At 46.6% G+C, this 72,089-nt stretch overlaps 2 protein-coding genes across 2 annotated transcripts; one reads left to right on the top strand and one right to left on the bottom strand.

The window, feature by feature from the left end:
* Positions 1-24,597: 24,597 nt before the first annotated feature.
* Positions 24,598-28,371, top strand: LOC127334504 (ultraviolet-B receptor UVR8). Its single transcript, XM_051360970.2, has 12 exons — positions 24,598-24,807; positions 24,893-25,079; positions 25,155-25,301; positions 25,422-25,503; positions 25,608-25,763; positions 25,841-26,014; positions 26,159-26,230; positions 27,202-27,273; positions 27,464-27,582; positions 27,678-27,763; positions 27,861-27,913; positions 28,024-28,371. Exons 1-12 carry the CDS (start codon positions 24,702-24,704, stop codon positions 28,090-28,092), a joined length of 1,323 nt encoding a protein of 440 aa, XP_051216930.1. The 5' UTR covers positions 24,598-24,701; the 3' UTR covers positions 28,093-28,371.
* A 242-nt stretch (positions 28,372-28,613) lies between these two features.
* Positions 28,614-29,695, bottom strand: LOC127329065 (uncharacterized). The gene has a single exon (XM_051355611.2). It carries the CDS (start codon positions 29,578-29,580, stop codon positions 28,942-28,944), a length of 639 nt encoding a protein of 212 aa, XP_051211571.1. The 5' UTR covers positions 29,581-29,695; the 3' UTR covers positions 28,614-28,941.
* Positions 29,696-72,089: the final 42,394 nt, after the last annotated feature.

Raw genomic sequence — 72,089 nt, forward strand, 5'->3', positions numbered from 1 at the left:
TGCTTCTTGATTTCCATTGCGTGACTTGTTCTGTGCACAAAGTTGAGCTCAGAAAACTTGCGCATGGAGTAACTATGAGTACCACTTTGTGTTGCAGAACTAGGGGGATATGTCGGGACCGGTAGGTGAGGAGAGTGAAGCGCAGCGTATGGAGCGCGAGGCTAAGCAGAAGGAAGAGGCTGATGAAGCAGCCAGAAATCAGTTTCCACCACCACCACCACCCATACGCAGCAGAACTTCCTCCAATACATGCAAATGTTGGAGGAAAGGCAACGGATAACATTGGAGCAGCAAAACAAGTTCTTCCAGGAGCTGCTTCAACAAAACAGGGTGGAGAGGCCCGAGAACCAGGGAGTCACCTTGTCTGACTTCCAGAATACAAAACCTATATCCTTTGCATACGCGCCCGAACCAATGGACGCGGAGGATTGGTTGATGGACACGGAGCGAAAGCTCAACACCGTTGGATGCAATGACCTGGAGAAGGTTAGATATGCAACACACTTGTTGTGTGGACCGGCCGCATCGTGGTGGGACAATATAGTAGCCATTTATCCGGCTGAGAAGGTATTCACTTGGGAGGAGTTCAAAAGGAAGTTCAGGGAATCCAATGTCCCTGAGAGCATAGTGGAACTGAAGCGTCGAGAATTTGAGAGTCTCGAGCAGAAAGATAAGGCCATCCTGACTTATGTCAGGGAGTTTTCAAAGTTGTCCCGGTACGCTGTTGAGGAGGTCAACACCGAGGACAAGAAGAAGAAGAGGTTCTTGCGGGGATTAAGTCCCCAGTTCAAAGTTCAGCTTAGGATGATGAGAGCGACTGAGTTCCAAGAGTTGGTGGATGCAGCCATCACTCTTGAAGATGACTTTAAGCAGCTGCAAGAGGAGAAGAGGAAGAAGGCCAAGTTTGAGCCTAAGAGATATATCAGCAACCAACCCAATACCAGCTTGAGTTTCAAGCCGAGGTATAATAACAACAGCAACAACAACAACAACCGGAGGAGCCAGGGATCCCAGCCTGCAAACCTGGTATTGTGCCGAAGCTGTGGTAAATCAGGACACCTTTCCAAGGATTGCAGGAGGCCAAGGATAATATGCTTTGGTTGTCGTGAGGAGGGGCACATGCTTAGGGATTGCCCTAACAACAAGTCAGGAGGAGGAGGAAGTCGTGGAGGAAACACCGGAGGGAGCTGGAAGAACAAGAAACCCTTCGGCAAGTTGAACTGCACCAGCTTGGAGGAGGTGGTGAACTCCGATCAGGCAGTGATAGGTACACTTCAGATACTTACTCATCCTGGCAAAGTACTTTTTGATACTGGTGCAACTACATCATTCATTTCTCAACAATTCATCATCAAACATGGGATTAGTTGCACTAAGTTAGATAAAACTATCACCATACTTTCTGCGGGGGGAACGATAGTAGTAACCCATACCAAACAAGGACAAGTCATTATGATCAATAAATGCGCATTTTACGTAGACCTGTTCATTTTACCGATGAAGGACATTGATGTCATTCTTGGTATGAACTGGTTAGAGGCTAACGGAGCATTGATCGACTGTGTGAACAAGACTGTGTATTTGAAAAGCCCCGATGGAAGTAGAATGATCTACCAAGAAGACAAGCATACACAGATCGAAGTTGAGCTACAACTGAACAACATGAAGGAAGTAAAGTTGGAAGATATACCTGTAGTAAATGAGTTCCAGGATGTTTTTCCTAAGGAATTACCTGGAATGCCACTAGATAGGGAGATAGAGTTTACTATCGACCTAATCCCAGGAACCGCTCCGATTGCTAAAGCACCATATAAGATGGGGCCTAAAGAATTGAAAGAACTTAAGGAGAAATTGGATGACTTGGAACAGAAAGGATTCATACAGGAAAGTATCTCACCATGGGGATCACCTGTTATCTTCGTGGATAAAAGAGATGGAGGCAGAAGGATGTGCGGAGACTACAGGAATCTGAACAATGTTACTATCAAGAACAAGTACCCACTTCCTAGAATACAAGATCTATTTGATCAAGTTAGAGGCGCGGGAGTCTTTTCCAAGATTGATCTAAGATCCGGTTATCATCAGATAAAGATCAAGAAGGAAGACGTTCCGAAAACAGCCTTTGTTTCGAGGTACGGACATCATGAATACTTAGTAGTACCTTTTGGATTAACCAATGCCCCAGCAATTTTCATGAATCTTATGAATAAGATCTTCATGCCATATCTAGACAAGTTTGTCATCGTATTCATCGATGATATCTTGATATACTCCAAGAATAAAGCTGAACATGCTGAACATCTGAGGTTAGTGTTGCAAACACTCAGAGAACATCAACTCTATGCCAAATTCAGCAAGTGTGATTTTTGGCTAGATCAAGTAGAATTTCCTGGTCATGTTATTAGCAAAGAAGGAATAGCTGTTAACCCGAGAAAGGTAGCAGCAGTTTTAGACTGGGAAGCACCAAAGACTGTCAAAGAAATCCGAGGATTCCTAGGAATGGCAGGATACTACCGGAGGTTCATTGAAGGATTCTCCAAGATAGCAGGACCAATGACGAAGCTGTTAAGGAAGAACACACCATTTGTGTGGACTGAGGAGTGTGAGAAGAGTTTTCAAACTCTGAAAGAGAAACTCACCACAACACCGGTGTTAGCAGTTCCGGAAGTTGGCAAGGATTACACCGTGTACTGTGACGCATCCAAACATGGATTGGGTTGCGTACTCATGCAGGATCGGAAGGTGATATCTTATGGATCGAGGCAACTCAGACCTCATGAAGTTAACTATCCAACACATGATTTAGAATTAGCAGCAGTCGTTTTTGCACTTAAAACTTGGAGACATTTTCTCTATGGAGCCAAGTGTGAGCTCTATACGGATCATAAGAGTCTCAAGTACTTCTTTACTCAGAAAGAGCTCAATATGAGGCAGAAAAGATGGCTAGAACTAATCAAGGATTATGATTTGACCATCAATTATACTCCAGGAAAGGCTAATGTAGTAGCAGATGCTTTGAGTAGGAAAAGTACGGGAGAAGTGGAACAAGAGTTATCACCGGAGTTGAGGAAGGAAATAAGCCAAGCCCAAATACAACTTTGGGAGAAAGAAGCTCATGAGGGACTATCAGCCTTACAAGTGGCTGATGAATTAAATGTTAACCTAAAGAATGAGATAATGATGGGTCAATTGGACGATCCATTCATCGTGGAGGAGATGAGAAGGATTGATGAAGGAAGACCATCAGAATTCCACCGAGGAGAATCAGGATCATTATGGTTTCAGAAGAGGATTTGTGTTCCGGATATTGCTGAGATCAAGGAAGTAATACTCCGGGAAGCCCATCAAACACCATACTCTATACATCCGGGAAGTACAAAGATGTACATGGATCTCAAGGAATTATTCTGGTGGAATAATATGAAAAGGGAAATAGCACAATACGTGGCGGAATGCCATACCTGCCAAAGAGTGAAGGCTGAACATCAGAGTCCGGCAGGAAAGTTACAACCTTTACCCATCCCAGAATGGAAATGGGAGGAGATAGGAATGGATTTCATCACCGGACTACCCATGTGTTGCCTACCAAAACCCACCGGCGAGCAGCGACGGGCAACATGGTAGAGCCGGGAGGCTCCCAGGACTGCGGTGGGCCCTGGTCCCTCGGGCGACGGCCCGCAATGCTCCGGCACACGTCCAAGCTGGTGCGAGGGCGTGCCACCTGACCTATACCTGGTCAGGAAGGTGTTGGATTGCTTCAATTAGTTTCCTGCATGGCAAACTGTTATCACCAGAATTTGACCGAGTCAGAGGTGGGCCGCGATCAAGATGGACTTGAAGATATACATATAGAAGAAATACGTGAATCGGCCTGTTATGCTGAGTTTGGGCTAGTTTGCCCTTGTATCTGTAACATATTAGGATATGTGTCGATTAGTTAGAGTTTTGCCCGTGCACGGTTAGGTGCACGCCTAAATTAGAAAGTCCCCTGGACTATAAATATGTATCTAGGGTTTATGGAATAAACAACAACCAACGTTCACCCAAACAAATCAATCTCGGCGCATCGCCAACTCCTTCGTCTCGAGGGTTTCTACCGGTAAGCGACATGCTGCCTAGATCGCATCTTGCGATCTAGGCAGCACAAGCTCCACGTTGTTCATGCGTTGCTCGTACTGAAGCCTTGTTGATGGCGAGCAACGTAGTTATCATAGATGTGTTAGGGTTAGCATAGTTCTTCGCGTAACATGCTATCGTAGTGCAACCCTTGCATGTCTAGCCGCCCTCACACCTATCTTAGGTGTGGGGGCGGCACCCCGCTTGATCATTATTTAGTAGATCTGGTCCGTTACGATTGCTCCTTGTTCTACAAGGATTAGTTTAATATCTGCAATAGTTAGGCCTTACAAAGGGGGGGAGGATCCAGCGGCACGTAGGGTGTCGTTTGCTAGTCCTAAACAGGATGTTCCGGGGATCAACTTCGTGTTGGTTTTTAGGCCTTGTTTAGGATCGGCTTACGATCACCGTGCGTGGCCGCGAGGCCCAACCTGGAGTAGGATGATCCGATTATGCGGTGAAAACCCTAAATCGTCGTAGAGCTAATTAGCTTTATCTTGATCAAGCAGGACCACCATATATTCGTGCACCCCGTACGAATCATGGGTGGATCGGCTCCTTGAGCCGATTCACAGGATAACCTGAGAGCCGATCGAGGCTCGTATTTAATGTTTACGTGTATGCCATGCAGGAAACTAAGCGAGGCATCTCCATCACCTTCCTGACCAGGTATAGGTCAGGTGGCACGCCCTTGCAATCAGCATCGGACGTGTGACCAGAAAGCTTTGCGGGCCGTCGCTCGGAGGGACCTCAGCCAGCCGCAGCTCTAGGTTGTTCCCGGCTCTACGGTGTTGCCCGTCGCTGCCCGTCGGTGGGTTTTTGACAGTCAACACAAACACGTAAACATTAAATACGAGCCCCGATCGGCTCTTAGGTTACTCTGTGAATCGGCTCTAAGAGCCGATTGACCCATGGAACACGTTGGATTTTACGTTAACATGGGGGTCCTGCTTAATCAATACCAAGATAAATCAATCTACGACAGCTTAGGGTTTTCACCGCATAACCGGAACATCCTACACGTAGATGAGCCTGGCAGACACGTAAGATGATAGAAAACTAGTCCTAAAGAGGCCTAAAAACCAACATAACGTCGATTCCCGGAACAATCCCTCTAGGATCAGCAAACCATGCCTCACGCACTACTGGATCGTTCAACCCGTTTGCAAGGCCTAATCATGCGGATATCAAACTAATCCTTGTAGAACAAGGAGCAACTATAACAGATCGGTTCTACCAAACAGAGATTAAGCAAGGCGCTGCCCTTACACCCGAGATAGGCGTAAAGGCAGCTAGATGATGAGGGGCAGCATAGCTAAGAAAGTATACCAGAAAAGTATCCACGTCAGCCCCAAAACATCTACGATAACAGTGTTGCTCGCCATCAACAAGGCTTCAGTACGAACAACACTAAGCAACGAATAAACAGATACTGCCTAGATCGCAAGATGCGATCTAGGCAGCATGACGCTTACCCGGAAGAAACCCTCGAAACAAGGGGTGGCGATGCGCCTAGATTGGTTTGTCGTGAACGTGATTGTCCTCCTTTCTCAATAACCCTAGATACATATTTATAGTCCGTAGACTTTCTAACTTGGGAATAAATCCCAACCGTGTACGAGCTAAACTCTATCTCTTAATTCTAACCGACACATAATCTACCATAATTTACAGATACACGGGCCATCTAGCCCAAATTCTCGCCCAAAGCCGGTTCCGAAACTCTTTAAGTATATATCCTCTAAGCCCATCTCAATCACGGCCCATCTCCTGCTCTGGCTAAATTCTGGTGATAACACATGCCCCCCTGGTTTTGGCAATGATAATTCCAAAACCACTCCATTTTTTCTTCGTTGGGTCATGTCGTGGCAGAGGAGAACCGTCACAGTATCCTTCATCACGATTTGACAGTTTTTTGGCACCACTTCCTCGGAAACCGCTATAGCATTAAATCTCCACTATATCCCCTTTTATTTAACCGCGCCGAGCAGTTCGCCTCTTCATCCCCTTGCTCAGTACTAGCCATCGGCAAAAAAACCCCTCCTCTGCAACCATGTCTTCTTCCTCCTCCTCTGCCTCATCGGGTCTCTCCTTCCAGTCCTCTTCCTCGAGCGAGCCGATGCCGGAGTACGACCAGATGGCGTTGTACGAGAAGCGCGCTCCCGAGCATTGGGACGAGAGGGAGTGGGTCGTCAGCTCTGATGACGACTTACCCCTGACCGACGGGGAGAACGACCACCGGTTCCTCGTCGATGGGGAATTGGAGGCGGAGAGTGAGGACGACCTCTTCTCCTGGGCCAGCTTTACCTCCTCCGACGAGGAGGAGGAAGAGGAGGATGACGCCTCCTCCGACGAGTACCCGCCGGCGAAACGCTTCCGCGCCGGGTCGGAGGATGACGACGACGACGACGATGATGAGGACGAAGCTCCTGCCGAGGGCTACGGCAGCAGCGACAAGGACTTCGCCGGCAGCAGCGCCGACGACAGCTACGACGGCGACGACGAAGGCGGCGATGGCGGCGACGACGCCGACATCTAGACTAGGACTAGTAGTAGTAGCCTAGGCAGTAGACTCTCCTTTTGTAAGCAATCGGTTCTTGTAAAAATTCCCCTTTAATCAATGAAGAATGCTTTTGGTTTGATCTTCCCAATTGTCACAATAGATCAATGCTTACGGAGCCGATGGCAACACATCGGTCTTTCACCAAAAAATGCCAGCAAGGCCAGCCTCTGTTCATGACAGTTTTTTTCCTCTAGAGTCGATGGCTACGCATCGGCTTTCCAGTCCTAAAGTTGATGTCAATGCATCGGCTGTACTTTGCATACATATTTTTTTTACCGGCCGATTTCATGCATCGGCCCTCCATACTGTACTGTCCATCATCCCACATACTCGGGAAATATTTCTTGAGATGCTGACCATTGACAGCCACTGGGAACTTCGTCCCGCTCAACTCCTCGAGCATGTATGCGTTAACTTTTAGAACTTGGTCGACCCTGTACGGCCCGTGCCAATTTGGAGACCATTTACCATACACTTTATCCTTAGTCCCTAATGGCAACACAGCTTCCCATACCAAATCACCAACATGGAACTCCTTTGGTCTCACCTTCTTATTATATGCGCGAGCTACCTTGGCTTTGTTCTCTTTAATCTTCTCAAGCGACCAAAGTCTAAGTTCCGTCAGATCCTCGATGCTATCACTCATCAGGGCTGCATATTCTTCAGTTGTCAAGTCATTCTGAAACGTAACACGTCTCGACCCAGCCGTGATTTCCCAGGGCAACACGGCTTCTTGTCCATAGACCAGATGGTATGGCGAGGTTTTTATTGCTCCATGACATGACATGAGATAAGCCCACAAAGCCTCTGACAATACTTCGTGCCAATGTTTAGGGTGCTCGTCGACCTTCCTCTTAATCAATTTGATAAGGCTCTAGTTGGATGCTTCAGCTTGCCCATTTGCTTGAGCATAGTATGGAGACGATCGGATCAACTTAATTCCCATGACCTCGCAAAACTCTCTAAACTCATGAGAAATGAAGACCGAACCTCCATCGGTCGTGATAGTCTGAGGAATCCTGAATCTATGAATGACATGTTCTTTCACGAAATTGATAACATCGGACAATTTCACTGACTTCATAGGGACGGCCTCCACCCATTTAGTAAAATAGTCTGTGATGGCCAAAATCCACTCATGGCCTTTGCTCGATGGAGGATTGATTTTGCCGATCATATCCATACCCCACCCTCGAAACGGCCAAGGCTTGATGATGGGGTTCATTGCTGATGCAGGTGCCATCTGAATTTTCCCAAATTTCTGACACGCTTGACACCCTTTATAGTACGTAAAACAATCCTCAAGCATGGTGGGCCAATAAAACCCCGATCGCCTGATCAACCATTTCATCTTATGAGCCGATTGGTGAGTTCCACAGGCGCCTTCGTGTACCTTGTGTAAGAGCTGATTTGACTCAGCTGGTCCCAAACATTTGAGAAGTAACCCTTCCAAAGTCCTGTAGAACATGTCATCCCCAATAAGGACGTACTTCATGGCCCTGTATCTTATCCGTTTAGGTGCCCCCCGAGCCGAATCTTTCAAGTAATTGAAGATATCGGCTCTCCAGTCATCCGGTGCCAGGAACTGTATCTGAACATCGGCTCCAACTGCCGCGTCCTTGTAGCCTGACGCCATCTGTGCAAGATCGTTTGCCTCGGTATTCTGCGACCTCGGGATCCAGTTGAAGTTTATGTACCTAAATTGTGTCATCAGCTCACGGCATTGCATCCATAATGGGAAGAGCGACTCGCTCTCACATCTATATTCCTCCGTGAGTTGGGAAATCACCAATTTTGAGTCTCCAAACAGTTCCACCGCTTCTGCCCCGGCTTCCACAAGCAACTCCATCCCCTTGCGTATTGCCTCGTACTCAGCGACATTGTTTGTGCAAGGGGTAGCCAATCTGATGGAGAAGGAATATGTTGCCCCCCGGGGCGACACGAGCAGAATGCCGATGCCGCAACCATCCTCACAAGCCGATCCATCGAAAAACATGGCCCATGCACGTACAGACAATGCTGCTATATCGGTGTTGATTCGCTCAGCAATAAGATCGGCTAACGCTTGTCCCTTGACTACTTTCGCAGGTTGATACCGGAGATCAAATTCCGATAATGCAAACATCCACTTACCGAGTCGGCCTTTCAACACAGGAGCCGACAACATGTGTTTGACAATGTCTGATTTGCATATGATGATAATTTCCGCGTTCAGCAAAATGTAACGAAGCTTGGTGCAGGTAAAGAACAAGCAGAGGCACAACTTCTCGATCTCAGGGTACCTAGTTTCTGCATCCAACATCCTTCTGCTGAGGTAGAACGCGACTTTTTCCAGACCATCATAGACTTGCACCACTACTGAGGCGATGGAAGTGTCAGCTACGGACAGATAAATAAAGAATGGTCTGTCCTGCTGGGGCGGAATCAACACAGGTGGCTTCGTTAGATACTCTTTAATCTCGTCGAAGGATTGCTGTTGCTCTGCCCCCCAGTGAAATTCCTCATCGGCTTTGATTTTTACCAATCCCATGAACGGCTCGATCCGCCCTGATAGGTTGGAGATGAACCTTCTGACGAAATTGATTTTGCCGATGAGACACTGTAGTTCCTTCTTCGTGGTAGGCGGCTTCATTGTTCGCACGGCCTCCTGACTTTTTAGGCCGATCTCAATTCCGCGTTCATGAACCTAGAAGCCCAAGAATTGACCGGCCGTCACACCAAAGGCACACTTCTTTGGATTCATTCTTAGTCCGAATTTCCTAGTTCGGTTCAGGATGCGTCGTACATCCTCCAAGTGCCCTTCTACTGAGACAGACTTGACTACCACGTCGTCAATGTAGATCTCCACCAACTTGCCGATCAGATCATGAAATATGTAATTCATGGCTCTTTGGTACGTTGCGCCGGCATTCTTCAATCCAAATGTCATGACTACATATTCAAACAAGCCCACTGCACCTGGTACTCTGAACGCGGTCTTGTGTATATCTTCTGGAGCCATAAAAATTTGGTTGTAACCAGCATTGCCATCCATGAAGCTTAAAACCTTATGACCAGCAGCTGCATTGATCAATGTCTCTGCTACTGGCATTGGATACTCATCCTTTGGAGTAGCTCTGTTGAGATCTCGAAAATCTATGGCGACGTGCCATCGGCCGTCCTTCTTCTCTACCGATACGATATTAGAAATCCACTCGGCGTACCTGCATGGCCTGATGAATCCGGCGGTCAACATTTTCTCGATCTCTTTCTTGACTTCTTCTAGTATTTTGGCCTTCATCTGTCGTACTCGCTGCTGGAACGGCCGAAATCCTTTCTTGAGAGGGAGCCGATGCTCAATGATGCTCCTGTCTAGCCCGGGCATCTCTGTATAATCCCAGGCAAAGCAGTCTGGGTATTCTTTCAATAAAGCTATCATCAGGCTCCTCAGATGCGGATCCAACTTCTTGCTGATAAATGTTGGTCGTGGCTTATCCCCAGGACCAATGTCAATCTCTTCTAGCTCATCAGCCGATGTAAACCCATATCCTAGTTTTCCGTCGCCTGCTAGATTGATGCTGAACACAGGCAAAACGTATGTTAAGGATAATTTGGGCCGATTGCTGGAATCGGCCCCCATTTTGGTTGCATTGCTCAATGAAGGTTTACAACTTATTTGCTCAATAAAGGTTCGTGCCCTCCTTCTAGCGCCAGTCTCACGTGACATGCTCGAGGTAAAATCATCGCTTTTTATTTTTTGGGGCCGATCGCAGGGATCGGCCTTGCCACGTACGTCCATCGACTTTGCTCTTGCTACTCCGCCAGGCCGGTGGATAAGACCAGCCTCACCCCGTTTTTTGTAACCTCGATGCGCTCGCAGCCGTCTAAACTGATTCCAGAGAGCGGCTCTTGGCCGTCTGCATCCCAAATGTTCATGCCAGCTATTGAGATCTTGACTGAATCATCTGCATGGACGACCTCCACTTCATCTCCATCCCACTGTATCAGGCATTGGTGCATTGTGGATGGAATGCAGCAGTTGGCGTGAATCCAATCCCTCCCTAGCAGGACAACGTAAGTGCTTTTGCTGTCGACGATGAAGAATGATGTAGGGATGGTTTTTCGGCCTACGGTTAGGTCCACGTTCAAAACGCCTTGCGTCTCTGATGCTTGGCCGTTAAAATCGCTTAGTGTGACGTTGGTTTTGATCAGATCTGAGTTGGAGCGTCCCAAACGCCGTAGCATGGAGTATGGCATTATATTGACTGCCGCTCCCGTGTCAACCAGCATCTTGCCGACAGGCTGCCCATTGATGTAACCTTTTAGGTACAGGGCTTTTAGATGTTTGTAGCTTTTCTCTCGTGGCTTTTCAAAGATAACTGGCCGTGGGCCGCAGTCAAACTGCGCTATCGGCACTTCTTCAGCTCTTGGAGCACAAAACTCCGAAGGGAGTATGAACACCATGTTTGTGCCAGCCGATGCCTCCGCATCGGCTTTTACTTGCTTGGGGCGCCATTCTTTCTTCTGTGGACGACTCTCCGCGTCCAACGTTTGCTGAATTTTCACGGCCAGATCGGGCCGCGCTTTCCTCAAAGTGTGCAGGTATTGTGCCTCGGCTTGCTCCAAGCTACGTAGTCGCTGCACCCTACGCTTTTGGGAGTGACTGAGTCCATCAGGGCACCACCTTGGTCGGTGGTATCTATCCTCTTCTTCATCTTCTGACTCCTCAAAATCTTCCTCCTGGGAGGACTCAGCTCGCCTGCTCTGAGATGGGAGAGGCCCTAGACGCTTGAAAACTAACACCTCTCCTGCGTCCTTCTTCTGCTGTCCACACTCCGGGAAATTGTCGATTGTAGGCAATCGGCTCATTCCTGAATCCCAGCAGTGCTTAAAGAAAGGACAGTCCCAGTGTCGATCCACGTCTTCCTGCTCCCGTGATTTCCCTTCCGCGCGGTGCTCATATCTTTCGTCGTTTTTGTTATACCGACGATATCTTCCATTGTCTACGTCAGACCGACGATATCTTTCGTCGTCTCTGTCGTACCGCCGACGTCGGTCGTACTGACGTTCATACTTGTTAAGGAGATGCGCGGAGAGAGGACGTTGGTACCGCACGCTTCTCACCTGTTCCTCGGTGAGGTAACGTCTGTCGTCATATCGGGACCGGTCGCGTGGGCCAGCCTCCTCCTTTTCCTTGCTACGGGCATGACTGTTTTCTTCTTTATCCTTGCCATGGTGGTATACAAGCCCTGCCATGTTAACGTCGAATGCCAAATCTAGCCGACGCCCTGCGGAGTGACTGAGTTCCACCATGTTGACGCCAGGGAACGGGTTTGTGTCCACTTTCATGGCAAACTGCCCAAAGATCAAACGGCCTTGTTCTATTGCCGATTGGATCTGCTGACGCAATACTTTGCAGTCATTGGTGATATGGGTGAACGAGTGATGCCACTTGCGGTACGGTCTCCCGTTCAGTTCTTGCATCGTAGGGATCTTATGGCCTTCGGGTAACTTCAGCTGTTTTTCCTTAAGCAATAAATCGAATATCTGCTCAGCTTTGCTTACATCAAAGTCAAACCCTTTTGCAGGCCCTTGTGGTTTCACCCATTTGCAGGACACGGGGGATGCCCCCCGAGCCCATTCAGCCACGGCTACTTCCTGGTTTTCTGTAGAATCCTCGACTTCTTCTGTCTCGACCAGGCTGACCGGACGCTTGAACTTGTCTTGGTACAATTCTGGGTGGCGCTGTTCATACAAAGTTAACTTCTGGACCATGTGCGCCAGTGAACTGTAGTCTACTTGGAAAGCCAGATCCTTGATCGGCGTTGCGAGGTTCAATGCTGCCAGATCGACTGCTTCTTTCTCAGATAAACGAGCCGAATAACATCGGTTCATGACAGTCCTGAAACGCTGAATGTATTCTGACACCGTTTCTCCCCGCTTCTGCCTCACCTGTGCCAGATCGGCAATGCCAGCTTCGGTAGCGTCTGAGTGATATTGAGTATGAAACTGTTCCTCCAGCTGCTTCCACGTCCGGATTGAATTTGGTGGCAACGAGGTATACCACCCAAAAGCCGATCCCGTGAGAGATTGTGCGAAAAACCTCACACGTAGCGGGTCTGATGCTGATATCATACCCAACTGTGCCAAGTATCGGCTCACGTGCTCAATTGAGCTAGACCCCTCTGATCCATTGAATTATGAGAATTCAGGGAGCCGATACTTGGGCGGTAGTGGGATCACATCATACTCGTCAGGGTACGGCTTGGAATAGCCGATTGTTTTTCTCTTTGGCAGGATGCCGAACTGGTCTCTCAAGATTGTACTGATTTGTTCCATGGTATGAGCTGCAGGGCCCGAGCTCTCATGACTCATTCCGGTGGCATATTTAGCTAACCATGCCTGTTTATCGGCGTCTGCTCCAGAAATCGTTCCTGTCGAGATCTGGTTCGTGCGCGCCAAGTTATTGCAGTCCGGCACGTACGTGCACACGTATCCATGTGGGACCTCTTTAGGCGGCTCACACAGGAACTGGCAATCGCCAGGATCGCCTCCAACCTTGTAGACGACGTACGCCGGTGAACCCTGTGGCTCTGGAGCTGCAAGCGCGAATGGCAGCGGCGGTCTGGTCTGGAATGGTAGTTCTCCCTGGTGAGTCCCTAGGACAGGCCCTGACGGAGAATATTGGTGCTTCATGATTTCCTGAACCACGCGGACCGCAATGCGCTCGAAAGCGTTCACCAGGCTCTCAGAATGACGGTGTAGAGAATGAGCCGCCATGTAATTAACTTCCTGGCGCAGAGCTCTGGTGCGTTCTTCTGAAGGGGTAGACAGATCTATTCCATCGATAGCACCCTCGGGTGAGAACCCTTTCCACCTGATGCCATGTGAACGGGTCTTCGTGAAAGAGCCGATGAGATCGGATTCGAAGACGGCTTTAATCTCATCATATTTCCTCTTGTGCTCTTCAGGCAGCTCTTCGTACTTGACTGGTTCGTCCGCCATCTCAGAGGCGGATGTCGATGCCGTTGTTGTAGAGAGTCCCACCGGGCGTGCCAGAATGTGTTGCCTACCAAAACCCACCGGCGAGCAGCGACGGGCAACACGGTAGAGCCGGGAGGCTCCCAGGACTGCGGTGGGCCCTGGTCCCTCGGGCGACGGCCCGCAATGCTCCGGCACACGTCCAAGCTGGTGCGAGGGCGTGTGACAAGGTATCAACTTGTCAATGCCTACAAGTAGTAGACTAGGGTTTCGTTGGATGTAGAGGGCAAGTAGATCTCGAAGGTTTCAGCCGAAAAGTACTCGACGAAGTAAAAACTAGGGTTTGCTAAAACAATGATTCGATCCTTTCTTCGTCCCTCGACTCCCCCTTATATAGGAGGCGGAGCCGAGGGATTCGTGTTTGTACAAGTTACAGAGTCCGGGAAGGTTTCTAACTCATCCCGCAAGATTACAAATAACACTTCCTATTACAACTCTAGCTTTCCTTAATAATATCTTGGGCTTCCGAATCTTCTTATTCTTCGGGTAGTGGGCCTTCAGTAAACCCCGGGTACTATCTTTGGCAGGCCCATTGGGGATGCCTATGTCAGTAGCCCCCGAGATTTTGCTTGAATCGTAGAGTCAGGGAAAATCTCCACTGTTTATTTTTATTCGACAACTTTAACTTCTCTATATTTCTTCACATAAATTTCTATATTGCACAGGGATAATGGTAGTTGGGGCTAGTTCATCTGACGGATCAGGTACTAGTTAACTGCTCTAGTGGCAATCCGTAAAAACCTACTTCAAGATCACGTCCCTGGACATGATCTCGGGATACTGGTGTAAACTTCGATAGGTGCCGCTTAAGGTCTTACCATTCTGTCGAGTCCCAGTCAAATTTATCGGGTACCTAACGCGTCCGTTAGGATTTTTCTTCGTATCTGTTGATACGGATAAAAGTAGCAAACCGACGTCAGAGACGGCGCCACGCCACACAGAACGGATCTGGGGTCTTACCTTCGCAAATTTGCGGCATTCAGAAATTGATCGCAACTTTTGGCGTTCTGAGAATATATTGTCGAGTGCTTATTCGGCTGTTGGAATGGCACATTTTATTGAGTCAAGGATGACTTATATTGCTCTCCCGATGGGAGTATATGCAGAGTTATTTATAACTCGAAATATACTCTTTTGCCCTGCTATCTTTCTTTTTCTCTTTCTTTCTTTCTTTTTTATGATTTCATCGGGTACGCGAGCAGCGTTCCCGATGGGAGTAGCCCCCGAGGCTACAGCCAAGGACTTGTACTTGGTTGTAGGCTCCACGCCTTATGCCGCTATATTTTCTTTTATCTCCCGAAGTTTTCATAATTTCTCGGGTGCGCGAACAGCGCTCCCGATGGGAGTAGCCCCCGAGGCTACAGCCAAGGACTTGTGCTTGGTTGTAGGCTCAACACTTTATTGCATCGTGTCGCTATATTGTCATTTCTTCTCGAATTTTTCTTCTTCTTCTTCTTCTTTTTTTATATATATCGGGTGCGCGAACAGCGCTCCCGATGGGAGTAGCCCCCGAGGCTATGAACAAACGCTTGCGTTTGATCATAGGCTCCCACAAATTCTATATTGTCAAACTCGAAATTTACTTCTTTCAAAGTAGCCCCCGAGCATTTGATCAAAAACTTGTATTTGATCAAAGGCTCATCAATATTTTCCATGTCGCCTTTTTTATGAAACTGTTGAGGCGAATTTTTCCCTGCAAAGGTGACGTTATTGCTGACGATAGCCACGATTTCGAGTCCGAAAATTGCGAGAAGTTTTCTCCCGCTGCCTTGCGGGCCCAAAGTAACCATTATCTTAACACGTCGTGCAGGTGGGGGACACACGTCCTCCGCTTTTCCAGGCGCACGTACCGTAACTTCTCAATGTTAAAATACTGTTTTACCCTTGTCTTCCACGTGGTGATCATCTGCCGCACACTTTTTCCATCCAACGGTCCGCCGCTTCACCGCACCTCTATATAAGATCTCCTTCTTCTTCCTCGAACACTTCCGCTCACGCCGTTCCCCTGCTTTCATCTGCAAAACTTCCTCCTGCGCCCCACAACTCCCAGAGCTCATCCCTTCCTAGCTGTATTCCCGCGCCATTGTTGATGCCACCTCGTCGGTTGATCAGACACAGCACGCCGGAGTCGTCAATGGCTGCCGTAGATCTGGGAAGCGCGGAGTGGGAAAGGTCCAAAATTTCCACCCAGGACATCAATCTCCTGAAGAAGCTGGGGATCAGCAAGAAACCGAAGGCGCTGTGCTTTCCCAGTGAAGAAAGCTACCCAACCCCTCCAATGGGGTATCGGGTAAGTTTCATCGACCATCTCATCCGCGGTCTCTCCGCCCCCATTCATCCTTTCCTCTGCGGACTGCTTTTCGTTTACGGTCTGCAACTTCACCACCTGACGCCCAATTCCATCCTCCATATTTCTATTTTCATCTCCCTCTGCGAAGCCTTCCTTGGCGTCCAGCCTAACTGGGCGCTCTGGAAGCGCATTTTCTTCTGTCGCCGCAATGGCTCTCCAAATGTCGCCTATAATATAGGCGGCGTTGTAATTTCCGTTCGCCCCACCGTCGATTACTTCGACGTCAAACTCCCTGACTCAGTTCAAGGGTGGCGCAAGAAGTGGTTGTACATTCAGGAGGAGAACCATGGATGTGCTGAAGATAACATCCCTCCTTTTGATGGTGCCGAGAAAATTCTTCGCCGCCGCTCCTGGGACGCAGAGGCTACCGAAGAAGAAAAAATAGCGACAAAAGCCCTGATGACTCGCATCCATGAGTTGCAAAATACTCGCGGCAGAGAGTTATCAGGTATCCAAATCACGGCATACTTTCTCCATGCCTATGTCAGCGTGCCACCTGACCTATACCTGGTCAGGAAGGTGTTGGATTGCTTCAATTAGTTTCCTGCATGGCAAACACGTAAACATTAAATACGAGCCCCTATCGGCTCTTAGGTTACTCTGTGAATCGGCTCTAAGAGCCGATTGACCCATGGAACACGTTGGATTTTACGTTAACATGGGGGTCCTGCTTAATCAATACCAAGATAAATCAATCTACGACAGCTTAGGGTTTTCACCGCATAACCGGAACATCCTACACGTAGATGAGCCTGGCAGACACGTAAGATGATAGAAAACTAGTCCTAAAGAGGCCTAAAAACCAACATAACGTCGATTCCCGGAACAATCCCTCTAGGATCAGCAAACCATGCCTCACGCACTACTGGATCGTTCAACCCGTTTGCAAGGCCTAATCATGCGGATATCAAACTAATCCTTGTAGAACAAGGAGCAACTATAACAGATCGGTTCTACTAAATAGAGATTAAGCAAGGCGCTGCCCTTACACCCGAGATAGGCGTAAAGGCAGCTAGATGATGAGGGGCAGCATAGCTAAGCAAGTATACCAGAAAAGTTTCCACGTCAGCCCCAAAACATCTACGATAACAGTGTTGCTCGCCATCAACAAGGCTTCAGTACGAACAACACTAAGCAACGAATAAACAGATACTGCCTAGATCGCAAGATGTGATCTAGGCAGCATGATGCTTACCCGGAAGAAACCCTCGAAACAAGGGGTGGCGATGCGCCTAGATTGGTTTGTCGTGAACGTCATTGTCCTCCTTTCTCAATAACCCTAGATACATATTTATAGTCCGTAGACTTTCTAACTTTGGAATAATCCCAACCGTGTACGAGCTAAACTCTATCTCTTAATTCTAACCGACACATAATCTACCATAATTTACAGATACACGGGCCATCTAGCCCAAATTCTCGCCTAAAGCCGGTTCCGAAACTCTTTAAGTATATATCCTCTAAGCCCATCTCAATCACGGCCCATCTCCTGCTCTGGCTAAATTCTGGTGATAACACCATGACCAATAAAAAGAAGGATATGATATGGGTAATCATGGACCGGTTGACGAAAAGCGCACACTTCTTAGCGGTAAATCAGCAGGATAAAGGAGAGAAACTCATCGATCTTTACATCAAAGAGATCGTGAGTAAACATGGAGTGCCCAAGAAGATCGTATCAGATCGAGGATCAGTGTTCACATCCGCATTTTGGAAGCAACTACATGAAGCTTTAGGATCCAAGTTGGATTATAGTACCGCCTATCATCCTCAGACAGGTGGACCAACAGAGAGGACTAATCAAATCCTAGAGGATATGCTTAGGGCTTGTGCCCTAGACTTCGGAGGATCATGGGAGGAGCACTTGCCACTAGCAGAGTTTTCATACAACAATAGCTATCAAAGCAGCATCAAGATGGCACCGTTCGAAGCCCTATATGGAAGGAAGTGTAGATCACCCATATGCTGGTATGAAGCTGGAGCAAGCAAAGAGTTCAATCCTGATTATGTCAAGGAAAAGCAACAAATAATTGACATTATAAGAGATAGGTTGAAGATAGCCCAAAGTCGACAGAAGAGTTATGCCGATCAGAAGAGAAGGACATGGGAGCCACAAGTTGGAGACATGGTATATCTTAAGGTAAGTCCGATGAAAGGTCTTCAGAGATTTGGAGTAAAGGGAAAGTTAAGCCCTAGATACATCGGACCTTTCAAGATTTTGAGTCAGAACCGAGGGTTAGCCTTTGAATTGGAACTACCGGGAAGGTTAGCTCAAGTGCACAATGTGTTCCATGTGTCGCAACTCAGGAAATGCTTAAAGACCCCAGATGAGCCAGTATCACATGATGATCTCGAGTTACAACCAGATTTGACATACATCGAGAAGCCAGCAAAGATTCTTGAGGAGAACTGGAAACAACTCAGGAATCGAGCTATTAAGTACTGCAAGATACAATGGAAACATCACCCCGAGAGGGAAGCCACCTGGGAAAAAGAGGAAGACCTGAGGAAAACATACCCCGAACTCTTCAGGTATTACAACCACAACTTTGGGACGAAGTTTTCTTTAAGGGGGAAAGGCTGTAATGTCCCAGGTTTAGAGACGATCGAGGGGTAGATTTTAGAAAGGGATGTGCACTGCATTGTAAATTCTGGGGAAATTTCGCGTTTTTAAAACAAAACTGCATCGAAGGGGGACAAGTTTCTCTCTCGACACCTTACAGGGTTAGGGTTTCGAGAGTGCGACAAACTTGCTCTTATTCATCTAAACTAGGGTTTTGGAGAAGAGAGAAGGGGTATTGCATCACAAACTTAAGTTGCATGATTGAATTCAAATTTAAGTTACATGATTGAATTCAAACCTAAGTTGAATTTAAATTTCAAATTCAAACATTAAATAAATACCCTATATGTCAATTGTGAGGAGATTCAATAAGTAAATCACAAATAATACTCATTACAAACAATACAAACAATAAGTAAAGCTCATTAGAGAAAACCTTGAGCTTTATTGATTATCACACAATATACATTGTCTTTACATTATTCACAATTGAAAAAAGGAATTATACAACACATTACAAGAATTGGAAAAATAGAAAAAGAAAAGAAAAAGAAAGTACAATATTTTGATCTATCCTAAAACTACAAACTAATCTCCATTTAGTCTTGAGCTTGATGATCTTCATTTCCATTTGATCATCAATTTGAAACCTGCACACAAACACAACAAAACAATTATTATGCCAAGTGGCAAGATTAGAAAAGAATGGTGAAAGGAGAGGATATGATCAGCTCTGCCGAGCTGATCCACTCTCAGCCAAGAACCAAGCCTGGTACCAAGCATCTATACACACACACACACACACACACACACACACACACACACACACACACACACAGGCAGCTCACACTGCATGTGTGCATGCTGAACAACACACAAGCACAGGGAGGAGTCACCAACTGCATTCAACACTGCTGTCGACCAGGAAGAGCAAGAGAGAATCATATATAAGCTTTTCAGAGCCAAAACCTAGCTCATTCATCGACAAGCAGCAGGGGTAAGTCACCAAGAACAGCAAGAACATCTCAAGAACACCAAGAACAGGTGAACAGCCAGAGCTGTCTCACCTATTCCACAATCACCAAAAGTTAATCAAGCATCACCAGCAAGCCAGGAGGAGCAGGGCAAGCTCATAAATCCAACCAGAAGCAAATCCTCCACACCAACACCAAATTTCTAGGAGCTGGAGTGAGGTATACCAAGAACAACATGAGCAAGCAACTGTTTTGCTCATAAATAAGCATATGCATCAAACACAGAAGCAAGAAAGGGTAGAAACCCTGGTTTGTATCATCATCTGGCTACTAAGCCATTTGGTGCAAGCAAACTAAAGATCAGCCAGAAGGGAATCACCAACGGAACATTGGTATGTCAGCATGGTGACACTACCAGAGAAATCCAACATGGATTAATCCCTAACTAGCTATCCCAACTCACCTAGCACCTATAGCTAGTAAAACCATCAGACAGATAGGCAATCTATGCCTATTCTTGTTTGTCAACAGTAAAGCTCACTGGAAATCCAACAAGGGATTGTCCAGTGATGCATTCATCAAGCCACAGCTAGCCAACAGGTGTGGGAGCATCCTGAACAGCAAGAATTGCTGTCCAGGCCACCTCAACCACTTAACCAATTCAAACAAATAAGCCATGCACAGTTATCATCACCCAGTAGGGTTCAAAAGGAGGGCTAGGGTACACAACCAAGTGTTGGCATCCATCTAGCCCTGCCAAACTCAATGAAATGATCATTACTGCAGATCAGTTCACATCAATTATCCATATGATCAAGCCAAACTAGATAGATAATTGAAATACACAAGCAACCAGTGGTATAGACACTTGCAAATAACCCAGAGGATCACTGCAAGCAACAGCAGACACTTGATCAGGCAAGACCTGCACCAGCAGAAGGCATGGTGTTACACAATCACCAGGACAAACACCAGACAGTCACAGGCAGTAAGTTCAGCAAGCAATAAACCAGCAGCTGATGATCACTTGATCACCAGAGCTTGCTACAGCATGCTAGAATTACGTCTAGCATCAACACATGAACCAGATAATTAAACTGGCCACAGGACATGAAAAATTGTATCACAGATAGTCATATAAACCATTTTATGATTGTATCCAGAAGCACATCAAATAGTTGATGAACCACTGGATCATAATACACAAGCAAGCACATATCAATTCATCACTGAGTAACCATGATAAGACCACAGTAATGCTCAATAGAGCATGATCATGAATTGAGCACAAGTATTAGTACACAATGGCACTGGCACTTGCTTCAAGCCAGAAATACACACAGTAGTGAGCCAGAGAAGCCTGGGCATAGCATAGCACAAGCAAGCAAGTCACAGCAGTGGCTAGGGATGTCCAGATGAGCATCCAGATAGACAATAGCATGCACCACCACAAGAGTGAACCGAGATAGTAAGCAAAGCAGGAATAAAGAACAGCAGGGTGAGCACACGCGCATTAGCTAGGAAGAATAGAGTAGCAGCACAAGCATGGGTATGGTCACAGCAGCAATGACCATGGCCAGAAGAGCACAACACAGCAGCTCCATGGGGAGAGGCAGTCGCAGCACAGCCAGGAGGAGGAGGTAGAACAGGTAGAAGAAGGGAAGGTGGCGCACATACCTGGAGCAGGAGTACCACGGCGTGCCATGGCGGCACGGCGGCACATGCCGACCACGGCAGCACCAAGCCGCGGCCAAGCCTGGCGACGCCGAGCACTAGCGCTCCAACACCACCACGGCGTAGCTCACGGCCACATCACCGCGTCTGGTTCGCCGGTGAGCGACTAATCGCCGCGGAAACCCCTCAGCCGTGCGGGCGAACGCTTTGGGGGCGAGCTAAGGGGGTGGTGAAGACCAGATCGAGACGGTGGATCTGGTGCACCGTCGAGAGGCGGTCCAGATCCGCACCACCTCGTCGCCGGGGAGGGCCGGAGACGGCCGGAATAAAGCGGCGACGGCGGAGGCGATTTCGGCGTCGCAGGAGCTGAGAGAGGATTAGGGTTAGGGCGACGCGGGGGAGACGACGCGACTGGGTCGGTTGGACCGAGCCCAGTGGGCTGGTCCAACCTAACCAGCTCGGTCGCCTGACAGGTGGACCCGAGGGGTACTTTGGTCATTTCCAAAAATACCCATTTAAATGAATATTTCAAAGAATTTTATAAAATAGAATCTCACTCTAAAAAAATAATTAAAAATATGAAAAATGCTCAGCATAAAATTCTCTATCATAATAAAATATGAAATAGAAAATTTGAAATTAAACAAGAATAAGTCAAATTTGATGATTTAAATAATCATTTAATTCACACATTTTATTTTCAATAATGAAAATAAGTCCATAAATTCTTTTGGACTCTAAAAACACCTTGACAACATTTCAAGGTTGTATTTTACCCTAAATAGAGTATCCCTAAGTTATTCTTAGTATCAACCTCTCACATGAAATAATAATGACATCGGAAGGGGGAATAAACCCTAAAACTGGAATCATGCATCAATGCTTCTTTAACCATTGCCCTTATCGGACAATGATGCTATTTTTCAGCAGCAGAGGACAAGAGTCAGTTCACACCATCCAACTACAAAACTTTGCAGTGTTCAGGCAGGTTCATCGCTTGCTCATGTCATTTGAGTATTTTTACCAAATTAATTGCAAAGTACTATGTTTATCACTATTGCATAAAAAGCAAAACCACTATTTTCATAACTATGAATATGACTATGTGGTGGGCAATGGAACCATGGATTGTGTTGATATGGTGGAGGTTCCATTGCAAGGGTTTATATCCATCTAGGATTAAACAACAAATGTCGTCCAGTGATTCTTGTGCCGTAATACCCGTGTTAACCATAAGATCTGGAGGAGGACAACGACAACCCTGAAGGAGCCGACATCATCGGCTATGAAGAACCAGACTTCTCTGGAGGTGTTGAAGGCGTAGACTACCTTATAGTCTACGGAACCGGGGAGGGTTCCGGAGGAGATCAAGTTTAGACTAACCGAGTAGTAGTAGTATCCGAGCAGTACGAACCATTAGTACTCAACTACTCGAGGAAATAAATGTACCACCTAGTAAAACTTCTATATTGTAAGTTAAGATGGGTTCGCCTCGAACCCAGGAGTATCCCTCTTAGGACTCAAGAGGAGCTCCAAGACGATATGTATACTATGCTTGTAATAATAAATGAATGAGTTATGGACCTGCTATGTTCTGTTGTACTACTCTGAGGGATGTAATATTTACAGATTGGTACTTCGTGAATGTTATGTCAACGACTGGCATACTACAACATGCAGTGATATGCAGGGTCACCACATTGTTTGTATACAGTGGAGTGAAGCCACGAAGGTACCTACCCCCTTGAAATCCTACGGCTGGTGATGCATTCGCTCTGCGGAACTAAAAATCTAAAGTTCACGTTTACTTTTATTTATGCCAATGAGTACTAAAATTGGATGAGTATTAAAATCTTTCTTAAATTGTGGTAGGCACGTAGATATCTACCCTAAAAGATATCATCGATGACCCATCTGCAGTGACGCATGCATGAAGACCAGAAGAGAGTCGCATGCAGGTGTAGTTGTAGGCAATGCAGGTACGACCAACAAATCGATGCGGCATCGACGCTATTGATGCGCACGCCCAAACAAAATAAACCGAGCGAGGAGCAAGTTAATAAGGCACGTCGTATATATAGTGGAGTGAAACCACACGAAGGTATCTACCTTAATGAAGTACTCCCTCCGTTCTCAAATAAGTGGACATCTAGCCTCAAACTTTGTCCATGAAAGAGTGTACTTCTATGTTTCCAATGCACTTTAAATTAGCAAAAGTTATTTCTCTTTCATCGCATGGAAATCAAACCCAATAATATTCAACACATGTTATCTTAATTTTGTACATGCACTTACCCTATTGGAGATGAAATAATTAAAGAGGAGGGAGATGTTGGTTGCATCTTCCTAATGCAATTTTTTTCTCTTTTACTAATTTACCTTGAAAAATCCGCACGTCCACTTATTTGTGAACGGAGGGAGTACTACAGATGTCCGCTCTACGGAATTAAAAGTCTAACCTTCACATTTTCCTTTTATTTATGCCAATTGGGTATTAAAATTTAATAAGTATTAAAACCTTTCTTAACCAGTGGTAGGCACGTAGATCTCTACCCGAGAAGATATCATCGATGTGACGCATGCAGGAAGTCCCGAGGAGAGTCGCATTGAGGTGTAGTTGTAGTTCATACATGTACGACCAGCAAATGCGGCGCAGACGCTATTGATGCGCACGTACAAAATAAATCGAGCGAGGGGCAAGTTAATAAAGCGTGTCGTATGTATGTACTGGAGTGAAGCCACAAAGGTACCTCCCTTAATGAAATCCTACGGCTGGTGATGCGTTCGCTCCGTGGAACTAAACTAACGTTCACATTTTCCTTTAATTTATGATGACAATTGGGTATTAAAATCCAGCGAATATTAAAATCTATCTTAACAACTGGTAGGCATTTAGATCTCTACCCGAGAAGATATCATCCATGATCCATCTACAGTGACGCACGTGGAAGACCCGGAAAGAGTCGCATGCAGGCATAGTTGCAGGTGATGTGCATGACCAGGAGATGTGGCGCCGACGCCATTGATGCACTCGGACAAAATAAACCGAGCACCAAGTTAATAACGTGGGTCGTATGTATGCAGTGGAGTGAAGCGGCGAGGTACGTCGCTTGATGAAAGGTACTTGGCGCCATTAATACTTCCGGTTACCCGTCCCATCCCGTCCCGCTCCTCCTCCGCTATTAGTACGGATTGACTTTGTGTCACTTACAAGTGGGGTCAGGTGAAACCCTTCATTATGTGAGCCCACGTGACCCCACTTGTAAGTGACACAAAGTCAGTGACTTTGTGGGCTGACAAAGTCACTGGAGCTCAATCCTATTAGTACCACCCGAGCTCGAGTGCACTGCCTCGTGCAGTCCTGCTGCTTTCACTTCCACAGTTCCACTATACCTGGCCGGCCGATCGGTCGAACGATCGGTCGAACTAGCAGGATACGTCATGGACGCGAGGGCGGAGTCGTCCGGCGACGATGCGGTCCCGGAGGTGCCGGAGCAGTCCGTCGTCCTCATCTCCGCCGGCGCCAGCCACTCCGTCGCACTGCTCTGTAAGCCTCACCCACCCACCCCTTGTGCACCCGTGCGCACCGTGTGTCTGGTCGGTCTGATGGATCGAGCTGCCTGTGATTGCAGCGGGAAAGATGGTTTGCTCGTGGGGCCGGGGCGAGGACGGGCAGCTGGGCCACGGCGACGCCGAGGACCGGCCGGTGCCAACGGTGCTGACCGCCTTCGACGTGCCCGGCATTTCCTCCGTCATCTGCGGCGCCGACCACACCACCGCCTACTCCGAGGACGAGATGCAGCTCTTCAGCTGGGGATGGTACGCGCGCCGCCCACACCGCCGCCGCCATCTCTTCTAGTATTAGTATCGTACCTGACCAGGCCGCGTGTGCAGGGGAGACTTCGGGAGGCTGGGGCATGGCAATTCCACCGACGTGTTCAACCCGCTGCCGATCCAGGCGCTGCAGGGGATCAAGATCAAGCAGATCGCCTGCGGTGACAGCCACTGCCTCGCAGTCACCGTCAACGGGCAAGTGCATAGGTAGGTGCCCTTAAATATAGCTAGTTATCCTCGAACGGAATCAAATTCAAATCCCAACCATCGGAGAGGTGCCATCCACCGGCATCTAGTACCAGCTTGCTGATGCTTAATTTGTTTCAGCTGGGGACGCAATCAGAACGGGCAACTTGGCCTTGGCAACAACGAAGACTCTCTGCTCCCGCAGAAGATTCAAGCTTTTGAGGTATTAAACTGAATATCTTATCTTAGGCTGTTGGAGTTGAATTTCATTTCACAAAGCAATGGATGTATCTGAGGCATTGACTGACGATACTGAATCTTGTTCAGGGTGTCCGCATAAGTATGATCGCCGCTGGCGCTGAGCACACCGTGGCGGTAACTGAAGATGGAGATCTTTACGGATGGGGCTGGGGTCGCTATGGCAACTTAGGTCTCGGTGATCGTGACGACCGCTTTGTCCCGGAGAAAGTTTCTCCTGTGGAGGTGGGTAATCTTGGCCCTGTTTAGGGTGCATTCTGAAGATTTTCATATGTTCATAAAAACTCTGTCCTTAACTACAGGGAGAAAAGATGGCGCTTGTTGCATGTGGGTGGCGCCACTCGGTTACTGTGTCCTCCTCTGGTGGCCTCTACACTTACGGCTGGAGCAAGTATGGCCAGCTAGGGCATGGCGATTTCCAGGACCACCTAGTTCCACACAAGGTGGAAGCCCTGAAAAACAGTTCCATTTCTCAGGTACTAATGCAGAATACTGAAACATTCTATAATACCGTTACATACAGCCCACTTATTCGAACTTGGGATTCAAAGGATGAAAGGATTCAGGTGGTTTCATAGTTTTGTAAGGAGGATTCATGTACAGATGATCTGGTGGTGCAGGTTGCAGGTGGGTGGAGGCATACAATGGCAGTCACTGAAGATGGGAAACTTTACGGATGGGGGTGGAACAAGGTAATTGTCAGATAGTCCATTTTTTCTTCTTGTCGGCCTGTCTGCTCCAGACTTAACTCTAGCATATAAATTCTCATCGACGAACATCAAATTCATGAGATCATTAAGTATGTTCACCATTCTGTTCTGTGAGCATGCTCTGTCATGCATAATGTGACTCACAAAACAGAGAGAAAATGAAAGTAGACGACTTAGTTTCTGCTCGATCATGCATCCTTAAAAATTCTCACCTCTAGCGTAAATAAAACTCTCTAATTGACAGTTCATCTGTTGTTCTCTTGTCTCACTCTACCTTTTATGTGCCTCATCATAACCTACCGAGTACCGACCACTTTAGCCTCCCACCAAACACTACTACAGTACTACCAACACACGGAAGCCTGAGCGTTATGTTATGGCATGTCACTACCAATAGCCTGTATCCAATCAATAATGTGATCAGGGTCTTTTTCGGATACTGGTTAAGCTCTAAAAAATATATATTCAGTGAAACAATAAGTGAGAAAGGCTGTGGCACCTGAACTCCAGTGAACTTGGTTTTTGAAGTGTTTGAAAATAATAGTTTGAAGTTTCGGTTAAAAGATATTCCATCTTGGGCTGCAGAAAAAATGGCTGTATAAAGGAATAAGGTACTCTTTTTTTATACCAAAATTTTCTTTTTTGTGTAGCCTAAAATAGAACGTATTTTTAATGGAACTTATTACATACATACTATATGTGTATATGTAGTTGTCTACTTTTTTTTGTTATGTAACGTATTTTTAATAAAGCTTGTCACATACATAGTATATGTGTATATGTAGTTGTCTACTTTTTTTCGTTATATTTTGATTCACAGAAATAATGTTTTCCAATTTGTTTTTTGAAAAACAAGAGCACTGGTGCTCATGTGCAACTATCTGTTTTCAAAAATAAGTTTTCTATATCTTTCGTCACATCTTCTGATCATGATTCGTACTTTCAATATGTAGTTTGGCCAGGTTGGTGTCGCCGATAATGAAGATCATTGTTCCCCCGTACAGGTGAATTTTCCTGATGAACAGGTGCGTCACATTCTCAGAAGAGTATTCCTGTACAGCCGTTTACTCAGTAAATTAACTGAATGATGACTTGTTACTGATATTTATATAATCTATTTAATTGATTCATGTGACGATGTATTCACTCATTTGGTGCTATGATATAGTCTTTGATCTTCAGTCTCATTTATTACTGGTACAACTACAATTGCAGAAAATTTCACAGGTAGCCTGTGGATGGAGGCATACTCTTGCTCTGACAGAAAATAAGAATGTTTTCTCATGGGGAAGGGGTACCAGTGGGCAGCTTGGTCACGGCGAAATAGTCGACAGGTAGTTCAGCTAAGATGTGTAAACATTTATCAAGTGCCATGTGTTTCTTCTTCTGATAATGTACTGAATCGGGAAAACGATTGCATCCCATGTAGGAACATACCCAAGATGATTGATGCACTAAGCCTGGATGGATATGCCTGCAAGCAGCTGGAGGCATCAAATGCTGCTCCAATGACAGGTTTGCATTTACATTAAGCTCTCCTGGCATGTCTCTGCACATGCATTTCCATATGTTCCAGGACCGACAATTTACAGCATATCTTTGATATTTTCAGCAGAAGCCTGGGTCACACCATTGGCGCGATACGCTATCGTCCCCGACGAGAATGTGAGCTCATGTGTTCCAGAATAATATGCTCCCTATAAATTCAGAATATATCATGTGGATCATTTGGTAGGATTATCACTGATACGCCACTTCACATCTTCTTTTTCTAGGTTTGTAAATCTGGCAATGGAACCGACACACATGTCCCGCACAGCGATGCCAAGAGGATGCGCGTCTGAGCATATGTTCTGCTGCCACCGTCCTTGACCATCTAGTAGTATGCAATAAGCTAGCTTGGGCAACTTTCTCCTTCACCATCTAGTATACATGCTGTCCAGTTTTAGTGCATTGCTTTCTTCCTAAAGTAATGATGTTTGCTTGCAACTTACTAGTAGTAGTAGCACCATGGCGAAAATAATAAATGTATCCTTAATCGAACCCTTTCAGGGTATGAGTCATATCAGGTGGCTTTGTTGTCCTGTTGAAAGCTATTATATCATATATGGCTGCTTGCGTTACTGGCAATTTAGCTTATTTATGTAAGCATGATGGTTGGCATATGTTCAAATTGAAATTTTAATTAATGGGCAATTTTCCTTTAAGTTGGAATATTTGGTAAGGAATGGAGTTAGTAGACCCGCAGAGTTTCACCATGTGTACAAAGTACAAACCATAGAGGAACTTAGGTAAAGATAATGCATACGTTCTTGTCAATATATACACAATGCCTGACAATGCACACAAATAGAAGTCCACAGAGTTCTTGAAGATTCAAATATTAATTTGCTAACAGAAAGCAAACATCATCACCAATCCAAAATTCAAAACTCCTAAATTTGCAATGTGTAAGGCTCTCAGCAAGAATTTCGTAGGAAACCCCGAATCCAAGGAGACTGGATGTTCCTTTTTCCAGTTTTCCTGCGAAATTCCCGTGTTCCAAACATTGCCTTTACACTCTTACTATGTAAGCTACTGCAGGATGCAGCTTATGAACCATAAGACATTCTTCAAAACATAAACATATAGAAAAAAACTTAATTATAAGGATAAAGCACATGTATATATGAATTAATGGTCCATTGAATTGATCACCTGGACTTGCCTTTCTTGGAGAAGATGCCTCGGACTAGTGATACCGCAATCTTCCTCTGCTTCTTGGGGTGCTTCTTCTTGGCCTTCTTGTCGCTCTTCACCTTTCTGAAGTCATCCTCGATCATCCTGATGGACAGCGCCTCCGAGAGGCTCGGCAGGTAGTCGAGGCTGGCTATCCACTCCTCGGCACGTGTGTCGTCGACCCAAAGATCGCTGCGTACCCTGCCATCGCCGTATTCCTCCTCCGCCCCGACCATCGCCGACCTGTCAACCACGGCGAGCTCCTTCCCTTTGTTGAGGCTGACGGAGAAGATCCCCAGGCTGTTTGCGAGCTGTACGCTGACGCTGGACACGGCCATCTCCATCTGCGACTGCCTCTGCTTGAGGTCCGCCAGCTCGCTCCTGGCCTCCGCCAGTTCTGCCTCCAGCTTCTTCAGGCAGCCCAGCAACGCGGGAGAAGCCGCTGGAGGCACGCTGAACTTGGAGCTGGATGCGCTGCTGCCACGTGAGCTTCCGCCATTGCGACCGCCCGGGGCGCGCCGCTCGCCGCCGAAGACCCCGACAGCCTCCCTGACCGACTGGAACGGACGGGAGGTGTCGATCTCCGCGCGTCCCGTGCTAGCGACGATCTCCATGAGTGAAGGAGAGGGTGATGGACTGAGCAAGAATGTGATGGGGGCATGGTGAAGTAGACGTGTGTGCCCACGTTCTTGTTCTTGTCTTTGCTTCTACTTCAGAGTTCAGAACACCAACCGGCCGGCCGGAGTAACACAGGCCTTGTGTCGAGGTTAAGTAAAACAGACCGGTACATGGGAAGAAAGGGGACGTGTGACCAAAGGCAGGACAAGGCTTTATAAGTGATGAAGTGGTGTGGTGGTCTGGCTGAGGCTTACCATACAAGTGCAGGAGCAGACTGCGGACGTTGTGCACCAGGGAAGGCACACCAGATGTGCAGAACCACGCACACATCAGAAGTACATGTGTACAAGAGAACTGTACAGAGAAAGAAAAAACTAAGCTGAAAGCTTCAAATGAAGCCAGCAAGCCCTGAAGAGACTTTCCTTTTTTTAAAACAAAGAGGTGCAGTTTATTTAGAGTTCAGCAGATTACATCACTCAAAACTAAGGGCATCTCCAGCGGCGCGACACCCCCGTCCGCTTTGACCGAAAATGCGTCTGGCACTATCTCCAACGGCGCGACGGAAAGCGCGGACGACCAAAGTGTCCGCTCGCGTCTCCACCGGGCCCGCCTGGCAGCGAGTCTGCATCGTGGACATCGCTTCATGGGCGTACGTATCTGTCGACCGAGACGGATAGGAGAAGAAGGATGGGCTTCATGGGCGACCGAGATTTTCCCTTCGCGGCTGCACCGCCGACTCGTCCACGAAGACTGCAGGCGCCGACGTGTCGTAAGCAGCCGCCGACGCGTGCGCAGTACAACGGCGACGACGACGACCGCGACGACCACGACGACGACGCCTACGACGACGAGGACGACTACATCGAGGCGCTCGCGTACCATAACGAGGAGGTGAAGGACGACAGCGACGACTACGTCGTGGCCGTCTTCCACGAATGTCAGCAGGCCATGGCGGAGGGCCGCAATTTCGAGTTCCCGGAAAACATGACGGACAACGATATGGCGAAGCTCGGCGTCCTCGTCCCCGAGAACGACGCGCTTGTGCAGCCGCCGCTGCCCCGCTACGCCACCGGCGTCATGCCGCCGGGCCTGTCGGAGGATGAAGCCCTTCGACAGGCGCTATAGGACTTGGCGGCGCCACAACCGCCGCCGTAGAACCCCTGGGCTCCTCCTCCACAGCCGCAGCCCTGGGCGCCTCCTCCACCGCCGCCACAGCCGTATCCCTGGGCGCCTCCACCGCCGCCACACCCGCAGCCCTGGGCGCCTCCACCTCCAGCACCGCCGGCGCGCCGGCGTACGCTCCCCCGGATGACAACTGGCCGTGGGCGATACCGGAGCTCATCGTGCTTGACAGCGACGATGAGCAGCAGTAGGCGTTAGGGTTTTTTTCATGTTTAAACTATGTAAATTATGTTTTCATGTTTTAAAAAAATGATTCGGCCAAAAAATGCGTCGTGCCGCTGGAGCCACCCCCGATGCAAACGGACGCGCGGTCGATTTCGACCATTTCGGCCATGGGCGGACCTACAGGGTGGGCCGGGTGGGCCGTGGCCCACCCCAAATTTTGTGATTTTTTTGACTACCCTAAATTTCCGACCCACAGAAACGGAGAAAGGCATCGAGAAGACCACTTCTCCGCTCGACCACTCCTCCAGGCTCCAGAGACGGCGCGATCTCCCTGCCGGCGAACGGCCGACGGGCGACGGCGGTCGATCCCCGCCCTTTCTCCTCGCCAGCTCGCGTGGTCAGGTCGATCCCCACCCCTTCTCCTCGCCGGGACGCCGGCTCGCGCGGTCAGGTCGATCTCCCCGCCGGCCGACCTCCTCCCGGGCCCTCGCCGATCTCCTCCTCTCTCCTTGCCGAGCTGCTCGCCGCCTGCCCACCTCCGCCCTCGGTCCTCCTGCAGGCTGCAGCCTGCAGGTTGGAGTTGGACAGACCGGTCGCCCACTCTCTCTGCTAGTGTTTTTCACTTTTTCCAGTGGCTTCTCTGTTTGCCTTTGGCAATATTTTTTTACGTAGTATTAGAATCATTTGATATTTGTGTGTAGCAGCAGTGTAGATTGCAGAATTAGAATAGATGATATATGATTGAAAATGGCAAAAAAAAATTAGGAGAGTCGCAAAAAAAAAAAAATTCAGGTGTGCCCACCCTCCAATTTTTTCCTGCGTCCGCCACTGATTTCGGCCGACGCAAACGGACGCGCGCGGACGCTAAAATGCGTTGCGCCGCTGGAGATGCCCTAAAGGAGGTGGAACACCAACCCAGATGAAAATTCTACTCCCTCTGTTCTATAAATCTTATTGTGATTGTAATTCAAATTTGAACTACAATCATGACAAGAATTATGAAACGGAGGGAAAACTCGAATCATAGCTAGGTCTATGTAGTTGTAGATTATGCGATCTAACCCTAGATGGTGAGATGAACAAAATACAAGGACACAAGTGTTTGCGCTGCGTGCAAAATCTGCAGCCTTTTTTGTTTCTGTTACTGTACTCATTCAACAGTTACAAGTGGTGCGGCTAACTGACAGCTGACAAACCTGGAACGTCGAGCACTTACTGAACGTTCCATCCCACGATCGGCTCAACATTCTGGTTGACCTAAGAACCAGGAAAGAAAAGGTCTAAGCCCTATCTAGTTCTCTCGGTGATCACAGGCGATACACACGAGGTTATTTCAAACTGAAAACGTTAACTGAAGAAACTACAAGCTTACATCTTCAGATATCAACATTTCACCCCCCTTAAGCTTGAGGTTTCCTTCTGAATCTCCACCACGCCGAGCTTCTATCTCAATTCAATGAACCTGACTTTGCCCAGCGCTTTGGTTAGAATATCTGCCAGCTGCCCATTAGTTCCGATGTGCTCGATGTCAAGCAAGTTCTTCTCGTAGCACTCTGGGATGTGATGGAACCTGGTGTCTATGTGCTTGCTCCGATCATGATGGACCGGGTTCTTGCAGAGTGCTATAGCTGATTTGTTATCCACCCAAAGCATGAACTTGGCGGGTGGTTTTCCCATTAGGACACCGATCAGACGGCTCAGCCATAGTCCTTGACACGCTGCAGCAGATGCATCCATATATTTTGCCTCACACGAAGAGATTGCAGTGGATTTCTGCTTCTGTGAGGTCCAAGTGATGATGTTGTCACCAAGGAAGAAAGTCACCCCAGAGGTGCTCTTGCGATCGTCAAGATCACCAGCGTGATCGCTATCACTGAAACTGCCAGTTTCAGCTCGCTGTTTCCTCTCTTATAACTGCATCCATGTCCAAGTGTACCACTGACATACTGAATTATTTGCTTCACGGCTGTCAGTGATGTGTACTTGGTGCTTCCATGAATCGGCTGACAATGCCAACCGAGTGTGCCAGATCGGGTCGTGTGTTCACCAGATAGCGCATGCACCCAATGATCCCTCTGTATTCAGTAGGATCCACTGGCTTGCCTCCTTCCAGCTTATTCAGCTTGAGCCGATTCTCCATGGGCGTTTGACAACTGTTGCAGCCTGTCATTCCAGCACGCTCTAGGATTTTCATGGCGTAGCTTCTCTGGTTCAAGGTGATCTCGCCGTTTTTCTGAATGACCTCTATCCCAAGATAGTATGACAGTAAGCCAAGGTCACTCATTTTGAACAGCCTGTGCATTTCCTTCTTGAACTCTTGAATCTCGCTGACGCTAGTGCCGGTGATCAGCAGGTCATCAACATACACTCCTGCCAGCAGAAAACCTGCTCTATCTCCTCGACGATACACTGCATGCTCCACTCGACTGCGGGAGAATCCAAGTTCAGACAGTGAGGAGTCAAGCTTTGCATACCATTCTCTGGGCGCTTGATGTAGGCCATACAACGCCTTGCTCAGCTTGAGGACGTGGAGTGGATGTTTTTTTTTTGCGGGGTGGAGTGGATGTTGGCTGTCGATGAAACCTGGAGGTTGACGCACATAAACCTCCTCAGTGATGTCGCCATTCAGAAATGCTGACTTCACATCCATGTGATGAACTTGTCACCCTTCATGAGCTGCCAGAGCGAGCAGGGTGCACACCGTGTCCATCCTTGCGACAGGGGCGAACACCTCATCAAAATCCACCCCCTGTCGCTGAGCATATCCTTTTGCTACCAACCTGGCCTTGTGCTTGATCACATTTCCGCCTGGGTCCCTTTTAACCTTGAACACCCACTTCAAACCGATGGCACGGTGACAACCTGGCAGAGCAGTGAGCTGCCAAGTCTGATTTTCGACGATGGACTACAACTCATCCTATATCGCCTGTCGCCATGCATCATCAGCCAGCGCTTCTTCCATAGTGGCTGGTTCCTCAGCTACAAGCAGACAACGAGTGTCATCGTCTCCTTCCTCAGCTGGCTCAGTGGTGTCGTAGATGTTGCTGACCCGACGGTAGCAGAGCTGGCCTGTCCCATCATCCTCGGCGTCGAGGTTGTTGTCCTGCGACAGAGGAAAGCACCATGTCACAGCAGGTGCTGCAGTGCTTGCTGGTTCCGGAGTTTCTTCAGATGGCATGACAGGTGTTGCAGGAGTTGTTGCTCCGGGCGTGGACGAGCTCGGCGTTGAAGGAGTTGCCGGTGTGGCAGGCGTGTGCGGCGCAGCGTCCTCGCGCCCATCAGCTGCTCCATTGTGAGCCATGGAACAACCATCGTCAGTGATGGTTTGTCCTGGGTCAGTAGCGTAGACCACCGTGATCGTGCTTGACGCTTGAGCAACGGTGCCAGACACCGTCCAGTTCCAGGCACGCCGCTCTTCAAACACCACGTCTCGTGTGATATGCAGCTTCTTGCTGACGGGATCAAACACCCGATATGCTTTTCTTCCCTCCTCGTATCCGATGAAGACAACATGCATGGAACGATCGGAGAGCTTGGTGATGCCTGGGCCAGTCCTCTTCATGTATGCCACGCATCCAAACGTGCGGAGGTGGCCGACAGCAGGCATCTTGTTCATCCATGCTTCGTACGGCGTCTAGCCCTTCAGGGATCTCGTCAGCGAGCAGTTCAGCAGGTACATGGCCGTGTGCACGGCCTCGCCCCAGAACTCAGCTGGTACGGTCATGCTCTTGAGCATGCATCGTGCCATCTCCACCACGGTTTGGTTCCGACGCTCCACCACCCCATTTTGCTGCGGCGAGTATGGTGCGGTGGTGAAGTGCCGGACCCCACCCTCGTCGCAGTAGGCCTTGAAATCTAGAAGGTTGAATTCCCCACCGCAATCAGAACGAAACGCGAAAAGCTTGCACTTCCCTTGAACCTCTCCACGAGCCCTGATTTTTCTGAAGCGTGCGAATGCCTCATCCTTCGTCCTGATCACCTCAATCCACATGAACCTAGTGTGATCATCTACGACAAGAAGGAAATACTTGTTACCTCCCACAGTTGCAGGTGTTATTGGTCCACACAGATCAATGTGAACCAACTCCAGGGAATGATCTGCTCGGAAGGTGGTCGACTGCGGGAATGGCGTGCGGTGCGGCTTCCCCAGTGCACATCCATCGCAGAATTCATCGACATGGCTGAGCACCGGCATGCCTTGCACCAGGCCCTTCTTTGACATCTCGCACAGAGCGCGGAAATGAAGGTGCCCGTAGCGTGTGTGCCAGAGCCACGCCGGATCGTCCAGCTGCGCAATCAGGAACGTCGGTGCCGTCGGGTTCAGGACAAGCATGTAAAACCTGTTCCTTGTTCTGCACACACGGGCGAGCAGCTGGCGCGCCTGGTCGTAGATGCACATGAAGCCGTCCTCGATCGTCGTCTTGCACCCTATCTTGTCGAACTGTCCGAGGGATAGGATGCTGCTGCGGAGCTTCGGTATGAAGTACACATCGGAGAGGATCCGCTGGTGTCCAGAGGCACACGTGAAGAGGATGGAGCCCTTTCCCTGCACGCCCACGAGCAATCTGTCGCCGAATCGAACAGTCCCCTGCATCCTTTCATCGAGCGTGGCGAATACGCCACGGGAGACAGTCATATGACTGCTTGCCCCGGTGTCGAGGTACCACGCGTCGTCGTTGGTGGCGACGGGGATGACACGCTCCTCATTCAGGAACACGGCCTGGGGTGCCACTGCGTCAGCGCTCACCCCTTGGACGGTTGCCATCAGGAGCGCGGGTGCGTGTCCATCAAGTGTTGATGCAGGGACGGAAGCACTCACGGTGTGTGGGGCGCACATGTCGACGTCCATCTCGGCGAGGAGAATCGCCGGTGCCTCTTCCTGCACCTCTGCAACATGGGCATGTGCCTGTCGCTCCTCGTCCCGCTTTTTTCTTTCGGCATTCCTTCTCCCAGTGGCCGGCCTTTCCACAGTACCTGCAGTTGCCCTTTCGACGCTCGCCGGAGCCGCCGCTGTTGTTGCCACTGGCCCCGCCCTTTGGTTTTGGCGAGGTCTTACCTCCACTCCCGCTTCCATGAGCGGCGTTGCTGGTGTTGCCACCACGCTGGCGCTGCCGTGACGCCCATTCCTCCTCGCTGAGGAGAAGTTTTCCTACGTCGTCAGTGGCGTCGTCGAGGTTGTAGCGTTCTTTAGCAGTAGTGAACCTCCTTGTGAGATCCTCGACCGTCAGCGTGCGCGGGTCCACGGTTTGCTTGATCGCCATCGCCACCATGCGGTACTTACGCGGCACAACACGGAGGTACTTGAGCACGGCCTTGTACTCCTCGATGGGGTCGCCGAGTAGTTCCAGGTCGTTGACGATGGCAGTCAGACGAAGCGCGAAGTCCTCGATCGACTCCTCGGATTTGAACCGGAGTTCTTCCAACTCCCGCCGGCGCGTCTGCGCCTTAGCCTCCCGGATCCGCTCCGATCCAAGGCGCATGGTCTTGATAGCCTCCTAGGCTATCTTGGCGCAGTCCTTGATCACCAGGGTACACACCAACTCCGGCGGCACGGCTCGCAGCAGGGCGGCCAGCGCCGCGCGATTGTCGCCATCCTCATCGGGACCGAATTCGATGGCATCCCACAGGTGCGCCGCCTGCAGTTGGACGCGCATGACCATAGCCCACTCAGGGTAGTTGGTGCGGGTGAGGATCGGATATTGAGCCGATCCGCCGCTCTCGCGAAACACTCGCACGACGATTTCGCCGCCACCATGCACCAAGCTTCTCCCCTGACGCCGAGCCGAAGATGTGGAGGTGCCACGTGTTGGCGGCGGCTTGGATCCGCCGGCCGTGCCACCGTCCACCGTTGTTCCCTTGTTCTTCTCGGATGGGGTCTTGGACATGATCGCCCAGATCTCAACGGAGCTCTGATACCAAATGTAGTTGTATATTATGCGATCTATCCCTAGATGGTGAGATTAACACAATACAAGGACACAAGTGTTTGCGCTGCGTGCAAAATCTGCAGCCTTTTCTGTTTCTGTTACTGTACTTATTCAACAGTTACAAATGGTGCGGCTAACTGACAGCCGACAAACCTGGAACATCGAGCATTTACTGAACGTGCCATCCCACGATCGGCTCAACATTCTGGTTGACCTAAAAACCAGGAAAGATAAGGTCTAAGCCCTATCTAGTTCTCTCGGTGATCACAGGCGATACACACGAGGTTATTTCAAACTGAAAACGTTAACTGAAGAAACTACAAGCTTACATCTTCAGATGTCAACATTTCACCCCCTTAAGCTTGATGTTTCCATCTGAATCTCCACCACGCCGAGCTTCTGTCTCCACCATGCCGACTCCATGATCTAGCCACTTCATTGCAAACATTCTGGATACTGTTCATAAAAACCAATATGGTTTTCTCAAAGAGAAACATTCAAGACTGTCTAGCATGAGCATTTGAATTTCAATGTCAATGTGAAGTTTCAAAAAAAGAAATCATTTTGCTTAAGCTAGACTTTGCAAAGGCTTTTGATATTATTGATCACTCTGCCATGCTCAAAATTATGCAGCAAATGGTTTTGATGAGAAATGGATTAATTGGATTCCTACTATCTTCAGCTCTGTGATGTATGTTGTACTTCTTAATGGTGTACTTGGTAGAAAATTCCATTGCAAACCTGGGGTTAGACAAGGAGATCCACTTTCTCCACTCATTTTTGTGTTTTCTGCACATTTACTACAAGCAGCAATTAATAAGGCCTAGGAGATGGAATTCTTAAAGCTCCTTTTTCCCTGGACTTTGGAATGGATTTTGCTATTGCCCAATATGCTGATGATATATTGATAATAGTGCATTTTTTTCGAAATGGGGGTAAAATCCCCGGCTTCTGCATCATGATGATGCACACGGCCTTTTATTAAAAATCCAAAGTATCATTGTTTACAAATCACGCATCATCGAGGATTGATACAAGAATCAACCATCGAAATAGTAACATACTATGACTACAAATTAACATAGCCTTCTAGTATGCCGCCAACCAGCCTGGCACAAGATATCCTGAGCGACCATCAGGAGCCGTGTGCAGCCAGAAACCATGGTATCCCGCTGTCCCTCTGGAGAAAGCAGGGCCCAAAGCTGGATCCAATAGGAAACCATATGAATAACCTGCAAGAAATGAAAAGAGGGATTCTTATTAAAAATTATGTCATTTCTGCTCCTCCAAATAGCCCAACATAAAGCAGAAACCCCAATCCGGATATACGCTTTAGATTGTCTATCTACTCCATTTAACCAATTACCAAACATATTGATAATATTGGTGTGAGGTGGAAGAGCATAGGTAAAGTTAACTGTACGCCATAAGAGCTTAGCTAAAGGGCATTCAATAAAAAGGTGTTGGATGGTCTCCTGTTCCCCACAGAAAACACATTTTGTACACCCATTCTAATGATGTTTAGCTAGGTTGTCCTTGGTTAACAACACCTTGTTACTCAAGAACCACATAAAAATCTTAATCTTTAACGGAATTTTAACCTTCCATAGATATTTTCTCAGAAAGGGGGTATGGTCATAATGACCCACAAGTATAGGGGATCGCAACAGTCTTCGAGGGAAGTAAAACCCAATTTATTGATTCGACACAAGGGGAGCCAAAGATTATTTGTAAGTCTTAACAGCGGAGTTTTCAATTCAGCTGCACCTAGAAACAGTCTTGCTCGCAATAGTTTATCAGTAGCAACAGTTTTATAGCAGTAGCAGTAGTGAAATATAAGCATCAGTGTAATAAAGACAGCAGTAGTGATTATAGTAAACAGCAGGATTAAAATACTGTAGGCATAGGTGGATGAACGGGCGCTGCATGGATAAGATAACTCATGTAATAATCAAGACTAGGCATTTGCAGATAATAATAAAATAGTATCCAAGTACTAAATAACCATAGGCATGTGTTCCGTATATAGTCGTACGTGCTCGCAATGAGAAACTTGCACAACATCTTTTGTCCTACGAGCCGGTGGCAGCCGGGCCTCTAGGGAAACTACTGGTAATTAAGGTACTCCTTTTAATAGAGTACCGGAGCAAAGCATTAACACTCCGTGAACACATGAGATCCTCATATCACAGCCTTCCCCTCCGCTTGTCCCAATTTCTTTCACTTTGGGGCCTCGGATTCCGGACAGCAATATGTGTATACAACTTGCAGGTAAGATCATAAAACAATGAATATCATCATGAATCAATAACATGTTCAGATCTGAAATCATGGCACTCGGGCCCTAGTGACAAGCATTAAGCATAACAAGTTGCAACAATATCATAAAAGTACCAACAACGGATACTAGGCACCATGCCCTAACAATCTTATGGCTATTACATGAACAATCTCATCCAATCCCTACCATCCCCTTCAGCCTACAGCGAGGGATTTACTCACACATGTATGAGGGAAGCATGGATGGTTGATGGAGAGGCGTCGGTGGCGATGATGGCGATGATCTCCTCCGATTCCCCGTCCCGACAGGGTGCCAGAACGGAGTTTCTGATCCCGAGATTGGGTTTCGCGACGGCGGTGGAGTTCTAGATGGCTTCTGGAAAATTGGTCGAACCCTCCTGCGTTTTTAGGTCAAGGGCTTTAAGTAGTCCAGAGGGGAGCGTCGGGGGCTGGCCGAGGCGGCGCCACCATTGGGCGGCGTGGCCCAGGGGCCCACCACGCCGCCATGTGGTGTGCGCACCTCGTGGCCCCCCTCCGTCTCGTCTTCTGGCTCCGTAAGTCTTCTGTGAAAATAGGCCCATTGCAATTATTTCCGGGGATTTTCCTGAAAGTTGATTTTCTGCACAAAAATAAGACACCAGGGCAATTCTGCTGAAAACAGCGTTAATCCGTGTTAGGTGTATCCAAAATACACAAATTAGAGGCAAAACAATAGCAAAAGTGTTCGGGAAAGTAGATACGTTTTGGACGTATCAACTCCCCCAAGCTTAGCTTATTGCTTGTCCTCAAGCAATTCAGTTAACAACTGAGTGCGATAAAAGAACTTTCACGAACACATTTGCTCATATGATGTAAATATTCTCATTGTATGGACGAGTACTTAGGCAATTCATAATAAGATAAATGCAAGTAAAGTCATCTAATAGTTATGTCAATCATGAAAAAGATACCAACAAACTAATAATAAGCATCATGAAACATATCAATCAGCAGGATTGCAATGCTCATAAAAAGATATGATAAAGTGGTATCTCGCTTTGCCCGTATTTGTACAGCAAAACATAAATGCTCAGGCACCTCTGAAATTCATGGAAAGACTAGAAGTAAAGATTATCAAAGATAAAAGCATCAAAGTTATACCACAGTTAACCATATTCTGGGACAAACATATTACAGTAAGAATGACAATTATGCTCTCAAGAAGGTGCTCAAAGAATGGATGGTGACTCAACATAAAAGTAAAAGATTGACCCTTCGCAGAGGGAAGCAGGGATTAACATGTGCTAGAGATTTTCATTTTTAAAACAGAAGTAAAATTGTTTTGAGAGGTGTTTGTTGTTGTCAACGAATGGTAGTGGGCACTCTAACTACCTCGTCAACCAGACTTTCAAGAGCAGCTCCCATGAAGGACGTTATCTCTACCAGCAAGGTAAATCATCCCTCTTCTCTTTTGTTTACACATGTACTTTAGTTTCATTATGGATGACACTCCTCCCAACCTTTGCTTACACAAGCCATGGCTAACCGAATCCTCGGGTGCCTTCCAACATTCACATACAATGGAAGAGTGTCTATTTGCAAGTTAAGTTGCTTACTGATAAATCAGGGCACCCCGTTGCCAGCTCTTTTTGCAAAATTATTGGATAAGCGGATGTGCCACTAGTCCATTGGTGAAAGTATGTCATGAGTAAATGACAAGGTTGAAAGATGAAACACCACATACTTCCTCATGAGCTATAAAACATTGACACAAATTGAGAAGTACTTTGAAGGTTTTAAAGGTAGCACATGAAAATTTACTTGGAATGGTTTGAAATGCCATGTATAGGTATTTATGGTGGACACTTTGGAATAACTTGGTTTTCAGGGATTTGGAAGCACGAGCAGCATTCCCGCTCAGTACAAGTGAAGGCTACCAATAGACTGGGAAGCGATAATCAAGAGAGCAATAACTGTCATAATCATGCTTGCGACAAAATAAAATTAACGGATGCATAAAAGTGATACGAGAAATCTGAAGCAAAGTAAATCATCGAGGCTTAATTGACTTTTGTTTTTCATTCATATGCATGCGTGAGCATGTGCCAAGTCAATTCAAATGAATTATTCAGAGGAGGATACCACAATGTCATACCTATCTATGAATAAAACAATGCAAGCAAATATTTATGACATGCAACTCATTATTAATAAATTGGAGCTAAACATGAGAGATCATGAACTACTAGACTTTCATTAAATGACATATACCTCACATGAACCAACTAAGCATGCTCACATGAATGAGTATATGTACAAAAATGAAAAAATAGAGTTCATACCAGCCTCTCACCACAGTCGAGTTGTCGTAGATCGTCATTATTGCCTTTCACTTGTGTGGCTTGAATAATATGAAATGAAAATCAAGCTACAACCACCGGGGACCGCTGAACTCCATAATAAAATTTACAAAACCGAAGAAGAACAATAAATATTTTTGGTGTTTTTGAATTGGAAACAAGAACGAAAGTAAAATCTTTTTGGATTTTCTTATAGCAAACCAACAATAGTAAATAAAATAAAATAGGAACACGAAACAAAATAAACAAATGATAAAGAGAAACAATAGAAATATTTTTGGTCTTTTTGTGTTTTAGAAAAGAAACAAAGCAAAAAACAAGAGAATGAAAACTAAAAGAGTCACACAAACACAAGGTGGCAGAAATCCGTCAAACTTGATAGCAGTACATTAATCATTTTTTTCGAAAATCTTCTGCTATTCAACTCGACAAGTGCTCAACTAATGAAAGTTAGATGATAACCTGAGGAACATGTACAAAAATTGGCTGCTCAAAATAACTTTCTGGCTATTTTTAAGAATTTTTTTAGTATCAGTCCAGAATCTGTTTTTTAGACAGCACTTCCCCAAATATCATCTTCCTCATATTAGAGGCAACTATCGGCACACAAATGAAATAAAAAGGTAAAAGTAAAGGTTACTACAGTAGTAACAACCTTCAAAAACTAAATTAAGAGCCTACTGAAATAAAAAATAACCGAAAGAGAAACAACCAAAAGAAGCGAAACAAGTATATACAAATGACCGGCAATTGTAATATGCAATGAATGAGTGATGCCGGCATACCTCCCCCCAAGCTTAGGCTTTTGGCCTAAGTGGAGATCAACCCCAGCGAGGGTCAGGGTTCCACGCCGGTGGATCATTCATGGCGTGGTCATAATAAGATCCCTGTGCAGAAGAAAAGGATGAAGGCTCCACATGCCCAAAATGTTGATGTGAAGAACTTGCTGCGTCGGATGACAAGTCGAGGGGTTCCTCGGCCTCCTCCATGCCGTCCCCTGCATGATGGCCGCTCCTCTCTATGTATGCATCAAGTTCATCTTCTGTGACTGACCAATTTTCCCTGGAATCAAGGTTAAACAAAGAGGTGCAGGCAATCCAACTAGCCTTTCAGATTTAGTTACTCTCCACTTTTTCTTGAAAAAGGTTATCTCATAGGACAGGTTATTCAAATTAGACCAATTAGAAACAAATTCATGTTTTATCATGGAAACAATATCAAGTTTCTCTATAGAGAGCTGAACATCAAGAGAGTGAGGTTCTACACCATGCATAGCTAGCAAACGAGAGGCAATGAGGCCTCCACAAATTCCTCCTTCATCACGGTCAGTAGCAAGATTAAAAGCTATCAAAGCACCCAAATTATAAGTTCTATCAAGTTGCAATGCAGCAGCTAAGAAAACCAAGTCATGGATGGATAACTTATTTGCATTCTTTCTAGCAAGAACGCACTTGGTGATAAAGTAAGCAAAATAGCGAATAGATGGGAGTTGAATACTACAAATTTTACCACTCTCATCTGAGAAGCTTCTCCCTTGACAGATCATCCCGTATAGATTCAGGAGTTGCCGTGGCAGCCCCCTAATCTTCTCACATGATCCCCATTGTGGCACTTTAATAGCTGCACAAAAATCATCAAAGGGCAAGTTGATAGTTTTATTGTAGATTTTATATCGAACCATGGGGTTAGATTGGGACCAATGGAATTCAAAATCCTGCACCACTGACATGGTTAGTTTTGCATATTGGTAAGGTTCACCAACAACAAAATCTTCTAACCCTGCATTAGAAATTAGATTTTGAACATCCTGAAAAATTCCTACACTCTTCATGAAATCGGTGCATGGGTAGTAGGAGGGGTATACCCCCTTTTCACGGTGGACTCTCATAACTTCATGCACCTCCAGTTCATGTTGGTTGAGTTGGTGTCTATTCCACTCCATTTTCTGAAATTTTTCAACAATCATTATAAAAGTTGATTTTGAGACATATAAATGAGGCAAACTACTATAGGAACTTAATAGGGTACTAAACATGCATCAAAACTAATTTTTACAACTTAGAACAAGCATGCAAACTCACTTAACATGTCACCTACAGCAGCAAAATACTCAAGATATACTCAACCAAACAAAATTCTATTTGGATAATCGGAGGAGTCACATACCGGAGAACAAATACCCCAAATCTCAGCAGCAAAGATGGGCTGAGCAAGGAGATCGAAAATCTCGAGCAAGAACAGCAAGAAACTCGGGTTTGAACAATGGTGGTGTGTTTTCCCGTGAAAGAGAGTGGAATGGTAGGTGGATGAGTGAGTGGAGGGCCAGGTGGGGCCCTCCCCACAGGGTGGCATGCCCCCCTTGCTGGCTGCGCTAGCACATGGGGTGCAGCCCTGGGTGCCCCACTGGTCAGCCCCAGGCACTCCCAGGTTGCATTTTGAAAAATAGGACCAGTGATATAATTTTTGTAAATTTGTGAAGACTTCGTAAAATGCACATTTCTGGGTGTTAAAATAACTATTGCAGGGCAAAAAAAGATTTTCAAACTTCTAAACAACTAAAGCATCTTGCAAAACAAGTAGTACTACAGAAAGTAAACAAGTGTGGAGAAAGAAAGAAATGTTGTTTAGCTCTTCTATGCATATAAAATGTACTTGTTAACAAGGTTGATCAAGTCTTGCCACCAAATAAATTTTACATGACATAAGTAGAAATAAACCTCAAATCAATCATGTTACCTTATATTGTATTGATATGGATCCAATCATAATATTTTGATATCCTTGTTTAGGCTCATATATAGGACAATCAATAATTCCCACTTTGATAGTTCTCAAATTAGAAATTGTATTAACTCCATATACTTTATCAATCCTCTTGGGAAAATAAACAGTATGCTCCTTGTCATCAACATTGAAAGTAACTTTTCCTTTATTGCAATCAATAACAGCCCCTGCAATGTTAAGAAAAGGTCTTCCAAGAATAATAGACATATTATCATCTTCAGGCATTTCCAACACAACCAACTTGAACAGGAACATCCTCACATATACCAACAGGAACAGCAGTAGATTTATCATCCATTTGCAAAGATATATTAGTTGGTATCAACTTATCTAAATAAAGTCTCTTGTAAAGAGAAAAAAGGCATAACACTAACTCCTGCTCCCAAATCACATAGAGCAGTTCTAACATAATTATTCTTGATGGAACAAGGGATAGTCGGTATACCTGGGTCTCCCAGCTTCTTTGGAACCTTGCCATTGAAAGAGTAATTAGCAAGCATAGTGGAAATCTCCTCATTAGGAATTTTCCTTTTGTTAGAGACAATATCTTTCATATACTTTGAATAAGGAGGCAATTTAATAGCATCAGTCAAAGGGATTTGCAGGAACAAAGGTTTCATCCAATCACAAAATTTATTATAGTGTTCTTCCTCCTTTGATTTTAGTTTCTTAACAGGAAAAGGCATTTGCTTTTGAACCCAAGGTTCTCTTTCATTACCATGTTTCTTAGCAATAAAATCTTCTTTAGTGTACTTTTTATTTTTAGCATGCTTTTCAGGTTCATCTTCAACCTCTTCTTTATCAAAAACATCATTCTTATCATTATCTTTATCATGTTCATTACCACTTTCAGTTTCAGCATCAGAAATAGAAATACTATTAGGATCATTAACAGGCTCAGAGGATTCTACAACAGTTTTATGTTTCTTCTTCTTTTTCTTAGAAGGAGCGCTTGTTTCTTTAGTTTGTTGAGAATCTTGTTCAACTCTTTTGGGATGCCCCTCAGGATATAGAGGATCCTGAGTAGAACCACCGCCTCTAGTTGTTACTTCATAAGCATGTTTTTCTTTAGAAGTATTTCTTAACAAGTCATTTTGCACTTTAGTGAGTTGATCAATTTGAGTTTGAACCATATGAAAATGTTTAACAAGCATCTTAACATCATTGGAGGTTCTCTCCACAATATCATGCAATTTACTAATAGCTTGAGAATTTTCCATTAAATGATTCTCTACTCTCATATTAAAGTTATCTTGCTTAACAACATAATTATCAAATTCATCTAAACATTGATCAGGAGTTTTTGAGTAAGGAATGTCTTCTTTATCAAAGCGTTGAAGAGAATGTACCTCAATCGTGGATGAAGGGGGAGTTATCTTACATAAATCTTCTATGGGGGGTAAATTCTTCACATCTTCAGATTTAATACCTTTCTCTTTAAGGGATTTCTTGGCTTCCCTCATATCTTCATCATTTAATTCAATCATATCCCTCTTCTTCAATATTGGTGTTGGGGTTGGTTCAGGTGTAGTCCAATCATCATGATTTTGGCTTATTCTAGCCATTAATTCTTCACTTAAATGCAGGTTCTTTTCCTGAAAACACAACCAGCACAACTATCCAGGTATGCCCTAGACTCAATGGTTAGTCAACTATAAAATATATCAAGTAAGTCATGCTTTTCCAAATCATGTCCAGGCCGAGCTCTAAGAAGAGAGCAAAACCTTGCCCAAGCTTCAGGCAATTTCTCTCCATCTTCCTGGTCAAAACTATAAATTTTCTGCAAAGCAATATGTTGAGCACTAGCAGGAAAATACTTCCGAAAGAAAACATCAAGCAAACCATTTGGACTATCAATAGAATCAGGAGGCAAACTATTATACCAAGTTTTAGCATCATCCTTTAATGAGAAAGGAAAAAAATTAGCAACAAATTAAGTACGCTTCTTGGTATCATCAGAAAACAAGCTACTCAAAGTAGAAAGCTCAATCATGTGCTCTACAACACTTTCTTTTTCAGTACCACAAAAAGGTGTTTTCTCAACAATAGATATATGAGATAAATCAAGAGAAAAATCATAATCCTTATCCTTAATGTTTATAGGAGATGTGGCAAATTTAGGATCAGGAGACAGTTTATATCTAACAGCACGTTGTGCAAGAAGCTTTTTAATATTACTTGCACCAGTAGTAGCATTACATTTATCAATAAAATCATCATCAAGTTCCACATAATCTTCATCAAGATCATCACTAGAGTGTTCAACAGACTCAGGTGAATTAACAGGTGTAACATTATTTTCATTAGGAATTTCAGTATTTTCAATTTGTCTAGACCTAGCAATTGTAGAATCTAGGAAAGGACCTAATGAACCATTATCATCAAGCACAGTAGAAGCATCATTAAAATTATAAGAGGAATTTTCAGATTCAGCAGAAGTACCAGCATGTGAAGCTTGTGGTGGTGAAACAAGTTGACTTATCACAGATGGTGAATCAAGAGCCGCAGAGGTACTCAGAGTTGTACCTTTTCTTGTAGTGGATGGTAATATGGCGACTTTAGCATCACGAGGTTTACCCATGATGGAGGATTTTCAGCGAACAATATCAATTCAGGTGAACTTGCAAATAAAGCTATGCTCCCCGACAACGGCACCAGAAAATAGTCTTGATGACCCACAAGTATAGGGGATCGCAACAGTCTTCGAGGGAAGTAAAACTCAATTTATTGATTCGACACAAGGGGAGCCAAAGAATATTTGTAAGCCTTAACAGCGGAGTTGTCAATTCAGCTGCACCTGGAAACAGACTTGCTCGCAATAGTTTATCAATAGCAACAGTTTTATAGCAGATGATAGTGAAATATAAGCAGCAGTGTAATAAAGACAGCAGTAGTGATTATAGTAAACAGCAGGATTAAAATACTGTAGGCATAGGGATGGATGAACGGGCGCTGCATGGATAAGATAACTGATGTCTACTTCCCCCTCCTTTTCCTGTAGACAGTGTTGGGCCTCCAAGAGCAGAGGTTTGTAGAACAACAGCAAGTTTTCCCTTAAGTGGATCACCCAAGGTTTATCGAACTCAGGGAGGAAGAGGTCAAAGATATCCCTCTCATGCAACCCTGCAACCACAAAGCAAGAAGTCTCTTGTGTCCCCAACACACCTAATAGGTGCACTAGTTCGGCGAAGAGATAGTGAAATACAGGTGGTATGAATATATATGAGCAGTAGCAACGGTGCCAGAAAATAGCTTGCTGGCGTGTAGTTGATGGTGGTAGTATTGCAGCAGTAGTAACGCAAGTAAACAAGCAGCGATAGCAGTATTTAGGAACAAGGCCTAGGGATTACACTTTCACTAGTGGACACTCTCAACATTGATCGCATAATAAATAACTCTTTCTCATATGTGCTACATACACTCTTTTGTTGGATGATGAACACATTGCGTAGGATTACACGAACCCTCAATGCCGGAGTTAACAAGCTCCACAATAATGTTCATATTTAAATAACCTTAGAGCATAATAGATCATTGCAAAATAAACCAAGAACTAACATAGTGCACACACTGTCCACATTACACTAAGAAGGAGGAATAGATCACATCAATACTATCATAATGATAATTAACTCCACAATCTACAAGAGATCATGATCATAGCCTACGACAAGAACCACACGGTGCACACACTAGTCACCTTTACACACGTGCAGGAGGAATAGAACTACTTTAATAACATCACTAGAGTAGCACATAGATGAATTGTGATACAAAACTCATATGAATCTCAATCATGTAAAGCAGCTCATGAGATCATTGTATTGAAGTACATGGAGAGAGATTAACCACATAGCTACCGGCACAGCCCCGAGCCTCGATGGAGAACTACTCCCTCCTCATGGGAGCAGCAGCGGTGATGAAGATGGCGGTGGAGATGGCAGCGGTGTCGATGGAGAAGCCTTCCGGGGGCACTTCCCCGTCCCGGCGGCGTGCCGGAACAGAGACTCCTGTCCCCCAGATCTTGGCTTCGCGATGGCGGCGGCTCTGGAAGGTTTCTGTGGGTTTCGTCAAGCGTATCAGGGTTTTCGCGACGGAGGCTTTATATAGGCGAAGAGGCGGCGCAGGAGGGCTTCTGGGGGGCCCACACCATAGGGCGGCGCGGCCCCCCCTCTGGCCGCGCCAGGGTGTGGTGTGGGGCCCCCAGGGCTCCCCTCTGGCGGCTCTCGGGTGTTCTGGATGGTTCCGGGAAAAATAGGAACCTGGGCGTTGATTTCGTCCAATTCCGAGAATATTTCATTACTAGGATTTCTGAAACCAAAAACAGCAGAAAACAGGAACTGGCACTTCGGCATCTTGTTAATAGGTTAGTTCCAGAAAATGCACGAATATGACATAAAGTGTGCATAAAACATGTAGATAACATCAATAATGTGGCATGGAACATAAGAAATTATCGATACGTTGGAGACGTATCAGCATCCCCAAGCTTAGTTCTGCTCGTCCCGAGCAGGTAAAACGATAACAAAGATAATTTCTGGAGTGACATGCCATCATAACCTTGATCATACTATTTGTAAACATATGTAATGAATGCAGCGATCAAAACAATGGTAATGACATGAGTAAACAACTGAATCATAAAGCAAAGACTTTTCATGAATAGCACTTCAAGACAAGCATCAATAAGTCTTGCATAAGAGTTAACTCATAAAGCAATGATTCAAAGTAAAGGCATTGAAGCAACACAAAAGAAGATTAAGTTTCAGCGGTTGCTTTCAACTTGTAACATGTATATCTCATGGATATTGTCAACATAGAGTAACATAATAAGTGCAATAAGCAAGTATGTAGGAATCAATGCACAGTTCACACAAGTGTTTGCTTCTTGAGGTGGAGAGAAATAGGTGAACTGACTCAACAATAAAGTAAAAGAATTGTCCTCCATAGAGGAAAAGCATCGATTGCTATATTTGTGCTAGAGCTTTGATTTTGAAAACATGAAACAATTTTGTCAACGGTAGTAATAAAGCATATGTATCATGTAAATTATATCTTACAAGTTGCAAGCCTCATGCATAGTATACTAATAGTGCCCGCACCTTGTCCTAATTAGCTTGGACTACCGGATCATCACAATGCACATGTTTTAACCAAGTGTTACAAAGGGGTACCTCTATGCACTTTGTACAAAGGTCTAAGGAGAAAGCTCGCATTGGATTTCTCGCTATTGATTATTCTCAACTTAGACATCCATACCGGGACAACATAGACAACAGATAATGGACTCCTCTTTTATGCATAAGCATGTAACAACAATTAATAATTTTCTCATTTGAGATTGAGGATATATGTCCAAAACTGAAACTTCCACCATGGATCATGGCTTTAGTTAGCGGCCCAATGTTCTTCTCTAACAATATGCATGCTTAACCATAAGGTGGTAGATCGCTCTTACTTCAGACAAGACGAACATGCATAGCAACTCACATGAAATTCAACAAAGAGTAGTTGATGGCGTCCCCAGTGAACATGGTTATCGCACAACAAGCAACTTAATAAGAGATAAAGTGCATAAGTACATATTCAATACCACAATAGTTTTTAAGCTATTTGTCCCATGAGCTATATATTGTAAGGCGAATGATGGAATTTTAAAGGTAGCACTCAAGCAATTTACTTTGGAATGGCGGAAAATACCATGTAGTAGGTAGGTATGGTGGACACAAATGGCATAGTGGTTGGCTCAAGTATTTTGGATGCATGAGAAGTATTCCCTCTCGATACAAGGTTTAGGCTAGCAAGGTTATTTGAAACAAACACAAGGATGAACCGGTGCAGCAAAACTCACATAAAAGACATATTGAAAACATTATAAGACTCTACACCGTCTTCCTTGTTGTTCAAACTCAATACTAGAAATTATCTAGACCTTAGAGAAACCAAATATGCAAACCAAATTATAGCATGCTCTATTTCTTCATTAATGGGTGCAAAGTATATGATGCAAGAGCTTAAACATGAGCACAACAATTGCCAAGTATCACATTACCCAAGACATTAATAGCAATTACTACATGAATCATTTTCCAATTCCAACCATATAACAATTTAACGAAGAGGAAACTTCGCCATGAATATTATGAGCTAAGAACACATGTGTTCATACGAACCAGCGGAGCGTGTCTCTCTCCCACACAAGCATGATGTAATCCAATTTATTCAAACACAAACAAAAACAAAAGCACACAGACGCTCCAAGTAAAGTACATAAGATGTGATGGAATAAAAATATAGTTTCAGGGGAGGAACCTGATAATGTTGTCGATGAAGAAGGGGATGCCTTGGGCATCCCCAAGCTTAGATGCTTGAGTCTTCTTGAAATATGCAGGGATGAACCACCGGGGCATCCCCAAGCTTAGACTCTTCACTCTTCTTGATCATAGTATATCATCCTCCTCTCTTGACCCTTGAAAACTTCCTCCACACCAAACTCGAAACAACTCATTAGAGGGTTAGTGCATAATAAAAATTCACATGTTCAGAGGTGACACAATCATTCTTAACACTTCTGGACATTGCATAAAGCTACTGGACATTAATGGATCAAAGAAATTCATCCAACATAGCAAAAGAGGCAATGCGAAATAAAAGGCAGAATTTGTCAAAACAGAACAGTTCGTATTGACGAATTTTAAAATGGCACCAGACTTGCTCAAATGAAAATGCTCAAATTGAATGAAAGTTGCGTACATATCTGAGGATCATGCACGTAAATTGGCTTAATTTTCTGAGCTACCTACAGGGAGGTGGACCCAGATTCGTGACAGCAAAGAAATCTGGAACTGCGCAGTAATCCAAATCTAGTACTTACTTTTCTATCAACGGCTTAACTTGGCACAACAAAACACAAAACTAAGATAAGGAGAGGTTGCTACAGTAGTAAACAACTTTCAAGACACAAATATAAAACAAAGTACTGTAGCAAAATAACACATGGGTTATCTCCCAAGAAGTTCTTTCTTTATAGCCATTAAGATGGGCTCAGCAGTTTTAATGATGCACTCGCAAGAAATAGTAGTTGAAGCGAAAGAGAGCATCCAGAGGCAAATTCAAAACACATTTAAGTCTAACATGCTTCCTATGCATAGGAATCTTGTAAATAAACAAGTTCATGAAGAGCAAAGTAACAAGCATAAGAAGATAAAACAAGTGTAGCTTCAAAAATTTCAGCACATAGAGAGGTGTTTTAGTAACATGAAAATTTCTACAACCATATTTTCCTCTCTCATAATAACTTTCAGTAGTATCATGAGCAAACTCAACAATATAACTATCACATAAAGCATTCTTATCATGAGTCTCATGCATAAAATAATTACTCTCCACATAAGCATAATCAGTTTTATTAGTTGTAGCGGGAGCAAATTCAACAAAGTAGCTATCATTAAATATAGGAGGCATATTGTAATCATAATCAAATTTATCCTCCATAACAGGTGGCAACAAAAGACTATTATCATTATAATCATCATAAATAGGAGGCAAAGTATCATCAAAGTAAATTTCCTCCTCAATGCTTGGGGGACTAAAAAGATCATGCTCATCAAAACCAGCTTCCCCAAGCTTAGAATTTTCCATAGCATTAGCAACAATAGTGTTCAAAGCATTCATATTTATAACATTCCCATTAGCATGCATATAAAGTTCCATGGGTTTTTTAATTCTCTCTTCAAACACATCATGTCCTAATTCAAGATAAAGTTCATAAAGATCTCTCATATTTTTGTTGTTTTCCATTATGCCTAACTAGTGTAAACAAGAAACAAAAAGTTGCAATTGCAGGATCTAAAGGAAATAGCTTCGAGTACTTACAGCGCCGGTAAATAGCTTAGTAGCCGAGATCCGGAGTGTGAGTACCTTTTACCTTTCCTCCCCGGCAACGGCGCCAGAAAATAGCTTGATGTCTACTTCCCCCTCCTTTTCCTGTAGACAGTGTTGGGCCTCCAAGAGCAGAGGTTTGTAGAACAGCAGCAAGTTTTCCCTTAAGTGGATCACCCAAGATTTATCGAACTCAGGGAGGAAGAGGTCAAAGATATCCCTCTCATGCAACCCTGCAACCACAAAGCAAGAAGTCTCTTGTGTCCCCAACACACCTAATAGGTGCACTAGTTCGGCGAAGAGATAGTGAAATACAGGTGGTATGAATATATATGAGCAGTAGCAACGGTGCCAGAAAATAGCTTGCTGGCGTGTAGTTGATGGTGGTAGTATTGCAGCAGTAGTAACGCAGTAAAACAGTAAACAAGCAGCGATAGCAGTATTTAGGAACAAGGCCTAGGGATTACACTTTCACTAGTGGACACTCTCAACATTGATCGCATAATAAATAACTCTTTCTCATATGTGCTACATACACTCTTTTGTTGGATGATGAACACATTGCGTAGGATTACACGAACCCTCAATGCCGGAGTTAACAAGCTCCACAATAATGTTCATATTTAAATAACCTTAGAGCATAATAGATTATTGCAAAATAAACCAAGAACTAACATAGTGCACACACTGTCCACATTACACTAAGAAGGAGGAATAGATCACATCAATACTATCATAATGATAATTAACTCCACAATCTACAAGAGATCATGATCATAGCCTACGACAAGAACCACACGGTGCACACACTAGTCACCTTTACACACGTGCAGGAGGAATAGAACTACTTTAATAACATCACTAGAGTAGCACATAGATGAATTGTGATACAAAACTCATATGAATCTCAATCATGTAAAGCAGCTCATGAGATCATTGTATTGAAGTACATGGAGAGAGATTAACCACATAGCTACCGGCACAGCCCCGAGCCTCGATGGAGAACTACTCCCTCCTCATGGGAGCAGCAGCGGTGATGAAGATGGCGGTGGAGATGGCAGCGGTGTCGATGGAGAAGCCTTCCGGGGGCACTTCCCCGTCCCGGCGGCGTGCCGGAACAGAGACTCCTGTCCCCCAGATCTTGGCTTCGCGATGGCGGCGGCTCTGGAAGGTTTCTGTGGGTTTCGTCAAGCGTATCAGGGTTTTCGCGACGGAGGCTTTATATAGGCGAAGAGGCGGCGCAGGAGGGCTTCTGGGGGGCCCACACCATAGGGCGGCGCGGCCCCCCCTCTGGCCGCGCCAGGGTGTGGTGTGGGGCCCCCAGGGCTCCCCTCTGGCGGCTCTCGGGTGTTCTGGATGGTTCCGGGAAAAATAGGAACCTGGGCGTTGATTTCGTCCAATTCCGAGAATATTTCATTACTAGGATTTCTGAAACCAAAAACAGCAGAAAACAGGAACTGGCACTTCGGCATCTTGTTAATAGGTTAGTTCCAGAAAATGCACGAATATGACATAAAGTGTGCATAAAACATGTAGATAACATCAACAATGTGGCATGGAACATAAGAAATTATCGATACGTTGGAGACGTATCAATAACTCATGTAATAATCAAGACTAGGCATTTGCTGATAATAATAAAATAGTATCCAAGTACTAAATAACCTTAGGCATGTGTTCCGTATATAGTCGTACGTGCTCGCAATGAGAAACTTGCACAACATCTTTTGTCCTACCAGCCGGTGGCAGCCGAGCCTCTAGGGAAACTACTGGTAATTAAGGTACTCCTTTTAATAGAATACCGGAGCAAAGCATTAACACTCCGTGAACACATGTGATCCTCATATCACAGCCTTCCCCTCCGGTTGTCCCAATTTCTGTCACTTTGGGGCCTCGGGTTCCGGACAGCAATATGTGTATACAACTTGCAGGTAAGATCATAAAACAATGAATATCATCATGAATCAATAACATGTTCAGATCTGAAATCATGGCACTCGGGCCCTAGTGACAAGCATTAAGCATAACAAGTTGCAACAATATCATAAAAGTACCAACAACGGATACTAGGCACCATGCCCTAACAATCTTATGGCTATTACATGAACAATCTCATCCAATCCCTACCATCCCCTTCAGCCTACAGCGAGGGATTTACTCACACATGGATGGGGGAAGCATGGATGGTTGATGGAGAGGCGTCGGTGGCGATGATGGCGATGATCTCCTCCAATTCCCCGTCCCGGCAGGGTGCCAGAACGGAGTTTCTGATCCCGAGATTGGGTTTCGTGACGACGGCGGAGTTCTGGATGTCTTCTGGAAAATTGGTCGAACCCCCCTGCGTTTTTAGGTCAAGGGCTTTAATTAGTCCAGAGGGGAGCGTCGGAGGCTGGCCGAGGCGGCGCCACCATAGGGCGGCGCAGCCCAGGGGCCCACCGCGCCGCCATGTGGTGTGCGCACCTCGTGCCCCCCCTCCGTCTCGTCTTCTGGCTCCGTAAGTCTTCTGTGAAAATAGGCCCATTGCAATTATTTTCGGGGATTTTCCGGAAAGTTGATTTTCTGCACAAAAATAAGACACCAGGGCAATTCTGCTGAAAACAGCGTTAATCCGTGTTAGTTTTATCCAAAATACACAAATTAGAGGCAAAACAATAGCAAAAGTGTTCGGGAAAGTAGATACGTTTTGGACGTATCAGGTCACACATAAGATCTTCATACATCGACTTGACGGTAAACAAACCATTTGGTGTTAAATCCCATATAAAACGATCTTCCTCTTCATTCAATTGTACAACCATTAGTTTCCTACACAATTGTAACCATAGATTCCATTTATTACCATTCAAGACTCTTCTAAAAGTAATATTCAGCGGTGACTAACCTAAAACATGTGCAACTGTGAAATTCTTATGATGGGCAATATTGTATAGTGACGAGTATTGTTGGGCCAATGGAGTCTTTCCTAACCAGATATCTTTCCAGAAGCGGGTCTGCAATCCATTACCCACTTTGAAAAAACCCCTAGAAAAAAACTCATGTTTGACCTCCATTAGACATTTCCAGAATGGAGAGTCAGTCGGTTTCGCTTGAACCTCCGATAATGTTTGCTGCCTGAGGTATTTGTTATGTAGCAACTCTTGCCACACCCCATCCTCATTGAGAAGTTTAAAAAGCCATTTACTCAATAAACATCTGTTCTTGATTTCAAGAACTCCAATACCTAAGCCCCCTTGATCCTGCGGTCTACAAACAATGTTCCATTTTGTAAGCCGGTATTTTCTCTTGTTTTCGTCGGACTGCCAAAAGAATCTAGATCTATAGAAGTCCAAACGTTTCCTTACCCCAACAGGTATTTGCAGGAAAGACAACATAAACATCGGTAAGCTAGTTAATACTGAATTAATAAGCACTAACCTATCACCATAGGATAGCAACTTCCCTTTCCAGCATCCTAATTTACTCTCAAACCGTGTTTCTACCAGATATCAATCTGCATTTCTGAGTTTTTTGTAGTGGATTGGAATACCTAAGTATCTAAAAGGAAGTTGTCCAGCATCACATCCAAAGATCTGCTTGTACTGGTCTTCCTCCTCTTTTGCCTTTCCAAAACAAAAAATCTCACTTTTATGAAAATTAATCTTGAGGCCCGATAGCTCTTCAAAGAGACACACGATTAGCTTCATATTGATAGCTTTGTTGAGGTCATGTTCCAAAAAAAGAATAGTATCATCGGCATATTGTAATATAGAGAGACCACCCTCAACTAAATGAGGAATTAATCCTCCAACTTGACCATCTTTTTTCAGCTCTTTCAATTAAGATGGCAAGCATATCCACTACAATATTAAAAAGCATTGGAGACAGAGGATCCCCTTGCCTTAGGCCTTTTTTGTTTGGAAATAATGACCAATGTCATCATTTACCTTCACCCCAACACTACCCCTTGCACAAATTGTTGCACAAGTCTACCCCATTCAGGAGCAAAACCTTTCATCCTTAATGTTTGCTGTAAGAAAGACCATTTCACCTTATCGTATGCTTTCTCAAAATCAATCTTAAATAATACCCCGTCCAACTTCTTATTATGTAGCTCATGAATTGTTTCATGGAGTATAACTACCCCTTCCAAAATATTTCTACCAGGCATAAAAGCTGATTGAGTTGGCTTAATAACTCTCGGGGCAATCCCCGATATGCGATTAGTACCAATATTAGTGAATATCTTAAAGCAAACATTAAGTAAACAAATAGGTCTATAATGTTGAATCTGAATCTCATTCTTTTTTTTTGGGTAGTAATGTGATAACTCCGAAATTCAATTTATAAAGAGGCAAGTCCCCATTAGTAAACTGTGCAAACAGAGCCATTAGATCACCTTTTATTACTTCCCAGAATTTTTGATAAAATTTAGCAAGAAAGCCGTCCGGCCCTGGAGCTTTATTCAGCTCCATTTGTGAGATAGCTTGAAAAACCTCCTCTTCAGTAAAAGGGGCCGTCAAGATCCCATTTTCAATAGATGAAATTTGCGTGATATCATTAATCTCGCCCTCAACTAGAGAAATATTTGTTGGTGCCGGTTCTCCAAAAAGCTTCTTATAAAATTCAGTAATATATACCTTTAGATTATCTTCCACAATAATAGTTCCCTCTTGCTGTTCAAGTTGGAAGATTTTCTTCTTTCGGTGTTTACCATTTGCTATTAAGTGAAAATATTTCGTATTATTACCCCCTTCCTGAATATGTTTGACCTTCGCTCTCTGAGCCCATTTGGACTCCTCTTCTCTTCTTAGTTTATTCAGACTATCATGTGCCTTTTTTAATTCTTACCTTTCATTTGTATTCAAAATATTTGTTTCCGCTTTCAAATCTAGATGATCAATAATGTTCAACAATCTCTCTTTCTCTTTCTTGTATTTTCCACTCTGATTTTTTGCCCATCCCTTTAGAAATCTCCTAATATGTCTTAGCTTATTCAACCAAACCTCCATCGGACTAGCTCCACCTAAAACTGAGTTCCACTCTGATAATAATGCATGCCCGTTGTCAACAGGTTCTGGTTATGAAAGACATCTTGGAAATATATGTTATATCAACTGGTCTCAAAATCAACTTTCACAAATCTTCATTGATTCCCATCAATCTTTCTGAAGCAAGTGCTCACACTATTGCTGACATACTTGGCTGCTCAATTGCTTCAATGCCTTTCACATACCTTGGATTCCTTTAGGAACAACTAAACCATCGATCAGTTGAGTCCCTGATGCCTCTGGTTGATCGTCTTGAAAGGGGTTTCTGCTACCTTTTTTATGATGTCATATAGTGGTAGAGTTAGAGTGGTTAATTCACTTCTAACTTCTATTGCTACATTCACAATGTGCTACATTCAACTCAGCCCCAAGATACTGGAACATGTGGAGAATATTAGGAGGCACTGCCTTTGGAATAAGAAAACAGATGATGGTGATAAATGTAATTCTCTTGCTACATGGGACATGGTGTGCGTAACAAAGAAGAAGGTGGACCAGGTATTTTGAACTTAAAATTGTAGAATCGAGGTCTACCCCTGAAATATTTGCATAAATTTTATAACAAGATTGACACACCATGGCTACACCTTTTATGTAATTCATACTATACTAGGAAAGTGCCTCATAGCATGAACCCTTGTGGATCCTTCTGGTGGAGAAATGCCTTTAAACTAACACCAATATACTGAGGGATCACATCTATCAAAATTGGTGATGGGAGATCAACTTGGAAAGGACAATTGGATCAATATAATCATCTCTGAAGAATATCCTAGAGCCTTTTCTTACTCTTCAATCGCTATCAGTCCAACAATTTCTATGTGCTCATCGCCTAGCCGTCAACTTAAATCATATTAAAAGAGTGGTGCAGTATCGCCGAGGTTGTGGAAAAGCGCATTAACCCCTTCCCTCCATTTGGCTATGCATCTAAGTAAAGGAGTCTCTCTAATTGGGCTAATTGGCCGTATGTCTTCTCTTCTCATCAGCATCATTCTATATGAAACCATGTTGTGGTACGCAGATATATTGTCGTCGTGGTGAACAGACAGATGCCATGGGATGGCTTGAGTTGGGCCGAATGTGCTCTAGAGGATTCGGGGGAGGGTTTTGGTAACACAAGGGTGGATTTCGGGTGGAATACCGGTATCTTATTGATGAACTTGGCCTTGGCCAGAGGTTGAAGAAGCACAGTACAAGCTCTATCTCTTCTAACTAACTCATCTGTCTATTGTGTGTCCCGCGCAAGGGTGTGCCCCCTCTCCTTATATAGGGGAGAGGGTGGCTTACAGGGGAAGAAACCCTAATGGCATCTTTGACTAGACAAACTACTTTACAAAGACTCTTTGGCAGCAGGTGACGCCGGTATGTCTTTAATTAGGAACGGTGACATCCTCCGGTAGCTTTTACGTCATCTTCCGCTTTGGCCTCAGAGCTTCGATTAAAGCTGATATGCTTCGCTCATCCTTGTCCTCTAGTCCTTGAGGGAATCTTTGACCAGATTGCCGACGTGCTACAGTGTAGCCTGTGCCGGTACTCTGGTACCTTCTTAGCGTATTCCGGTATACCCCTTCTGGGATACCGGCATAGTTTCACTTAAGCATGAACTTAACTTCATTATCCGGAATAACCTTTTAACCAGTACCTCAACAACCTAAACAAGGCTAGCTTGCCATGCCTTTGGGGTCATCCCCACAAAATTAGTCCCTGAAGCTGGTATAGTCCGGCGGATTTTATCCGACGGACCATGCCAGGTTCCCATCTTAAAGTACCGGTTTAAACCTTCCGGTCGTCCAGTTAAAAACCTTCCGGCATCTCTGCCGAAAGCTTCTCATCTTACCGTACTCAGAAAGGCTTCCGGTATATTTTTCCGGTTGCTTTGCCATTAAACCTTCCTCGACGAAGTCGAGAATATGTTGGAAACAGTGCCCGCCAAAGACATGCGCACTTTTTCTGACGCTCCAGTGTCAAGGGTCACTTCCCTTCGACTCCCGCGCTCGCATTTAATGTACCGCACCGGATCCTTGTCGCCATTCCAGATCCTTGCGGCCTTCGTGTGGCACCTTGTTTTTATGCGTGTAGCTATGCGCCACGTGGCGGCCCACGGGTAAAGCGGAATGGGCCAAGCCTCACCGCGGCCCACTAAGTCTCTTAGTATTTAAGGGGCGCGATGGTTCCCCTGCATCGCCCACGGCCACTTCGTCTCCAACCTCTGTCAGTTCAAGCCCTCTGTCACTCGAACTCTCAGAGCCCCCGCTCGCCGTCAAGCCCTTGCTCTCTGGCGAACCTCCCGCAGGTGCACCAGAGACCTTGCTTGTCCGCCTTCGTCGACGTCTTCTTCTACCTCTATGCTGGAGCACCGCACGGGCACTTCTGCATCTTCCGCACTTGCCGCCGCTGCCGCTCTCCTCGACAAACTCCGGCGGATCCCCGGGCCCTCCGACGCCGAGAACATCTGCCGCCGCTCTCAGGTTGGTTCCTCTTGCTCCATTAGTCTTTCTATGCGCAACACTGTTCTTGGGCCGGTAGGGTATTTACCTCCTCTTTTTCCTTTTGTTTTTTCTCTTACTCGTAGATCTTCGTGAGGGGATAGATTTGGGGAAAACAGTTTGTAGCTAGGTTCCGAACTTAGCGGAATATGTCTTCAGAGGAATCTCTTTCGGAACCTTCTGCCAGCACCCACAACAGCAAAAGCCCCACTTCATCTTCCGAAGAAGAGCTTTCGGTTGATCAAGCCGGTGATGGGCTCGAGGAGGACCTCGCCCAGACTGAAGAAGTTACCGGTAGCTCCGCTCAAGCTACCGGTGACCAAAGAAAAGAAGCCGGCAGCTCAAGCCTGGGCGCCACCGCCCCTTCTTCCGGCGTAGACCTGGACTCTTATACACGCGGGGCCTGGATGGGCTCCGACGTGACTCAGGCAGAAATCGATTGGCTCTACCGGTCCCGGAGAATTCCGGAAGAGGTTTGGTGCCGCATTCCTGGCGAGGAACGGCAGCCTAAGCATGAGCCCGGTGAACGCGTTGTCTTCGCCGCTCATTTTGAATGCGACCTAGGCCTTCTGGCGTCAGATTTCTTCCGGCACTTTCTCGATTTTTACGAACTCCAGCCCCATCATCTTCCGGGCAACTCCATCTTCTACCTTTCTTCTTTTACCGCTTTCATGGAGGGATACGCCGGTATCACTCCTTCTGTAGATAATTTCTCCTATTTCTATTACCTCCAGAAGAATTCTATCGAAGATAAGAAACTTCCGCACCCCAAGCCGTTCGTTCGGTGCGGGGGTTGCATCCTCTCACCCCGCCAGGGGAGCTGCTTCTACAAGCTCAGCGGTCTGGAATCTGTCCGGACCTGGCAGAAATCTTTTTTCTATGTCCGGGACGGTGGCCCGGAGGATTTTATCAACCTTCCGGAATACATTCCCGGGCCTCCCAGTATGAAGAACTGGCTCCACAATCCCAAGGACGATAAGGAGTCCAAGCGGGTGGCCCTTTTCATCGAGAAGAACAAGGAGGAAACCAACCTCTGTGCGGATGACCTCGTCATGGTTTTTCTTTCGCGCCGGGTGCTGCCCCTTCAGCGCCGCGTGACGTGGGCATTACCCTTCGGGTAACCGACATTGCCCTATCCCGTATTGGTTAGTTGGAGGCCCATGAAGACACCTGGAGGCAAGATGGGCCACCTGGGCTGCGCACCAGAGGAATCCTTGATGGGCAAGACAAGGAAGCGGCCGAGCAAGGAAAGATGAGATCTAAAACTGTTGTAAACCTAGTCGTACTTGGTTAGACCTCTTGAGACCTGGCCTCCTATATAAAGGCCAGGAGAGGGGCTGCCGAGGGACAGAACCAATCGTAGCAATACTAGCCATCAGAAAGTCCAGAGCTAGGTCACCATAGCACTTAGCCTCTCGACGAGATCTCAGCCGAACTATTCGGCACCCCATTGTAACCCATTATCATCATAATCAAGAACAGACAGGCAGGACGTAAGGGTTTTACCTCATCGAGGGCCCCGAACCTGGGTAAATCGCTCTCCCCGCTTGTCTGTGAACCGATGTCTCGTGTCAGCTTGCAGGATTCCGCTAACCCTAAGCCCCTTACGGAGGGCATTGCCGAGGAGTCCCCTTGACAATTGGCGCCGTCTGTGGGAACCCTGTCGGCACAAGATCGGACATCGGCTGAACCCGTCATGTCATCGGCAGCTTCATCAACACCGTCATCGCCTCATCTGGGAAGCCCGATTCGTTTCGGCTCCTACGAATTCACCCCACATAGCGACTCGTCTCGCTCGACTTTCTCCGATCTACAAGGCAACATGGAGATGACCTTCGGGAGCGTCCACTACAACGTCAACTCGGAAGGAATCCTTCAGCTGCTGGAATCTCCCATCTCCAGATCGACGAGTCCAAGCGCATCGTCATCACTCGACCTTTCGGCTGGCCTGACAAGCCCGTCGAGTTCGCCCGCGCCTTCGACGCCCCGTTCAGCATCCTCCATGTCGGTCGGATCCGATGATCCCGCGTCCTCAGAGCTAACCTCGTACTACTGCACGAACTGCGACACCAGTCACGGGCTGGGGTCGAGCGACACGCCGTTCATCTGCAATGCCCACTATTCATCGGGAGAGGACAGCATCGACAGCATCACCCAAGGAAACACCCGAAGAGTGGCGCCCCTCCAAGTTTATGTTGCTAACAGGGGAGATGGAGATCGCACCCCGATCCAAGAAAGTAGCTAGTTTTGAGAACAGCGCCAGCAACAACAACAGCGACCATACCATCGCAGAGGAGGAGTGGGCAGCAGCCAAGGCAGCCGTGCTTAACAACACGCCACTTCCGGCGGGAACCACGGTTGGCACTCTCAATGCTTACCGCTCCATATTGGAGAAAAATCGGGAGCGACTATCCAAGGAGCAAGCCACCCTCGAGAGACGCCTATCTGCGGCAGACCGATCCAGCGAACGACGAAGGGGCTCGCAGGGAAGCGCCTCTCAAAGCAATCACGGAGGAGGCAAACATCGATCAAGAATGTCCAGGCTCTCGGAAGACGATGCTAGAGAAATAACATCAAATTTGACCAAGTCCTTCATGACCACAGACACCGCGGGCATGCCACGACCAAAGACCGTCGCGGGAGCGACCGCCAATCTCGCTGCATATCTCATCAATCAGCGCCCTGAAGGTTCCATGGCTCAAGCCCACCGAGGTGCCCTAGAAAGTCTCGCGATATTGGGAGACAATCTGGTCCCAAGAAAGGACAAGACTACGTTGCAAGCTAGTGGCTCAAAACACCACGCGAGAGACGCTCGGGATGAAATTACTCAGAGTAGGATCGACAAAGCAAGGCGGCGACGCGCCGCCAGAGAGGAACACGACAGCGATTCTTCGGATGAGACCCAGGAGAACGACGGCGAGCTTAGGGGAGCCGATTGTTTAAGCTACAAAATTCGGGAGGCGATGCCACCCAAGAAGTTCAAACCCACCCCTACCGACGCCGCCAAGTACGATGGGCAGCAGGAGCCGAGATCCTGGATAGAGGATTATCTACAGACAGTGATTCTGCAAAAAGGAAACCAGATAGCAGCAATGCAGTGCCTGCAGCTTTACCTAAAGGACTCAGCGCGAGCCTGGCTAAGAGGTCTGCCGAAGGGTTCCATCAAGTCATGGGACGACCTAGTAGAAGCCTTCATCGCCAACTTCCAAGCAACCTACAAAAGGCCCGTCGGGATCGAAGAGTTACGGCATTGTCAGCAAAAGCAGAAGGAGTCGATGCGCGCATACATCGGGAGATTCACCAAGCTCCTGAACACTGCGGAAGACGTATCTGCCGACAGAGCAATCGACGCCTTCAGTGATGGCATCCGACGTGAAAGCTATATAGAAGAACTTGGACGCAAGAAGCCAAAAACCATAACCAAGTTAATGGAAATCGCCAACAGCTGGGCCGATGGCGAAGACAACGTTCGAAAGCCACGACAGCGCAGCGACGACGAAGAAGATGACCAGCCGAAGCATGATTCGGGTGGTCAAAGGGATCGCAACAAATGAAGGAAGAACCGCAGCTACGATGACAACAACTTGGTGGCCGCAGGCTACTCTGATCGGCAGGACGATCGGTACGATGATAGGCGAGATGATCGACAGGACGGTAATCGGAACAACTCTGGGAACCGTGGCAACTATAAACCGCGACAGCATAGAACCCCCGAACTACCCTACGCTGAGCAGATCAACGCCCCCTGCTACCTGCATTCATATACCGATTTCAAGGATGGTAAAATAAATTCTAGCCACCTGCTCAGGGACTGTCGGCAGTTCATCGATATGAATAAACTCATCCAGTAGGCAGGCCAGCAACAGCATCCACCAGCACCAGCACCACCACCCCCACCGCAACACCAGGTCCAGCAAGCTCAACCTCATCAACCCAACGAGGCATTTCCACCACCACGTGGGCAGATGAGTATGATCCACAGGACAGGCGTTTCAAGGAGAGAAATGAAGAAGCTCACCCGAGAAATCAACCTAGCAGAAAGCATCATGGCGAACATCCCTGAGTATGTCGAGTGGTCATCTCAGAACATCACGTTCAGCCGAGCGGATCACCCGATGACTGTACCAAAACCAGGACACGCTGCCCTAGTGGTTGAAGCACAGATAGGAGGATTCAAGATGAGCAAAGTCTTCATGGACGGAGGAAGTGGACTCAATCTGATATTCCTTGACACAATCCAAAGTATGGGGATCACCATGAGAATGCTAGAAGAATCAGACACCCTCTTCCATGGGATCCTCCCTACTTCGCCAGCGTACTCTCTTGGCAAAGCGTACCTGAACGTCATCTTTGGCACACCCGACAATTTCAGGAAGGAGAAGATCGAGTTCGAAGTCGTGAACTGGGAGTCGCAGTATCACGCTATACTCGGGAGACCAGCTTATGCCAAGTTCATGGCTGTACCGCACTACGCATACCTCAAGCTGAAAATGCCTAGGAACAATGGGACAAACATTACAGTCTATGGAAGTTTCTCACGCTCGGACAATTGTGATCGGGACTTTCAGAGGATTGCTGCCAAGTTTGGCCTGAGGCAGGAAATTGCTGACCTTCCGCCGAAGACCTCGTCATGCAGTATTAAGGAAGAAGAACGCGTTAGAGGAACAAATAAGAAGTCTGCCGATCCCGCCCTTGAAGCCTCGGCAGTGCAAACTTCGGCAGCCCAAGTTTCGGCAGCAAAAGCTTCGGCAGTTGACGATGCAGAAGATATAGGAGGCAGCAAGACACTGACAATCGCTGCCCAGATTCCTGGCAAAGTCGATGGCGCTTCAAAAAACACCAACACGGTGACCAAGCCAGAAGATGAGAAGAACCCCTTCAATACTTAAGCAATCTACTAGCATTTAGTTTTGTTTTCCTCTCCAAACAGGGCTTCCCCTTTTTCGCCCTTTAGTCCAGCGTTTTTTATTAATAAGAACTCAAGTCTCGATTCCTTGAAAAGCTTTGCAGTTGACCGGAGCACCTAAACCGCATCTTTGTAAATCTTGGCAAACGACGGTCCAACACAGTACGCGGCAAAGGATCGTGCTCCGAAAAATGCCTCTACGAGTGCTACAGGATGCAAAATAAAAAAGGACATTAACCCTTCCCTCTGCTATAGATGCCTCTACGAGCGCCGTAAATAGCAAGAGTCCGGAAGTACACATCAACACAACCCACGTTCGATATTTTGCTTACGGAAATATCAAGGAACAACGGGTTCACCGGCAGTCATTACACCCGAATAATTCGGGAGTGGCTGTCGAAGCATACATCGGTTGAAGGAAAAGTTGCGCACACAACGGGATTAGCAAAACCCGCAACACGAGCTGATCACTCAAATGTTTTGCCGACCAACGAAATACATACACGACTAAACGAGCAATTAAGATTTGCTCCATCAAAATTTGCCAACGGCATCAACATGGTAAACATACATATACATGTATCTACCAAACAATAAACGATCCTAACACTTGGGTCAAGTAGTCATAACATCTATACAAACAACCTTAGTTCCTGAAATCACCCTTGCGGAGTGTCTTTTTCTTCGGGTGCCTTCGAATCCTTCTCCAGCTTGTCGACAATCACATTGGCAGGTAGTAAAACCTTCGGATACAGCGTCTCCAAGTCACCTGTTGCATTGGCAATGGACAGTAAATTCGCCGAAGGATAACGTGCAAGTACAAGAGCAAGTGTAAATCTGGCCCCTGCAAAGACCTGAGCTCGCACCGAGTCCCGAATCTTCTTGGTATTCCCAAACTCCGACATCAGAGTTAACAATGTGGGGGGGACTCTGTTCAAGGGAAACATTGTCCTCCAAACTACCCTCAGGGCTTTGTAGCACTTGTCGAAGAAGTGGTGAACCTGTTGGACCCGATCCTGAAACTGTGCAACAGCTGACGCCTTCGACTGCTCCCGCCAAAAAATTTCTTCGGCTGACGACAACTGGGTCAGCGCGTGTACACGCTCGTGAACCCGCTTGTTCTCCTCCGCACGATTCAGCGATATGACTGGCAGAGCAATCAATAAAAGATCAGGCGGCACATTTCTGGTGGCAGAGTAGTGAATACAAGGGTTACGGGACTTACAGTTTAAACTCTCAGTGGCTTTATGAAGTTCGGTAAGGGCGTAGCGCTCTACATCAGCAGCAATTTCGCCCTTCTTCTTGATGATAGCAGCCAAGGCGTAGGTTCTGCGCAGATCCTTCTCCAACTGTGTGATCTGATCCTTCATACGTTGGATCCGATCATCTTCAGAAAGAGCACCCGAAGAATCTTCGACAGATGCAGGCACGGGGAACACCTGCAAGAAACAGTGTCAAAAAGCATGACAGACCGATTCCTCGAAACATCGGAAGATACTCCCATCGGGAGAATGCAAGTGACAATATTATAACAAAAAGTGCGCTAGCAACATTGCTAGCACAGAGTTTATTACAACCGAAGGATATCCAAGCAAGACAATGTTTGAAATCCAATTAAGGAAAACTTTGCTACAAAAGATCACAGCGCCTGAGTCTGGGTCGATAAGCTAGGGCCTGCCGACGTCTTCCTTGATGAAACCAACTCAAGAAGCTGGCGTGCACATCTAACGGCTGACGCTTTGAAGGTGCTCAAATCGACCAACCGCCCATCCTCCTCCTTCGGCAGCTCCTTGGACATTTCTTCAATATCGGCCTTAAAGCCGTGACCCATCATAAGTTGGAAGGCAAGGACGGCGCCATAGGTACGCGAAGTGCGTTTGAATACCTCGATAACCTCCTTGGTGTCGATCGCGAAGGCGTCGATCAACTGCCCCAGAGTTTTATCTTGACTGATCTTGGGGAAGATCATCGAGTGTATCCGCGCCATGGCACCCTTTCCCTTCTCAAGAAGCTCCCGTGTGAGCTGATGGGAAGCAAGAGTCATCGACAAGCCATTAGACGGAGAGTTGTTTGGAACTTTGTCCAAGGCGTCGGCAGGAATGTTGGCGGCTTCTGCAGAATGAGAAGAGATCATTGATAAAAGGCTGAGCCCATAAGTGCGATAATCGATAGAGGAAAACGAAAGAGATTACCAAGTAAAGCCAAGGAAGATTGGCGAAGGAGTTCATCCTTTTTAGCCGCCCGAGCTTCGGCAGCTAGCCTAGTCGCCTCTTCCTCTCTCAACTTCTCTTTCAGCTTGCCCAGCTCCTCCTTCAAGGAGTCGACTTCTTGGCGGGCCTCGGTAGCTATCTTGACCGCACCATCTAACTTTGAGGAGGAAGATTTAATCTCCTTCTGGAGCCGAACTTTCTCTGCTTCCAGAGAAGTGAATTGGGAAGCAAAAGCCTCCAAAGAGGAGATAACTCCTCGTAGGTCCTGAAGAAAAAAAAAGGGGTTATTCAATGAAAAATCATCAAGCAAGATACACACTCGAGAGGTTCATGCTGCAATCGAGAGGGACTTATAGAAGGAGGATTCCTGGTAGCGGCAGTTGAAGGAGCGTCCTTCCCTTTGGAAAGGGAGGAAGCGGTTGATATCTGAGCCGCGGGGGCTGCTTTAGGAACCGACGCTTCAGAGGCAGCGCCGTCCGGCGGAGTGGCTCCGGGTTTGGCCTTTTTGGCTGGCGGCTCGACGAAACCTTCATCGCTGTGAAGAGAATTGATCGACGAAAAGTTACCAATGGGATGCAAGAAGTAAAAGGATGAAATACGGCTTCAGGGAAGAAGATACTTACATATCGAAGAGGTCATCTTCATCGGCAAAGCCGCCGGTCGATCTCTTTGCGGGTGAAGACCTGGCCCCCTCCGCATCTGCATCAATAAAGGCATCATGATCAGCGTCATCATCATGCACCGATCCTTCTGTGTTGCAAGCATCATCGGCTGGGGAAGGAAGGTTGGCATGGGCAGCTGCCAAATCTATCGGGTTGTCACATTCATCCTCTGAATCTACATGTTCGGCAGTGCAAAAATCAACAGGGACTGAGGAACCTCTCCCTTCGGAATTGTCATTTGGAGAATCTTGCAAGTTTCCAGAAACCATGGGAACCTGCTGAAGAATGGAGTGAATAAGAACAATGGAAACATGTCGACTAAACAAACATTGTCGACTAAGTAAAAACGACATAATAAGGGTATAAGAAAGAAAGTTACCTCTGGCAACGGATGGTTGGCGTCGAGAGGAGCGTAGGAAGATATCAAGGGGATCGAGTCCTCCTGACTAAAGAGAGTAAGGCGACGGACTTCGTCAAGCAGCTCCTTTTCCGACAGTTCAGCGACATTAACTCTGGTTTCATCTTTTGGACCCGTATACATCCACATTGGGCGAACCCTCGCCATGACTGGCTGAACTCGACGCCTCAGGAACACTGCTGCTACCTCTGTGCCAATCATGGTTTGACCATCGGCTTCTTTGACCCGAAGGAATTTGGTGAATAACTCGTCGGCTACTGCCTTTTCGTCAGAAGAAAGAATGTTCCTCCAGGAATCCTTCGACTTAGCTTCAAGAACATCGACAAAGCAAGGAAGCTGGGACTCGGTTGTCACAGAATCTTTGACATAAAACCACTTCAGTCTCCATCCTTGCACGGATTCTCTCATCGAGAAACTAAAGTAGTTAACCTCCGAGCGAGCCACGAACCCCACACCTCCAATGACGAAGGATCCATTGCTACTGCTGTACCTCTTAACGTAGAAGATTTTCTTCCACAATCCGAAATGGGGCTCGATGCCCAAAAATGCCTCACAAAGGGTGATAAACACATCAACGTGAAGGATTGAGTTGGGAGTAAGTTGCCATAGTTGGATTTCATAAGTCCGAAGAAGGCGAAGGAGGAATTCATGGGCAGGAAGCGAAAGACCCCGATGTAGGAATGATAAGAACACCACCGTAAAACCAGCAGGAGGATTGGGCCGAGAGATCGCACCTGGAAGAATCACGTCCCCCTCGTTGGGGGAGACCAACCCAAGGCTTCGAGCCCTCTTCTCATCGCGTTTGGTGATGGAGGACGCCAGCCAATCTCCTGGCTTGGCCAAAGAGCCTGGCGGCGCCGGCGGCGCAGGAGCCGTAGGAGGAGCATCTGAAGGATTCTTCCTTGAGAGAGTGGAGGAAGATTTGGCGGCGGCGCCACCGGTCGTAGAGCTGCCGGCGGTAGTGACATTCTTCTTCTTCACCATTGTCTAGATCTGGGGAAGATTGGAGAAGTGGTGGCGGCGGCGCAGCGGTTGCGGAAGGAAGAAGAAGGAAGGCAAAGGCGGATGTGAGAAAGGATTAGGGATTTTTCGCCCTTTGGAGATCTTAAGAGGAGAAGAGTTGCGTGAGCACGTGTAGTTGGTGCCAGTCTACCAAAATGGGCCTATTTTCGATTAATGGTTGCGAAAATCGAGGAGACATCTTGGTAACTGCGCACAGAAAGCGGAAATTGCTTGAAAACAGGACCAAGACAAAGAAAGAATGGGCTCGGCGGGTCACGTCTTGTCAGTCGGAATCAGGATATTGATAAAACGTCATCAGTGACGTCATAAAAGTTGCATGAAGCACTCGAAGGAAAAATCTATCGGATGGTGAAACTTGAGCCTAAGCACAGATTACGAAGTGTCAGCGCTTAGACTTGGGGGCTACTCCCATCGGGAGCGCTGACGTGCACCCGATATATTGAGGACTAGAAGGAAAAGTAATGAAGAAAAAGAGGGATGTTTTGCTCGAGTCTGCACCCAGTTGCAAGCGCCTGTGCCCAGACTCGGGGGCTACTCCCATCGGGAGCGCTGGAAGCGCACCCGATGAAATTTTTTGCACTCCAGGATCATGCCCCGGGACTTGATTCTGTGTAGAGTAACGTTGTTTTGCCGTCGGTAGTTAACCAACAAAAGTTGGGCACGTTGCTCAGTATCCCTTGCGAGTGGAAAATATATCGGATGACCCACGGACACCTGCAGAAAACTTCGGCAGAGAAGAATGCTCGAGTGGTACAACTTGAGTCTATGCACGGATTGCAAGCATCCGTACCTAGACTCGGGGGCTACTCCCATCGGGAGCGCTGACGCGCACCCGATAAAAAGGACGATGCTGATTCAAGGCGAAAAAGGACAATCGAGGAGAAGAACATCAACAGAAAACATGCTTCAGTTTCTACCCGAACAATGTTCGGCTAGACACTCGGGGGCTACTGACGTGGGAATTACCCTTCGGGTAACCGACATTGCCCTATCCCGTATTGGTTAGTTGGAGGCCCATGAAGACACCTGGAGGCAAGATGGGCCACCTGGGCTGCGCACCAGAGGAATCCTTGACGGGCAAGACAAGGAAGCGGCCAAGCAAGAAAAGATTAGATCTAAAACTGTTGTAAACCTAGTCGTACTTGGTTAGACCTCTTGAGACCTGGCCTCCTATATAAAGGCCAGGAGAGGGGTTGCCGAGGGACAGAACCAATCGTAGCAATACTAGCCATCAGAAAGTCTAGAGCTAGGTCACCATAGCACTTAGCCTCTCGACGAGATCTCAGCCGAACTATTCGGCACCCCATTGTAACCCATTATGATCATAATCAAGAACAGACAGGCAGGACGTAAGGGTTTTACCTCATCGAGGGCCCCGAACCTGGGTAAATCGCTCTCCCCGCTTGTCTGTGAACCGATGTCTCGTGTCAGCTTGCAGGATTCCGCTAACCCTAAGCCCCTTACGGAGGGCATTGCCGAGGAGTCCCCTCGACACCGCGCCCATAAGATCAGCCAGATGTCAGGCCGGATGGACCCAACAAGGATCACCACCCACTCGTTGAGCGCCCCTGACTTGGTCCTTAAGGCCAAGCAGATCTGCCAGAACACGCTGAAGCCCAGCGGAAAATATGGGCTGCTTCCTTACAGCCGCAGCAACTCTCCTCCGCCCCGAGTAAGATCTCGGGGTCTCCGGAAAACATTTTTCCGGTGTAGTTGTGAATCTCTGGTTTTGACTTGGTTCTTTTACGTTGCAGAAATTCTCCCGGATCGCCAGGGAGGAGCCAACCTCTTACTCCCCCAACCGGCGTTTCCACGACGACAGCGACGCTAACCCCTACGTGAAGGGGAGACAGAAGATGTGCCGGGCGTACGTCAAGCACCTTGGTAACCTTTCAACTCCTCATCCAGCAAATGATTCCGGTTCTGAAGACGAGGTCGTTGTCCTCGAGGTATATTGTTCAGCTCTTTTTCCTTATAAACTATTTCTTTGTAGATCTTCGCTCAGCCGGTGCGAACCCTCAGGTCGTGGAGCACGTGGCTCCCCTGGCAGCCGAAGTTGGCCAGGAGTTCCTGGACAACTTGGCCTCCCGGGGGCAGAAGAACAAGGCTCCGGCCTCCGATGTCGGCACCAGCGAGGATCCTCCCGCCAAGCGCCACAAGAAGAAGAGTGGCGATAAGCCTTATGGGAGCGAGCGCAGGCATGAGATGCCGGTCGCTGCTGGGTAAGATTCCTGAGTTTTATTATTTCTAACTTTCATATTTTTATTTCTCAGGGCGCCCCTGACCCTTACCAGGAGCGCGCCAGGGATGAGGCCGGAAGCTCCCGCGGATTCTGCCAGGAACTCTCCTCCTCCTCACGCAAGTCCGGTACCTTCGGGTGCCGACAAATCTCCAGCCTGCCCTCGGGGAGGAAATGCAAGTTTGGGGCGTGCGGCCCCTGAACCGTCAAACCCCCGCGCGGAGGAGGATTTCACTTCCCCTCCAGATGTTGAAGACACCGGCACCAGCAATATCGATGCCAGCAGCAAAGATGCCGAGCGGGCGGAACCTCTGGTTCCTCCCACTCCCAAGAAGAAAAAGAAGAAAGTTGTTGCTCCCCCCACCAAGACTGTGCCGGAACCTTCAGCGCCAGCAAACTCTTCACCGGCCAAGGAAACGCCGGAAGCTCCTTTGCCGGCAAAGGATGCGCCATCGCCTCCTCCGACACCTCCATCCGGCGAGCCTACTCCTGCCCCCGAGCCACCTCACCTGGAAGGCACTAACTTCACCGCTCAGCAGCTTGCTGCAGTGGTAACTGCGGCGACCACGTCGCCTTCCGGCTCGCAGTCCCTGGTGATGCACGCCAGCCGCGCCGCTGTTGCGGCCAGCGAGAAGGCTTCAGCTTAGCTGGGCCGGATCACTGAGCTCGGCAGTGGCGAGGTTGACTTGGGCCCGCTGCACGAATACGCGGACAAGTGGAACCTGGCGGATATGTCTCCTGCCACCCGCGACCTGGGCAAGGACAAGCTGCCGGTCGTGGACCCTTCCGGCCCACGGAGCACGGCGCAACATCTCAGCCGGCTGAAGCGTGTCGTGAAGGAGTTCGACACAGCCTGGCACGACGCCAGCTCCAACGTGGTGGTAAGCTCCACACTCAAACTTCAAACTCTTTTCCTTTTACAATAATGCCGGTTTTCAATCTCCCCACTTATAGATATATCCTCACAGTCCCCAAG

The sequence above is a fragment of the Lolium perenne genome, chromosome 6 (assembly GCF_019359855.2).
Source record: "Lolium perenne isolate Kyuss_39 chromosome 6, Kyuss_2.0, whole genome shotgun sequence".
Lineage (NCBI taxonomy): Eukaryota > Viridiplantae > Streptophyta > Magnoliopsida > Poales > Poaceae > Lolium > Lolium perenne.

What these genes read in the sequence shown, in the direction of transcription:
- LOC127329065 (XM_051355611.2), bottom strand. Translation starts at nt 29,580, where the DNA reads ATGGAGATCGTCGCTAGCACGGGACGCGCGGAGATCGACACCTCCCGT.
- LOC127334504 (XM_051360970.2), top strand. Translation starts at nt 24,702, where the DNA reads ATGGACGCGAGGGCGGAGTCGTCCGGCGACGATGCGGTCCCGGAGGTG. An exon ending in CCACTCCGTCGCACTGCTCT is followed by an intron (nt 24,808 to 24,892) that starts GTAAGCCTCACC and finishes CTGTGATTGCAG; the next exon opens with CGGGAAAGATGGTTTGCTCG. An exon ending in ACGGATGGGGGTGGAACAAG is followed by an intron (nt 26,231 to 27,201) that starts GTAATTGTCAGA and finishes TTCAATATGTAG; the next exon opens with TTTGGCCAGGTTGGTGTCGC.